The sequence below is a fragment of the Cardiocondyla obscurior genome, linkage group LG24 (assembly GCF_019399895.1).
Source record: "Cardiocondyla obscurior isolate alpha-2009 linkage group LG24, Cobs3.1, whole genome shotgun sequence".
Taxonomy (NCBI): domain Eukaryota; kingdom Metazoa; phylum Arthropoda; class Insecta; order Hymenoptera; family Formicidae; genus Cardiocondyla; species Cardiocondyla obscurior.
Genome location: NC_091887.1, coordinates 2,715,226 through 2,776,173, shown reverse-complemented (window position 1 = coordinate 2,776,173; position 60,948 = coordinate 2,715,226). Strand labels below are relative to the sequence as shown.

Below are 60,948 nucleotides of genomic sequence, written 5' to 3'. Positions count from 1 at the left end.
CTTTATGATTAAATTATATGTACATATATATTTTTAGGCGTAATATATGAATTACGACTATGCCTCACGTCGAGCTGGAGAGACACGACGTCGTCGCTTGTCGAAACAGTCAGGCGTTTCTGTGATTCCTAGACTTGAACGATGTAACGACGCTGAGGTTCTCACACTTTCAAAAAATTATTTAAAAGAAAAAAAAAAAAAAGAAATTTCACGCGGACGATAGCGCTCGTTCTGCGTCCAAATCCGGCGGCTGCCGAGGGATCCTGGCGAGCGAGATTTACTTTTCATTCATAGCTACTGGAGTGCCAACCAGAGCCTTGATTCTTTGAATACTAAACGAAGAAGATTTAAACGATCTTCGTGCGCACGAGATTACTATCTGAATTGTAAAGTTAAAGAGATTTAAAGATTTCGCGCCGTTCACAATTTTTTCTATCTCCTCTTTTTTTTTTAATTTTTTTTTTATTAATTCAATCGCCTCGAATTAAACTCTTTTCCATCTTTTGTCCCTCACGAGATTTTTAATCATTCGTAAAAATATTTATAGAAAGCTAATTCGTGTGCAGTGCTACAATTTCCTTTTAGTATAATAAATAAAATTTTAGCGATATGCCAGGAGTTGTCCAGCGAATTCGAATAAAATATTTCAATTTGGCACTATTTGCTTTCCGAATTAAATTTGTGTTGTGCTTGGCAGACAGTCCGGCATTAGAATCTGTTATTCTGTAACTATTTAAATGAAACATATAGATCTGAATAGTCAAAGCGATATATATCTCTTCGGTTTTTGTAGTCCGTCTGCCACCGTATTGTTACATTTTAGCTGGTGTTGTGCCGGCAAAAAAAAAAAAAATCTCATCGGCGTTGTACACTTTGCGAAAATTATTTCCGATGGACCCGCTACTTACGATGAAACGCGTAAGTGACAATTAAAAATCTTTTAAGGACAATGCGTTGAGACTCGCTATTGATCGGCGACAATGTGGAGCGCGTTATTATAATCACAATTAATAATTTAGGACGACGGGACAAGGATGCTATCGTCCGCGTCGCTTAAGGAACAAATCCCACGCAACGAATCTTGAAAGTAGTCAATATCTAATCAATTCCGAAGATAGGATCAACTCTCTTAGGGGATAATTAAATGGAAGGGGACGGAGGGAGGGAAGCATAACCCCAGTAAATTTGTAAGCGGGACGTTTTTCAACGGAGGAATAGAAAAAAAAAAAAAGAGAAATGGTTAAGCATCTTCCATTATTAGAGACTCGACATCAACGGCAGTGAGCGTTACGGAGTACGAGTTTGCCATAAAATATGGGGTGCGATTAATGCGAGGAAGTGTGTACATACGTCACGTGTATTTAATTATAATAGCGGCGACAGAAACGTAGCGCATATTTTTAAAGAAGAGAAAATATACGAACGCCATGGCACTAAGCAACTGATTAAATTGCGAATCCCGCGTTAAAAATAGGGCCCGGTCGATACTCTTTAAAAACTAGCGTTAATCACGAAGCTGATCGATCATTATTAACGAGGGACGGAATGTATGTAAACTATTACGATGTCTATGAACCAACGCGTTTTCATGTCGAGAACAAATAAATTTGCAAGTCGGAAGGATTGCGTTCTAAATCTTTTTGTTGTTCCTCTACCCCATACATATTAATCCATAGCTCTCCACAGCAGTGGAAAACGAGAAAAATGTATTTCAAATATCAAAAAAGAAAAAGTAATAAACACTAAAAAGTTTAACAATGCAGAGGCGAAGTTATAAAATAAATTCGATGAAACTAATACTACATATTTGTTTGTAATAGATTGTAATTGTCTCTCTTTTCTTTCTTTTTTTTTTTAATCTGTCTACATTTGTGCACCTCAATAATGTTTTCACGTGTTAAACACTTCGTATAATATCATTTCTTTAAAGACACATTTAAGTCTTTATATATAATTTTTGAATCTATGTTATTACAATTTTAACCACGGAGATATATTAAATTGGTCTTTCTTCCAAAGTATTTTTTTTAATTTTAACTTATAATATGTTATAAGTCACAAATATAATTATTTAAAAACTGTTCCTTATATACTTTAATACGTTAATATTATTTCGTTTTCATATTGTTTAATCCATAAAATTATTATCTTTTACTTATTTATAAGTATTTTTTTTAATTGGCGTTGTAGTAAGTAAATGTACAGAATAAAAATTTTCTTTAGAAGTTAGTTCAAATATAAAAATATACAGAGAAAACTGCACCGCAACATAATTATTTACAGATTTTGTACAAGGAGAAAGTATTACGCTTAGTGACTTTAGATATTCGTACTATGATGACAAGAATACTAAATGTTTTAATTTAATTTTTTTTTTTTTACACATCTTTTAAAGAATTTCTTGACACATTTCAACAAAATTAGTGCTGTTTTATTAATTCACTTTCTGCATTTCCGTCGTCTTTGCCATTTCTTGTTGAATGTGTTTCTCAGGTTGTTTCTCTTGAGTAGATTTTTCAGATTCTTCTTGAATGGGTTTATCAGATTTCTTACTCGCGTTTTGTTCGTTAATATCAATTTCAGAGGCAGTCCTAGCCCAAGAACAACTTCTGCGATCTGGTGACTTTGGCATAGACCAAGAACTACTGCGTGATCTTCGTCTGGGTGACGTGGGTCGTGATTTCGCTCTTGTGACTTTGACAACGGAAGACGATCTAACGTTATGCCAACTCCTATTGCGATGACTTCTGTTACGAGACTTGGAGCGACTTCTAGATGGCGATTTTTGTCTAGACTTAGAGCGATGTGTTTTGGAATTTGATCTACTAGACGATTTGTTATTCTTGCGGTTAGTCTTTGAATTTGATCTCGTTCTTGTTCTCGTTCTCTTTCTCGAAATCGATCTACTTCTCGATTTTCGACGATTACGCGATCTAGAACGATTTCTAGATCGTGATCTTGATTCACGAGTCCGTGATTTTGAGCGATACGATCGCGATTTTGATCTTCGCGATCGTGATCTTGATCTGCGCGATCGTGATCTTGATCTACGCGATCTTGATTTATGTGATCGCGATCTGGACCTTGATTTCGATCTTTTATTTCGACTTTTGGAGCGTGAATTACTGCATCTTCTACTACGTGACCTAGAAACACTCCTCGTTCTTGAGACAGATCTACTTGTTGACTTTTGACGGTTACGAAGTCTTGGTTTTTGCTTCGAATCCCGTTCAACCAAATGTGTAAAATATTCGTAATATGGTCCATTATATAAATAAGGATTTGTCAACGCATAGTTCATGTCGTATCGCGGAAATTCTCGACCTTTGCCCACAGGTAACATCGTTTGATGTATTGGCATCGAATATTTTTCTCGTATCGCTGCTCTCGGAAACCTTGGCATTCTCATTGCATGAAATGGCGCCATTGATGGTAACATTGGTATCCTCTGCATTGATATCGAATCGGAATAATCATAAAGAAGATTTGTGTCCGAAATAGCACCTGCAATTAATGTTATGTGGTTTTATTACATCTATACATTTATATATACATATAATTTTGTCGTTTTCTTCTATACATATAATCCTATTAATTTCTTTACTTTAAATTTCTCAATCATTTATGTAAACGTACGCTTAAATTCCCGTTTTTGTTTAATTATAATTTAAAATTAAAACTTATTTATTTGATTCTTAATGTAGTGAATAAAATTTTGCATAAAATTTACCTGTGGAGGTCGTTGCATTGTTTTTTATCAAGACACTCTTGAGTTTTTTCTTATTTACTTCTTCATCAGATTCTTTTTCGGTCGAGTTGCCTGAACTGGAATTATCGCCTTTTTTCCTTTTTTGCGTTTTCTTTCGATTTTTCTAAAAATTAATATATAATTTTAATAAAATAATTAAATACTAATTTTTGTGAATATTATTATAATGGTGCAATTGTATGTAATAAAATAATACCTTCTTCTTTTTTTCTTTTTTCGTTTTCTTCTTCTTAACTTGCTTGTCTTTATTTTTCTTATCGTTTTCTAAATTTACTTTCTTAGCGTCCTCAGTCGGTTGATCACTTTTTAATTCATTTTTTTTCACAGCAGTTTGATCTAGATTAATTTCTTTCTTCTCTACTTTTATCTACAATTACAAGATACATTATTTACAAATTAATCTTATTGGTTTTATTCAACCTTAAGAAAATTTTAACATAGATCTTTTCACTTACTTTTATTCTGTCAAATAATTCATCTAATAATCGTATACTTTCTAATTGCCGTTGAGCTTTTATCAACTTTTGTTCTTCTCTGGCAATTTTCATTGAGACTTTATCCTCTTCTTGCTTACGAAATTTCGTGAGAACCGTTCGCTTTCGTTTCTCTTCTCGCTTTTTTTGCCGATCTTTTTTCGCTAACGAATCTACTTCCTCTTTTTTTCTAAAATCCAAGCAAGAATAATTTTTATAAATAATATAATACCGTATATTTATACAATCCTAACAATTTCTTAATATTAGAGTGCTTACTTTAGTTCTTCTTGCCGTTTCTTTTCTGCTTCTTCTCTTTTTCGTAGTTTCTCCGCTGCTAAATTATCCTGTGCTATTAAACGCTTCCTCTCGAATTCTCGGTGCGATACCGAACTGTCACTCATGTGTTTGGTTTTATCAAAATCAATCTGTAGATACAACAAAATGTTTTTTATATCATAAGAAACGCTAGACATTGTGTCACTTGATTATCGATGATTACTTACTTTCATTGTCGCGGTTAACAAATTTTGACCATCTTTCTTCAACAATTTCATGCCGCGCAGAGCATCCATCGCTTTAACAAAATCCATGTATTCAACATATTGTACATACACGTCGAAAAATATGCCGTCTTCGTAGCTGAATTTATGGATGTTATTGCCGAGCCGCATTCTGGATCTGTAAGAATCAGCCGCAGGCACGTCGATTCTTCTCAATGTGCCCCATTTCTTGAAGATCTTCGTGACGAGCGACTCGCTCGGTGCATTCGAATCATCTTCGGTGAACCATTTAACCGGTAAACCGGTAATATGAATAGTGTCCGGTCTTTCGCCGGCCTTCAGCTCGTTCATGTGTTTCGCATCCCTGAAATATGAGTTCCAGCTGTGTCTGGTTGGAAAGTCATCCTTCGCCTCGGCCGCGCGGACCTTAATATTGAAATCAAACATTAATAAACTTTTCCAGTATCGCATGTTCAGTTAAAGTAGTGGTAATTATTACCTTGAGGACATTGGGGAAGCCAGCCAAATTCAGCTGCTGCGAGTCCAGCCTGGCCAACACCCTTGGCAACCTGCATCGGTCCCGCAGGTCGCCCTCCAGCCGAATGAATTCCAAGGTGCTCTTGGCCACTTTCAGAGATGCAAATTCGTCCGGTAGTATAAGCGTGCGGATCTTCTCCATTACCTCCCATGTTGATATAGTTTTTCCTGTTTATAGCGCAGTTAAGTTTCTGTAAGAAACTATTTTTACTAGAGCTGTTACAAGTGCTCGTGGCATCGCACGGATCACTTGGAATTATCGTTTCTCTTCCAATGGTTGAACGTTACGTTATTCTCCTGTCATTCTCCGCTGGAGATTGTCGGCGACATAAGCGCAAGTGTGCATTTGTGATTTATTGCAACTTGATTTTTATTTGTTAAACAAATTAGAAATAAATGGCAAATACTATTATATATCAAATTAAAGTTATGAAATAAAAGTTAAAAAAAGTAGTTAAAAGGAAACAAAGTTTAAAATTAATTTAAACTAAAATTAATAAATAAAATTTAAAATCAGATAAATTAACAAACTTACATTTATATTTAATCAAAGTTAAATGTAAAAGATTTAAATTTAAAAAATTCTTTTTTAATTAACTATTGCATTGTTAAAATGGTAAAACTATAATTAACATATCGTTGTTCAAAGCAATAATAACCAAGTTTCAAAATGAACAATTAAAAAAAAAAAAATTGGGTGAGAAGACCAAAGAATTGATGATAAAATCAATTCATTCATTGATTAAAGACTCATCCCTGCCTCAACTCTCATTCCCAAGTTTTCTTTTCTGATTGTCATATCAGAATTAAATTACAAGAAGAGTATCTCACAGTTTAGATGCTGCAATATATAGTTCACAATCAATATTGCATGATATTAGAATTCAGAAGATACCAAAAAAAAAAAAAACAAAAAAAAGAAGAAGAAGAAACAGAGAAAAGAGAGATCAATGTCCAGCCTCCAGAGAGGTGGGTCAACTCGGTACTGATGGCGATGATGATAATGTTTTACCTGGTGTCTTCAGTTGGGGCAGCGCGACCGACACGTTTACTTTGGCAAGCGGTTTCAAATAAAGCCCGTGCGACGGGTACAACGGCACAATGTCGCTCTGATCCCTACAGCTTCGAAATCTGTTAGCAACCTCGCTACTGGGAGTTTCACCTACCTGCTTTTTGCCGCTCATCGCCAGTTAAGAAATCTACGTGCGCTAAGATTCGCTCCCGGGTTACGTGAATCCCGGGCAAAGAGAGAGCTTTTCACTCGCTATTACTTTTCAAGATACCCGAGGCGTCTCTTACGACAAGTTGGCGGGAGATGAGACCACCTCAGTAGGGAGGTTACGAGGATCTTCACGGGACGACGCTGGCTAGCTGGCTGGCTGCTGCTATTTGTTGTGGCACTGATTACTATCAACTACTACCGACTACTCGACCACGGGCACACGATGAAAAATCACGGACGCGCGAGCGCGGCAAGGAAACGGCAATCTTCGTGGACGATTTTCGGTGCGAGTGCATCGTCTGCAATTGCTCTCCCTTTCATACGCCGGCGTCGACGAGTAGGCGAGGCGCCTTGAAAGGAAAGAGTAATTTAAACACGACGTGCCGTTACGCGTGCGAGACAACTCGTCGAGGACGTTCCATTTCCTCAACTTCACTACCATTGAACCGGTCGGCCGTCCATTGGTGAATTGGCTCGCTCTGTCTCGGTTTGCTCGTCGCCGACGGTGGCGGTTCGTAGCTGATTTTTTCGGAACTAAAGAATTTCAAATATCCTGTGGACTAATCAAATAATAAAATTTCTCTTCAGTTCCGAGAAAATCTGCCGCAAGCCGCCACCGTCGCCACTGACGGAAACGTGTAGCCTGATGGCACAACTCGAAACGCTGTTCCCGCCAACGCCTGAATACGATGGAGTGGGATGGAAACCATTACAAAAGAGACGTGGCCAGAATGGCAACCATTACGATGTGGGTGGAGTCGCGGCGTTGGCGGGAACGGCGCTTTTCTCGTGCCGCGAAGCTACTCTTCCTAATCTCCTGAGACTTCTCCAACATTTTCGGAGACTCGACGCCGAGAAACCCCGAGATTGACAGATTTGACATCTCATTTTACTTCGTCACTAGATTATTTTCTACTGATTTTTTTTCGATCTGAGAAATATGCTGGCGATTGATACCAGGCGAGATTTAAATTATTTAATTTACTTTCTTTTTATTTAGCTTTATTTGACTTTAAAATATTTCTGATTTATCACTTACATGTACTACTGGTGTCCCCAGTCTGATCATCGACGAGTTCACCCGTACTACTTGCTCAATTTGACGGTGGCGGTACGCTACGAGCCGCCACCGTCACTGACGACAATCGAGGTAGCGTTCGGAGTGGGACTCGCCGAGTCGGCGCCATTTGTTTGGACGCGCTGGAAGAGCCGTTTCGCGCAGTGGAGTAACCCCTCACTTCGGAGCAAAAGGGCCGAAGGGCTATGCGTGGAGGATGGCGCAACTATGAGCTGATTCTCGCCGCCGGAACGCCCGACTATCATGCTACGAGGAACCCGCAATCGTCTCACGCACCGATAACAACGCACGGCCGCCTCGTTTGCTTCGAACGGGCTTGCTTGGAACGGTCCCGAGTCTCGTTATCCCGTGAAGAGGACGTGCTGCGAGCAAGCTAAAATGTCCCTGAGCGCCAGCGCGGAGAATCTGTCGTCCGAGGGACAAGTGAGTGAATCAGCGAACCCATCGAGTTAACGATGGCTGAGCTTCTCCACGTGTGACTCACGCTGGCCACACCTGTCTATCTCGTCAAATCGCAATCCCGTCCCGTGCGTTCGCCTACTCCGACTTGTCATGGTAAAACCTTGCCGCTTTCGCAGCGCGGACTCGCGTTATGTAGAAAATACTTGACGCGATTACGCGAAGAGCTTTGTACTTGGAGCGGACTTTGCTGCCAACCTCGATCCCTATTCGTTTTGACGGAAACTAATGTAGCGTTTAACTTTCTTTGTAGTCGCGTTATATAATAGAACGTGGGTTATTGATTCTTTAGTTTCAATTCTTTGCTTCATTATTTAATCTTGGATCCACTTGTAGATATTAATATTACTCTGCCTACATGGAACGTATTTTAAATGTATATTTATGTAGTCCAAAACCTACGGTAATTAAAAATAATATACAAAAAGTGATATATGTATAAGGAGTATTTGTAACATTTAGCAGAATAGCGAGAGATGGAACATGTGTTTGGAACTGGCATTGGAAGGTGAACGCCTGTGCAAGGCTGGCGACTGCAAATCCGGAGTGGCATTCTTCCAAGCGGCAATTCAGGCTGGCACGGACGATCTACGAATATTAAGCGCGATCTATAGCCAGCTGGGCAATGCATATTTCTACCTGGGTGACTATGTCAAAGCAATGCAGTATCACAAATTGGATTTAACTCTGGCCAGGAATATGGGTGACAAATTGGGTGAAGCAAAGTCCAGTGGAAATCTGGGCAACACTTTGAAAGTTATGGGCAAGTTTGATGAAGCTATGATATGCTGCAAAAGGCATTTAGAAATTTCCAGAGAGATTGGGGACAAGGTATATTATAATTATGTTATTTTTACTTGTCTGAACTTTTAATATATATTTTAAAAAATGGAAATGAAAAGAAATAACAATATCTATTTTAACAGATGTGATTGTAATTTCTATAAATTTATGGCATATCCGTTTTGTGTTTTTTTTTCATTATTTAAATATTTTATTTTATTATATTTGTAGAATTATATTTTTATAAATTTAATTCAATTACAGCTTAGCGAGGGAAGAGCTTTATATAACTTAGGAAATGTATACCATGCGAAAGGCAAACAAGCAGGTAGAATAGGTCATCAAGATCCGGGAGAATTTTCCGAGGATGTTCGACAGTGCTTACAACAAGCTGTGCGCTACTATGAGTAAGTAAATTGTAATTTAGTATCGCAATAATTTATATTTATATTATATGTGTCTATCAATGTCTTTCAATCTTTTACAGAGAAAATTTAGAACTTATGAGGGAACTAGAAGACTCCGCGGCTCAAGGTAGAGCATGCGGCAACTTGGGCAATACATTTTATTTGTTGGGCGATTTCCAACAGGCCATTTATTATCACAATGAACGTTTAAAAATCGCCAGAGAATTTGGCGACAAGCCGGCTGAAAGAAGAGCCAACAGCAATTTAGGAAACTCCCATATATTTCTCGGCGAGTTCGAGAAGGCTGCTCAGCATTACAAGTAAATATTATAACTTTGAAAAAATTATTCTTGCACTTTCATAATTTTCAAACAGCGCGTTCTTTTAATTTTTTGAGGGCTAATAAATATATGCTACATATTTTATTCACTTTTTAGGAGGACCTTAGTTCTTGCACAAGAGTTAGGAGATCGCGAGGTGGAAGCTCAAGCGTGTTACTCTTTGGGAAACACGTATACTCTTCTACGTGATTACTCAGCGGCAATTGAATATCACTTGTGGCACTTGAGTATAGCTCAGCAGCTGAAGGATCGCGTTGGCGAAGGACGTGCCTGCTGGTCGCTAGGTAATGCATACGCCGCAATGGTCAATCATGAGAAGGCGTTACACTACGCAAATCTGCATTTACACATTTCGAAAGAGTTGGAAGATCAAATGGGCCAGGCTACTGCGCAGATGAATGTTGACGATTTACAGAAAATTCTCGGCCTAGAAAAAAATCAGCAAGAAAGCAACAAGGAAAATCTAAACACACAGAAGACCACAAATTCAACGTCGAATGCTCCGACAACGATGCCGTGTAGATATAGACTCAGACGACAAAGCATGGACAACCTGGATCTCATTAAGGTTTGAACTACGTTTCTTTCTTTGAAATTATACTAAAATAATATAATTAAAAAAAAAAAATTTATTGTGCCTGAATTAATTAATAATTGTACTTAATCAGCTAACACCCGATGCAAAGCAGAAAGATAAGTCAGAAATCGTATTGGATAAAGAGGAAAACGTTGCGTCGCAGCCTTCTCAAAAAGAAGAAGATAACTTTTTCGATCTGCTGTCCCGGTTTCAGTCAGGCAGAATGGACGATCAACGTTGCGCACTCAATACGAAGCGCAATCCAAAATATCGAACAATCACGCCGGAAGTATCGGATATGGACGACAAGTACGTAAAAATATATATATTTCTAAATAAGTGCTAATTATTATTAACTCATCATGAAAACTTATTAAATTAGGTATTACAAAGCGTAAGCTTCACTTGTCTTATTTATTCTTGTTAAAGATATCGAAGATTCGATCTAGCACGATTTTATTAAAATAAGATATCTAACTATTTTTTAGAGATGGCGAGGATTTGCTAGAATTAATTGCTGGAATGCAAAGCAAGCGAATGGATGAGCAACGAGTGACGTTGCCTTATCTGCCCGGCCTGAATACCAATCAAGACTCAGACGATTCCTTCATCGAAATGCTCGTTAGATGCCAGGTTTGGATTTAAACTTAATGGAAATTTACTCACTTGTTTAAGATTTTTGTCTATTAATATAAAAAATAATGTACGTATTTTCAGAGCTCACGTTTAGAGGATCAACGAAGTCCTCTACCGGCAGCATCAACGTTGCAGGATGCCGAAGAAGAAAGAGGCCGAAGACCCAATGGCAAAGCTCAATCAGGTTCCACGGTGCCTGAAGAAGATCTCTTTGCTCTAATCCAAAGACTTCAAGCTGGTCGAATGGAGGATCAAAGGGCTTCCGGACCCGGCAAGGCATGCTAAATCTACGAGAACAGACAGAGACATAAGTCCTTACTTAAATTAACACATTCCATTTGCTAAACTCGATGCCTTTATTCGCTAATCACCGCAATATTTTTATTTTCTCGGTTACTTAATAGAGAATATTAAAACCGCAGATACATTTGAACAGTTCTGATTTGCAAAAGCAGCGAGATGAAATATCTGATTGTGAGAACCAAGCATTATGTCAGAGTGCGAAGACATTCTTTAGATATTACCAAAAAAAAAATCAATTCAAAGTTTTATCAAATATTCCGTAGAAATAAAATATAGATCTTTCACCTATAAAATTGTTTAACGTCCATATTGACATTTTGTTCTTACACGCATGTTTTCACATTAATAATTGGAGAACAATGTCTACAATAACTTGGTGTAATTCTGCGCGGAACAATGTTTAAATATTATTGATCAAACTTAGTAAAAGACAGGCAATCAATACGCCGCGCAAAAATATATTATTTACTATCCTGTCGCTGAAAATACGAAAATAACTAAATGGTTCTACACATAGACTTAACATTTAACTCAAGATACTTATAGAAGGTACTTATAGAAAATACATGCAGACTTTTGATATTTATCATTTGGAAAGATATTTTCTCTCTTTTTCTGCAAGCGTGGAAATAGTTGAAAAATAACTAACTCGTTTTTGCACTCAGGTCTCCGATTCCGTTCAAATAGACTTAATTATGCATTCGTGTAGACTTACGTCTACAACAGTAAATAATTGATACTCTTGCAATCGATATTCTATAGTTAGCGACTACTAGAAGCCGATTTAGCGAAAGCATTGTGGAAAAATGCAATAATAAAAACAACTTTTCAGTTGACCGTCTAGTAATAACGACTGCCGTTAGTTTCTGGCCACTCGATCAAGTAAATTATTGTTAAGTAATACGAGCTACAATTGGTAAATTATTCGTCAATCGCGAATAAGTCATGAACGTTGAATATAATGCGTTTGCGGACCGACGACGGTCGTGATTTATGTGACATGCCAGTAACTAGCATCGGTTTTAGTATTTTCAAGATTTTTATAATGCCTGCTTTACACGGGTCTATAATTGCGCGTGCGAAACAGGTTTTTCGAACACTGCCAGTTTGAGAACGTGAATTATTTCCGGACAGTCGCGTTTGTTAATAAAAAAAAAAAAGAAAATGCAGAGGACCTTCCAATATTCACATTCTCAAGAGATTGTAGAAGTTTATTATTTTATACATATATATATAAGTATATATATATATTTTTCGTGCGTATTTCGATTTACTTCCATCTCTATAAAGAGAAACAGGATTATTTTTTTAAGGAATATATTAGAGAGCGTAGAGACGTTATACACAGTGAATGAGAAAAGTATTCGCGCACCGCCGAGTTTCGCTATTAGTATATCTCTTGATTGTTAAATAATAGATAACACCAACAAATAAATTGTGTATTGCAAGGGAAGAGTCAAAAAGTAAAGTGTGCTAATAATTTTTTTTGCGACGTATAAAATATAGAAAATTAAACGTAAAAGTCCTTTGGTAACGCTCGTAAGGATGTAAATTAAAAACAAATTTTTTTGTATTTGAGTCGCATATGCATCACTTGCGATAAAAAAGTTTTTAGAAGTCTACATTCACGCTATATCTTATCTGTTATCATTGATATGTTAATGAAGAATCGTTAAATAGTGCAGTATGCCAATTGTATTTCACAAGCGAATACACTTTACTTCTTGGTCTACTTTCGTGATGAGATATATATGTATAGTTATTGCTGGATCAAATATTTTTGACGAGTTTTAGATAGAGGGAAAGATAGTGGTCTCTACGGATCACGGAACATGAATCTTTGCTTTTGTTTGGTGTATGTTCAATAAGACGGAAACTTGTAGCGAATATCAGTGCCAAAGACTCTCAATACGCTAAAAATAAAAGACAGAAAGAAAGAAAGATAGAAAGAAATCTCTTAGAAGAATAAAAGCAAGCTTATATCGACTGAATCTCTATCGCGTCGTTGTTGCACGATTTCTTTCCGCAAAGGCTTATCATTGTCATCGTGTTTCTCAGATGATACCTGATATTATTTCAGACTTGCGAATTAGTAAACGTTTCATCTCTATTGTATTTATCTTTAATAATTAGAAAATTAGCTTCTCCCAGCGTATTATTCAATTTGAGATTATAATTATGGAATTTAGAAAGCTTTGTATTCGTCACGTATAACAGAATATCTGTTACTAGTTTTATGGACTTTATTAAAAGAGATTTTTAATTAGACCTAATTAGCCGAAGTGGAAAATGTATCTAGCGCCTCATACGTTCTAACAATCGAATGTAAGTACGTAATTGGATCATGTCATGCCGATTATACGTCGATATAGCTACCAGTCGAATTGCAACGATATTATCATTTATGCGAAGGAAAAAAGAGCCGTCGATAATATAGAAGAAAGAAAAAGGTGACAATTGATTCAACAAGAGTGCAAGAATAGTAATATGTTAATTACTAAATCGAGATTGCTGATTATCTTTTGCTATATATTGTTATGGAAATTATAGCTGCAAAAAGAATTGTATATACGCGGATAGAGCTTGATTGAATTGGACTGGATTTATTTCCTCCGTGGGAGGTAGAGTGAAGACCGAATACTAAATGACAAATCACGCTGATCGTAGGACTATTTTTTGTTCTTCGTAAAAATTTCTTTCACCACTATTTCGTAGGATATTTTAGTTTACAATTATTTTATCTTAATCCTTACTTTTTTCTTTTTACGTAACAGTTATATAAGTATTCGTAATGTTACGCATTAATGATATATGTTTCTTCGTACTAATCGATACGTAATTTTTAGTTTCATGACCATCGAGATAAAATACATTCCATTCTGTCCATATATGATAGTATATAATATATAAAGGATCAATAAAAAAAATGTATACTTTTTTGAAAATGAGTATTGTCATTTAAAATTTATCGCCAGATAGATTTATGGAGCAGCAGCGTTTAGAATAATTCTACATAATTTTTTTTCCGCACAAAATCGTTGTCCAGACGTTACATCGTAGGGAGAGCGAAAGGATACCGATTCTGAATAATGAAAAATAGGAGAGTCCTAGAGACGGTTCCGATGAATTATTTCTAGGCGCAGAGCGCGTCGCAATCTTACAATCTTTAGAACCTGGCCACTGAGAGATCCTTCAATTTGCTTCGCGTTAATGATGGTCCACGCGAGGCAAGTGTCCACCTTTTAATAGCGTCTCTCTGGCGACCAAGAAAGAAATAACGCGATTCGTCCCGGTTATTTTTTATCCGGGACCAGTTCACGCGGTCTAGCAAGATTATTATGAAACTGCAAAAGGAGATGTCTATAAGCGAGAGTACCTACTCCGAGACGTATAATTAGCGCGATAAAAAAAAAAAAAAACTCCTATGCACTGACGATGTACTTATCGAAAATATTACCTTTCCGAATCGATAAACGAGACCACTTTTGATTTCAATGTGAAACTAAATTCGACCTATTGCTATCTGCGTTGCTAGCATCGCTTTCGAAATCAAATTTAATTAATTAAAACCTAAGCTTGGATTTATCTTAATTTAATTTAATTTTTAGGATACATTTTTTTTAATTAAAATTGATTCAAGTTTTGTCTCGGTTCGAGTATCGAGACGCGTTGTGCCGGGCTATGATGCACGCTATACGTTGTAACAGCTTAGACGCTGATTGCAGGTGCAACTACTGCATTCAGGATCGACGTCAGCTCAGCTAGTAATCACTGTCGATCATGTTTGTGTTAGACGATCTTGTCTGCCGCGTAGCGAATTACAATTGCACATATCGCCGCATCACGCACAAATGCGCACGTACCCGCGCTGAATACCGTATCCAGGCATTTAATCCTGCAGCGCATAGCTCGAGAAATTCGATTCTCCAGGCACACCTTGAAATTACGTCATAAATTGAAGAGAATAAATAAGAAAAGTAATTGCCTATTAAAAAAAAAAAAAAACCCCAAGTTTTAATTTAATTATAAATTTAAATAAATAAGAGTACGTAGAAGACTCGACAGAAAGATAAAATCGTGCAAGTCCAAACGTCGCGTACGCTAAGCCGTCCTATTCATGCGTCCGCCGAGTATTGCTGATCGAACGTCCGAAGGCTCGCGTGAATATGATACGCGTCTATCGCTTCGCGAGGGACAGCTACGCCGACGATAGAGCCTCGATGCAGAATGCATCGCGGATGAGGAGGCGGATTTTACCACGCGACTCTCCTTTGCGATTCTTCGATCGGATGTCTCGCGGCCCCCTCGACTCGCGAGACGACTTGGCATACCGAGTCGCGCTCAAATACGCTTCACACGTCCCTATTAGCCGCATCTCGGTTCACACTCTTTCCCCCCGCCGACTTCTTTTTTTTTTTTTTTTTTTTTTTCCTCGTGCGTACATATGCGCACGAAGTTCACGTACACGTACCCGCGTTCCCACCCGCATATCATCAGACCCCCGACCTCAAGGTCCTGGTGAGCCGCGCTTAACATCATCACCGACAATGGCGATTACGTAATACCGATAAAAAGGACCAACGCGGTACTGTACGACGTACAGCTGAGAAATACAGAACTGATTAATATATTAGATACGTCGATGATTTATGCAAGCTGTCAAAATTTTAATTATAAATTAACCGGTCAAAGATTGTAATTAAATAATGTAGATAAATATAATATAGATGGTTAAATACATTTGGCAGAGAGAGAAAGAAAGAGAGAGAGAGAATGTATTTGTGTTATTTAATTGCCGTGCTATATTTAACTATTTCGTGTTTTAATTAAACGGACTACGGAAGTGCCGGCCTATTTTTTATTTCGGTCCAGTAACTCAATGGCCAATGTCACCCGGATTTCTTAATCGAAGCAACCTCATTCGATAACGCCTGATTAGGCGTGCGCAATTGTGGAAGTATCTCCGGCATTAATGAGAAAATTACGAAAATTGTAAAAGCCCATTCGATATTAACGAGGAAATTACGAAAATGTGAGGGACGCGCGAGATATCTTAAGTGAATCAAGCTCTACTTCATTACATAATTAATCCTGATGTAACTATATGCGCGCAAGGATGATGGATTACATAAGAATGAATAATAATGCAATGCAACCACTTAAGAGAATAAAATAGAGGGATCAAAAAAGAAGAGAAGAAAAAAAAAAAAAAAAGAAAAAGAAGAGCTTCCTTCTCGGACTTTTCGAGTCCGAGCACAACGGGTTAAGACTCGTCGCAAAGAGATCCGTATCGAAACGGATCGGTACAATTAATAAATTGGCGCGAGCAAAAGAAGCTTACTCCCCCTGACTTCCGCCAATTTCACGCAAATCGCATTCTTGACTGATCGATCGAGCATCGGTGCGCATCCTTACGGAACGCGTGCGTGTCCGTGTACGGGTTTCACACACGCATGGTGTTAACAGCTAAGTAGAAGGGGTGGGCCCATCTTGTCGTCGTCGTCATCGTCTTGAGAGGGGGAGAACGAGATCGACACGACGCGTGGACCAGAGAAAGAGAACGAGAGACTGATACGGAGACAGAGAGCAAGAGATAAGGACGGTTGAAGATGTTGAGAAAGAGTGAGAAAGAGAAAGAGCGAGGGAGAGCGAGAGAGCCCTCCCAGATGAGTTGGTCCCAGTCCTCTTCTCGAGTCTACAATCTACGGCTTCAGTCTCGCGTCGAGTCCCGTCGCGGTGCATCTTTCCGAGGTCCGTCTCCCTTGGGACCGATCGATCTCGAGCGGACCGTAAGATCGATCGCTGGTCCGCCGGAAATCGGAAGTCGCGTAGGTGTTCCTTTTTTTTTCTTTTCTTTTAATTTAATTTTTACCTTGCCGCTAGTGACGTGGATCTCGACTTGAAAACTGTACGTTGCTCGTCTTCTAAATAGTTGAATTACACGTTTGATAACGCGCGAGCATCGTGAAGAAATGGAATAGATAAACTTGAACGTAAAGCGAGAATTTGTTTAAAAAAATAGTTGACCGATTCCTTTCGCTGATAAAAGAAATTTATTAGAATAGAAAATTCGAAATATTTATTAAGAAACAATTTTTTAAATCTCTGAATGATCTATCAGAGATCTTTTCCTGTATATTAGACAGAAAAGATTAAGCGCCACGTGACCAATCGTATATCATAAATCCATCCGCGGTACAGCCAGGGATCAGATCGGGTCGCCAATGTAAATTAGGGGTCGATTCGCAATGTGCTGACTTAAGCGAGCGAGTTTTTTAAGAATGATCTTTGATCGCGGATCTCGGCTCATTCACGCGTGATCGCGTGCGCCATTGAAGATCACAACGAAGACTATTAATCGTGATATGCGCGATCGCCGACTAGCCCACGCGTGTGTCGCAGATCTGTTAGCGCGAATATTTCCAAGCGACTCGTGTTAATTATGGAATTAAACTAGACTGCTGTTCGTTTAAACAGGTATGCCTGAAAGAGTTCGAGATCTTTGAACTTGCTGCAAAAAAAAAATTTATTTTATATATTTTTTTTTAAGAACTTTTTTTAAAGTATTACATTTTTAGATAAGTTTCTTTAGATTTTCAAAATAAAAACTGTTCTTTATTGAACCGAGAAATTTTAAACTTCTTTGAAAAAGAGTCTACGCGAGACAAGAAAGATTTTAATTTACAAAATTAATTTTTTTGCCCGTAAAATTTTTTTTTTAATTTTTTTTACTCTTACATAACCGAGTGTTTCTTTTTTTTTTTTCTCTCGTAAAGAGAAGCCCTCAATAGGCTCGATAACGCCGTGGTACAGACTTTACGAGCTCATTTGTTACGGTAGTGAAACGCTCGAAGCTAAAACGTTTCGGTCGAGGTCCTATCTCAATTCATTCCGCTCGTAATAGGACGTGCGAACAAGGTCTTGCTCCTTTTTCTCGCAGAAACCGCTTAAGTTTATGGAACTTTAAAGATAGGCTTCAAATGCTGATCACGCCTTTGCATTTATGATAACGAATGGAAGTTACACGGTAGCGCATAAATTTGCAAAATGCGTTTCTTTTGCGAAATAAAATCCTTCTTTTTTCCTTTTCTTAAAAAACAAAAACTTGAATAATTCAGTTCTTATCGATCTACCCAAGAACAAAACAACTGAAAAATTTTGGATCTTTACTAAAAAGTAGCAATAAAATTTTTTTTTTCTACATATTAATTAAAAAAAAAAAATTATTATTTCTTAAATTTATCAGATAAAAAATTTTTTATGTCTTTAGGACTTATAATTAATTTCTATATGCAGATATGCTTAAATAAACGTTTCATGGAGTTTATGAAAGAGATAAATTATTCGCTGTAGCAATGCGAATTTAATCATAAATTCTCGCTTTGCGCACGCCAAAACGCAACGGTGGATATTTATATCAGAAGATAGTTGCTTCTATCTCATCGTACTAATTTGGCGTTTCCGGAAAGGCATCACAGTCACAAGCGAATTATCAAGTGTTATGTTTCTCGGCGAGAATTCACGCGGTAAAATAGGAAAGGGAGAGCGCATAAATTTGATTGTTAAGTAATTCCCAAGCGATTTCGAATTTAAGGCTCAAAATAACGAGAGCCAAGGAAGCGTCCGCGAAGGAAAGCGGCTACAGAACGAAATCACAAAATTGTCTTTGTAGGCGGTGGAATGATTTCGACGATTTCGGAAAGTTCTTCGAGATCGGCCGAGGATCATGCGTGTTAGATGCGCGAGCATCGACGAGACCGCGAGTTAAGAGGATAATCCGGGACAGTAGCCGAAGAAGAAATCGTATCAGAAATAGGAAGCTGCGGATTCCTCGAGCAGGATGTTCCCTATGCTATTGCTGACGACCTGGATCGTCCTGGCGTCTGAGTTCGTCCAGGATGGGACGGCAACGGGGCAACGTTACACTCCGAGCCCGACGATAGACTTGGACAACACCCTGCAGTCGGTGCCACCCCTCGGGTGAGTGTTCGCGTAACGAAAATTACAGGACCGCGAATTTCTAAGCCAGACTAATATCTGTCTGTTTTTTATTCTCATTAATTGTTATATAATTATAGTCAATACTGTTATCTCTGCATCAAATGCATCTCGTACGTCCCAATTAAAATCTCGTAATTAAAATAGTGTCACGACGAATCGAGAGATGGACGTTAAAAAAAAGAAAAAAAAAACGAGGAAAATTTCAGGGTTTAAATGATTGCAGGCAGCAAAAGGCGTCATGGTGTAATGACGGAATGTCACATATTCCGGCGTCCTTGACAAACCACGACCGGCCGTCACTTAAAAAGATTAAACCGTCCCGGCTGAGAAACGCGAAGGGCGTTCTCGTAACGACCCGGCACTTATTTCGCCAGCGGCGCGAATCTCTCGAGAACGATTCCGATGATTTTCTCCGCGCGAAGCCACCGCGTCCTCGTGAGTTTAAATGACGCGATAACACCTAATTGGGTTATCGGAGTGTTACGTTATACACGCGGCCGCGGCTGAATTCTGCCTAAGTCGCGCCCATTATTTTTCGCAACGCGAGTCGAGCCGCGGCCGATAAAGTGCACTTGCGCTTATTTTCGCGGCACGCTTCTCCGACATGATGTTTTCGCGGACGCGCGGAAAGCAGATGAGATAATAAACCGCGGGATTAAGCGCGGCGAGTTGTCGCATCTATCTATTACGGCCAATTGGCCATGGTATGCAAGCGGAAAGATTTTTCTCCTCGTCCGTGTAACGAGCGCGATCCGTCCGGCCAGCTTCCCCCGAAAATCTATTTTTTTTTTTTTTTTAACGTGCGGAAGTTTTACAGGATAACGTTAAAAAAAAAAAAAAAATTAGCGTTACTGTCAAAACAAGCGCCACGCTAACATTTATACCCTCCCGCCAATCCGATAAGAATGCATTAAAAGAAAAGATCACGCGCTCGCGTAATCAGGCGAATTTTCGCGATTCGAATCCGCGTGGGAATATCTGCACATCCAGCTTCATAGAATAATCTCTCGCGGCTCTGGTTTCGACATTAATTTAAATTACTAATTCCGTCGTTACGATACGCCGCGACCAGATGGGCATTAATCACAACTCGTTCGGGCTCGGACGGAAATTAATCCGCTTGCGACACGCGGGCGACAAGTTGCCCGCACCGCCGCGGAATTATTCAATTCGTGCCGTTCGTTATTCGATCGCGGCCCTTATCGCCCATAAATAGCACGCCTTGCGATTTTGATTCGCCTTGATTCTACCGCGTGACGCAGGCTTTACAGAAACTATAATCTCGCCGGCGGCGTCGGGATATGAATAAACGCAACGTTATCTTTGTACGTTTAGAGGAATACAAACGATAAACAACAAAGTTCAACGATTGTAGGGCACTCGTTATCTGTAGCTCGCTGATTACGTGGTTTCACGATCCTTCGCGCGTTCTCGAGCCGCGACAAAATGTTCCATTTCGGTTTCCACACCTTCTTAGGTCAGAGTAACGCCGCGGGAAGTCTAAGCTCGTGCTTTCGCAGCCCTTTGTCGTATTCGTACGCAACGTTCTAACCCCCTCCCACCCCTCAAATCGAGTTGAGAACGTCGACGATGAGATGGCAATACGTTGGGTGGAGGTCCCGTCGGAATTGCGGCTAATTGACGTTATGGTATTAATAACGCTCTTAAATGTCGCCGATTAAGTAACGCTACCTAAACAATGCTTTTAATTGCCTCTGACAGAACGCCGGTTAATACATCTACATTAGCGAGAAGCCCGTTTAACCCTTCCGGTCGCGTATGTCCCCTTTGTCGGAACGTTCGGTAGTGGCATGAATTGTTTGAAAATTAAAGAGGTATCTCCCGTCGATACTCCGTGGCTATTTAATTAAAATTCCCGCCGCTGTTAATTCGTAATTCGTTAACTCAAATAATTTATGGCTCGTAACCAACGGCTTAAGCACTCTAAATTAAATAATAATTATTAAAAATAAATTAATATACGCGTAACTCGCTGAGCTTCGAATCAGCAGCTTGAACAGCGCAAATTATTTTTAAGCAAATTGTATTCGTTAAAGGTACTAAATGAAATACGGCTCTTCTGCTTCGCGTGTGAAGAGTGAATTTGTCTCGCGGGAAAACTTCAACGAGAAGTGGAGCTGGATTAGAAGATGCGAAACGTTACGATAAAAGGTTCGCCGGACGTGTAAACATCTCTGGTGGCGCGGCCACTTTCTTCTCTTCCGCGCAGCAGCTGCATTATCCGGCTGATAAACGCCGCCGTCTCCCTACGTAAATTAATTAACTGCGCGGAGGAGATGAAACGCGGAAGGCCGGGGGGAGAGAAGGAGGGTGGGGAAACTCGCGCCCCCGGAACACGCGCGCGTTTCGCGGCGTCGGCTTTTATCGGCGCCGCGTGAGAGATGACCCATTCACCGTCATCCGGGTGCGTCTATGAGCGTATTATGTTGGCCGATTCATCATTTCGCCGAATGATGGACGATATATACCCGCGCACATAGAGGCCCGACGTGCCCGTACGTCTCCGTACCGCGATCGTTGCCGATAACACCGGGGGAGAGAGCGATGGACCGCGTAATCCGCGAAAAAGATCCTCGTCCGGGACGGGCGCACGGAGCGTAGAAACATTGCCGGGCATTATAATAAATGGAACAATGCCGTCGAAGATAACGTGACGCATCTGAAGCCTTCATCTATTCCTCCGCAACCCTTTCCTATTTTTTTTCTTTTTTTTTTTTAAGTCCGATTTTATGCAACGCGAAGTACGTTCTTTGGCGCGAGCGTTCGTGATTGAAATGACCGATAAAGCCTTGGCGCATCGTAAGCCATTTACACGATCTGCGAGCGGACAGATCGGCCAGGCGTTGCTCTCGCCTAGCGGGGCGTCGTGAAAAATAGGATACAGGGTCGGTTTTAAGCTCTAACGGGATCGCCACTTAAAATTATCCACGGTTAGTTCGATCTACTTAGATTGATTTGAGCCGCGTATTACGCGGTGCCGGCGGCAGGAAGTGAAGAGGCAACTCCTTAGGGGATGTAAAAGCGGTTAGCATTAAAGTCGCTGTCGCAACTTCTAACGCAACTCCGTGACGAGGACAATATGTACTTTATCAACGTCTATTAATCAAAGACGGAAAAAAGAAGAAGAAGAAGACACGTTAAACGAACGTCGATTCGAGTTTCTTAGTTTCAAAAATTGTTATGCTTTTTATTTAATTTTTCTCTTTTTTTATTTTTCCTCCGATTATTTTCCCCATTGTATCTCAGGCTTCGTTTAAAAATTAATATTTTATCTGAAAGCCTCGATCGTCGAGAAAATTTTGCTACGAGTGTACAGGAAGCGGTGCCGAAGTAATGAAGCTGTCAGCAGCCGAAGGTTGTTAAACCTAATCGATGCGCGTACTATGTAATGATAAGCGCGTCGCGCATCAGCCTGTTTTTCTGTCGCTCGTCGCGCCGACTAATTTTGATTTAGAGCGTAATTTAAGATCGTTACTGCCCGCGCGATCGTATGCGCAATAATTTCCGACAAGCGAAGAGACAAATGATTACGGCGCGGCGAGATTGCGACGCCGTGGGCGAGGCACCAGGAACCCGGAAGTATTCCGGAGTATTTCGCGTTCCCGTACTTCACGAACAGACTTTGAAAAGGGTAACTTGACGGAGCGAGCTCAGAGACCGAGGTGTCTCGATGCCCGACGTTCTCTCGCGCTAGATTTAATTGCTATTGTGTCGCAATGCCACGTGTCGCGGCCAATTGCACTTGTGACACGGCGCTCGTTTAAGGAGACCGCGAACAATTAGCCGGACTGTTTTTATTTTTTTTTTTCTTTTTTTTCTTTTTCTTTTTTTTTCTTCACGGTGACAGTCCTACGCGCGCGAAACAGTTTATTGTTTGTCTGGCCCTAATCGCGATGGGAAAGCGCCTACTCTTGATCGTCTTAATTTTAATGGCCCGCAATTCATTCCGAAACCACTCTAGTTTCCAATTGGACTCTGACGAGTAACAGTTTATCGTCTACGCTAGTTAGGTCCATGCTATTCAGACGCTAGACGTTTGTACGACTCGGTTAAACGTACTATTTATTGCAACAGTAATTATAGAGAAATTAATTAATGATAATATGCGCTAACGTTTGATTAAATTGGTGTTCAAAAAAATATTTCGAAGCTTAGGTTATTAAAATAAATTATAAATTGCGAAAACGAGAAAGCGTAAAGAAATTCGGTTTTGATGTTTCGGGCGGAGATGAGCGCGAACACGGAAAGATTCTCAAATAGAGATATCGGCCGGTGAATCATACGTCGCGCATTGATTTCAGGGCTCGTTAGGGCACGCTATCATTACGGGCCGGGTGTTAAAATTACACCCCGCCGGCACGGCGAGCCACGCGTTGATCGCCGCGATCGGGCACCGCGATACCGCAAGTCCGATGGTGGACCAATCTTTTAAGATGCGTCCATTTGCATGCAGATTGGGCCAAAGCTTCTCGGCCGGGAGGCAATAATCGGCCCGCGTTTTCGTAATTCCACCGGCAATTATCGTTATTATTATTATTACCACTCGAGCGCGAGCCACGCTGTAATTTTCCAATTAGCGCTACTCGCATCGAAGTCGGCGATCTCTCGTCGATTTCGAGCGTACGCTCGTACCTAACGAGAAGCGGCGTCTTAACGGGATCTTATCGAGGAAACGATAATAGGAGCGAAACGGCAAAAGGGAACGCACAGGGCGAGAGAGATTTATTCTTAAACAAGTTTGAGAAAAGCTTGAGACCTTTATGACGGCGAAATTATCCGAACGGGCTTAAGAACGTCTTTTCTCTCGTCAAGCCGAGGACCGTTCGCCGGCGTAATCGCGTGTAAACATCCCGTCAGGTATACACCCCGAGCAGTTTAGTGGGCCACTGTTTGAGCAAGATTGCCTCATCGCGCGTTCCGCACACACGGTTTAATATCGCATCGCGAGCACCCGCTGCAAGTGCCCCCGGCCGCCGGAGATGATACGCGCCAAGGCGTGTAACGCGTATGTCAGAAGTCACGAAGGGAGATACGCGAAAAGGAAGAGCGCGAGAGATGCCGGACACGCGAGTGCATTAATCTCCCTCGCGCCAGCAAAAAGGAGAAGCCCGGCCGGGACGAGTCGCCGTTAACGCTCGAAGGGCACGCGAGGGAATGCAAAAGGGCCCTCGGCCGTTGCGCCGCTCGGCGAGAGGACCCTCTCCTCCGATCCCGAGAGATCGCGAAATCGCGGAATCTCGGATTTTATCTCCGGTATCGCGGCGCGAACATCTCGGTGCGTCAGAACTCAAGTATCTCGGCGAAACGTTTCGAGCGACCGTAAAGTTCTAAAGAGAAATTTCTCTCTGCGGTCCGACCCGACGATTCTTTGACCCCGGAGTTCAAAGTCCTCGGTCCTGCAGACCGTGTTAGATAACGATCGCGTTATCGTCGCGTAATAAAAAAAGAGAAAAAAAAGAAGGGGGAAAAAAAAAATGGCATGACGTGAGAAAGCCGACGGTGCTCCTAGCGTTTGTGATCGCGGCGTCGAGGGGTTTAAGTGGCGGCGTTTAAAGCCACGGTTAGAAGGCAGCTGACGTTAATTACGAGGCGCCAGATGTGAATGGCCGCCTTGTTCCGAGGTGGCACTCCGCTCTCTACCTATTCTTCCTTTTCTTTTCTTTTTTGTTTTTTTTTTTATCTCGTATCTCTTTCGTTCTTTTCCGCTCCTCTCTTCTTGCGCGTGCCACGATACCGCGGAAACGCGACGTTTCCGCCTGCGGCCTCTTCAAGCCGGCGCTATAGAAAACGACCTATGACTCACGATCAATTCTGCTGCTATAACTTTGAAAATTAATTACGACGCCGCTCGCAATTAAAAAAAAATTATTTAAAATAAATATTTAAAATATTTATTTGTGGACGTTTATAGTAAAGAAAAATACGTGACACGGCTTTTATCATTTTATTTAATAATTTAAAATTTTTTATGCTTTTAGACCGAATGTATGCAGATCGAGATTCAAAAATTATTGCTGTCCGGGATGGTCAAAGAAGCCAGAAACAGGCCTGTGCGTCATTCGTAAGTAATAAAAAAAAAGAAAAATTATTGATGAAATTACTAAAATCGATTGAATAGTAAGCTCATATTATTGACAATAATAAAACGAGCCAGGACGTAATGATCCATATCCTTACGATCTTACTACAGTCGGACCTACCGCGAGATTATTCGCGGAATGGAAAACGGTTATTAATATCGAGCGGGAGGAACCACCTATCATTACCGATACTGCCCGGGAATGATAACGATCGACGCAATTACGTAACGGACAAATGAGCATTTATGCGACGCAAACGGTCGCCTCGAATAAAACTGGTTTAATGATCTGTTATGCGCTTCCTGTTGATCGCATTGTCTGGTAACGTGGCCGCACTTCGCTTGCGATCTGCATTCCCGTCCTCACGATCTCCGGGTGTCCGACAATTTTATTGACAATGTAATTTATAAGAATTGTTAACTCTCACGACGCCTCGTGTCGTTCCGAGACCTTGCATCTCAATAAAGACGTAACGCACGTTTTCTTATTCGTACGAAGAAAAGCTACGAACGATTTAAATTCCACCGAAAGAAAAAAGAAATTAATACTGCGAGTACTGATTCTAAATACCGCAAATTTTATTTCAGCGATTTGCGCAAGACGCTGCGGGTCTGTTGGAAGATGTATAAGACCTAATATTTGTTTGTGCGAGGGTGGAATCGTCGCCTCTTCCTGCGGCAACGGTCAGAGCAAAGGTGAGGCAATACCGAATCCACAGTTTTTTTTTTTTAATTATTAGAAGAAGCCATGCGCACGCTACGCGCGCGCTATTTTTTAAGAGACTCCAAACTACGAAACAAACTACGAATAAAAAATCATGCGACTTACCCAATCTGCTTCAGCGGAGTTGGAGAACTCTGCCGGTGACTGTAACATAAAAAAAATATTAATGTAGACATGTTCGGTTAATTAATGAGATTAAAAAAAAATAAAGGATTTTTTTTTTTTTAATATACTTACTTAAAAGTTGCTCCGCCGATGTATGATGCCCTTCCCGAGGCCTGCTCCTCCTCTCAGATGGGACGTGTCGAGTCGTCCTTCCGCGCACAAGTAACTCGCGAACACCCCGACCGCGATTTTATATTCGCGAAAATTACTGATTACATTCGCGCGTTATTTTCCGGCACTCGCGTTTAGAATAAAGCCGTCCGAATACGACTGCGGTTCGTATGATTCTTAACATCGGCGGTGACGACACTTGACGACGGCGGATGCCACTGCGTCGATCTGTAACAAAAAGAAATATAAAGTTTAATCGTAGTTATCGTGCCGGAAGGGTTTTCGTTAAACAGAAGTGCGAATTACTTTCGGCACGGACACACGTGGCTGCTGTGCAGTGTGTAGTACGTGTGTGCTCGCGCGACCGCTGGAAAAGGACAAAGCGAGAGTGGGAGTGGTGGAGGAATATGTCCAGCGCGCAGCACATAGGCTCGCGCTCGCTCTCACCCTGTCCTCCCCCCCTCATCCTCCCGACCCCCCGCGCCTATCTATTCGTTGCTCTCGTTCGATTTAATTGTAATATTTAATTAGTATGTCCGGACAAAGACGGTCTCGAAAATCGCAAAGACCGTCTTTGCCTGGACATATTAATTAAATATTAAAATTAAATCGAATCTTTTTATAAAATTGCTAGCCATTTTTAACGTTTCTTAAAATAATGTAGTAAAAATAAAATGTACGTATTACTCACCAAATATGTCGTTAACAGTCGTTGTCCCTGAAGCCGGGAGTAACGGTGATCGTGGTGGCGAACGTAGTGGCGAACACGGTGGCGGCGGCGGCGGCGGCGAGCCCGGCAGATGTAGAGTTCATTGCATAAACGGAAACTGCGTCGACGGCCGATGCCAGTGTCGCAGCGGGTATCAGGGAGAATTCTGTAACGAGCGTAAGTAAAATTATTAGCGTAAACTAAAATAAATCAAGAGTAAAAAGAACAAAATATTTTGTTGTTAAAATAATTGGCAATATATATATATATTTTTTTTTTATTAGCAATTTGTCACGAGCCCTGCTTGAATCAAGGAAGATGCATCGGTCCGGATCGCTGCGCCTGCATCTACGGTTACACCGGAAGACGTTGCGAAACCGATTACAGGTAAGATCTCAAGACAAGCAAACGAATCTCCGTATCGCAGATTGCTTTCACTGTGTATGTTCCAGAACCGGGCCCTGCTTTACCAAAGTCAAAAACGGACAATGTTTAGCGAGCCTCCCGGGGGTGGTTTGCACACGCGGCATGTGCTGCGCGACTGTGGGCAAGGGTTGGGGTCATCCCTGCGAGAGGTGTCCAGCCAGATTGGACTGCGAACTAGGATATTTAAAGACCAGCCAAGGCCAATGTGTTGGTACGCCGTATTCCGATCGTTAATTTTGATAAAAGGATTTAATTAAACATATTAAAGTTACTAAAATAAATTACATTTGTCTTTAGATATCAACGAATGCGAAGCGATTCCCGGACTTTGCCAGGGCGGAAAGTGCGTCAACACCCCCGGCTCGTTCGCCTGCGAGTGTCCCATCGGTCAGGCGAGGGATCCCGAGACCAACGAGTGCAAAGATAAGGACGAGTGCCAGGAGGAAGGGATCTGCGCGGACGGTCGATGCATAAATACGAACGGCGGATATTACTGTCACTGCAATCCAGGATTTATACAGAGCCAGGATCGCAAATTCTGCATCGGTAATTAATAAAACTATTACGATAAACGCACATCGCGATTAAATTATAATAAATTTCATCAAGACGTTACATTTTTAATTATCTTCTCAAGTTATTTTTTTATTCTTTTACGAAATCTCTTATTTATTAATTCTCAAATTCTTTTTCTTATTAATTTTTTAATTAATAATCAATAATTACTCGCCAGACGGCAGACAGGGATTGTGTTATACAGCGGTGAATCGTAACGGACAGTGCAGAAATCGGCTTGCAATGCGATTGAGCAAAAAGGATTGTTGCTGCGGCAAGAATATGGGCCGAGGATGGGGCGACGAGTGCTTTATCTGTCCCAATCCTGGCAGCGGTACGTACACGAAGAAAGAAATTAGTGTAAAATTTTTAATTACAATTTTCCTCGACGTTTGCTCGAATTGAACGAATTAAATCATATTATCAAACTCGCGGTGTTTAAAAAAAAAAGTGGCGGGCGGAGAAATCCTCGTTGAAGATGCACGCGAGGCAAAAACTTAAAGAGAAAAATCGTCTAGATAAAACCGATTGACTACGGCGACTGATAATTCTACAGGATCCACGTTATTACTCAATTGTAGACGATTACAACAGGCTTTGCTCGCAACTGCAGTCGATCACCGAGGTGGACGAGTGCGCGCTGCGGCCGGACATTTGCGGTGACGGAAAGTGCATTGATACGAAGGAGGGTTACGAGTGCGAGTGCTATCCAGGCTTCACGAGGAAGCCCGGCGGTAGGTGCGAGGACGTAGACGAATGCCAGTTGGATTACTGCCAGGGGGGCGTCTGTCGCAATTATCCCGGCAGTTTCGTTTGCGATTGTCCACCTGGCTTCGTCCTTGCTGGCGGAGGCAAATACTGCACCGGTAAAACCATTAATTTAAATTAATTTCTGAAAATGTAACAACGGTATTCGATCTAACACAGCTTTTTGAAGATAGAATGTAATTAATTTTAATAAGAATATAAATAATAACTGAGTTAAAGATTTTTTTTTTTTTTTATAATAATATTAGTTGAATAAATATCTCTTCAGATCACGACGAGTGTCAAGATACAGGAATGTGCACTAATGGACATTGCATTAACATGAACGGGTCTTTTAAATGCAAATGCAACGATGGTTACACGCTATCACCGACGATGAATACTTGCATAGGTGAGGAATGTAAAAAAATTAATATTTTATTATACATATGTGCTAAATAATTTTTGTTTTCCGACTTATTAATTCTCGATTTTATTAATAACCGTTTTATTTTCTCGCTCTTTTATTTTTTTTTCTTAGATATCAACGAATGTGTGGAAAATCCGAGAATTTGTCTAAACGGTCGCTGCGAAAACACGCCAGGATCTTATCACTGTATCTGCCAATCTGGCTTCACTCCCTCAAGGGACAATACATTCTGCGTGGACATGGACGAGTGCTCGACCAGTGGAATGTGCGATAATGGCAAGTGCGTCAACATGGAAGGATCTTTCAAATGCGTGTGCGACTCCGGTTACAGGATCGGCCCCGACCTAAGCCACTGCATCGGTATTGATCTCATTAAATTAATAAAAAAAAAAAAAAAACCAATCATAAAAATGTCCCGACATTTTACATTATTTTATAACTTTCTTTCAATTAAAAAAAAAAATTATTTAAACGCGTAAGAAAAATACATACGATTATTTATAATTGTTTAATGCTTTGTTCAAGATATCGACGAATGCGTAAATTTACCGTGTCAAAACGGACGTTGCATCAACACGCCCGGCAGTTTCCGGTGCGAGTGCCATGTGGGATTCAATCTGGGGCCTGATGGAAGGTCTTGCCTAGGTCCGTACCATTCATAATATTTTTTTTAACTATTAAAAAAAATTATTCTAAATAATTTTGCGATATCTCGCATTAAATATTTTCTATAAATAAAATTAATATTAATTTTATCGAGTAGAAACAAAGCTGTAAGTTTGCTTGTAAGACAAGCACCTTTTTTTTATACATATTACTTTCGTAATTCAATATTTGACTGTTTAACGAAAAATTAAATTTCTATCGGGTGACTCTGCGCTGGTCAGATACGAGAAGAGATCTGTGCTATTCGGTATACAGAGACGGCCAATGCTCCAACCCAACGTCCACCGCGGTAACAAAATCCAGTTGCTGTTGCTGCACGGTGATTCTGGGCCAACCGATGGGCTGGGGTAGCACCTGCCAACCCTGCCCGGTTCTCGGATCCTCAGAGTTCGACGCTTTGTGCCCGCACGGCGCCGGAATGACTTACAATGGCGACGGTAAGACGTCGTATCGAACGTTGCTTAAAAAATCGTTAAGATAGCACGCAAGCAATTTTAACATTAATTTATATCTCCGCTACGTAATTGCTATTGCAGACATCAACGAGTGCGCCCAGAATCCTAACATTTGCGTCAATGGCGCGTGCGAAAATCTTATGGGAACGTATCGGTGTATCTGCGACAATGGATACGAAGTGGACGCGACGGGGAAGGTATGCAGCGATATTAATGAATGCGAGCTGGAGGATTCCCTGTGCAGCGGCGGGCAGTGTCGAAACACACCTGGCAGTTTTCAGGTGATTTTTAAAATATTTTTAAAATACATTTATTATTTATATGTAATTTTTTAATCAAGTAAGAAAAAGAAAAGAAGAAATTAATAAAATTATAAATTAATTATGTACTCCAAATATTAAATTTAAAAACCTAACATATTTTTATCATGATAAAATTGTTTTTTTTTTTTTTTAATATTATTATTTTGTCTCAGCAATTAAATTTACTTGGAGCATAAATAACGTGAATTATCGACAGCATCATTTTGCTCGCAGTGCATCTGTGCAACGGGCATGAGGTACAATACGCAAAATCAAATGTGCGAGGACGTGGACGAGTGCGAGGAGCTCGGGCCGGACGTGTGCTTCAACGGTATTTGCATCAACACTCAGGGAGCCTACGAGTGCGAATGTTCCCCAGGGTACATACTCGATAACACCGGTCACATTTGCATGGGTACGGATAAAACGACCGTAGGCCGATTCTCGCAGTAAGTATAAATAAAATTAATATGGTTGTAGACAGAGTTTTGGTCCTTTGATTCCAGATAATCGGAGGGGCTCCTGCTGGACGAAAATGATAGACGGCCGCTGCGAATACAATTTGCCAAAACTGACCCTGCGCTCGGAGTGCTGTTGCTCGGTCGGGGTGGCGTGGGGCAGCCCCTGCGAAACCTGCGATCACTCCCTCTGCGAGTGCTCGAAAGGCTACGCGAAAGTGGACGGTAAGGGATGCACGGACATTAACGAATGCGAGCTCAACAGCGGGATCTGCAAAGGGGGTGGCACCTGCGTTAACACAGACGGCTCGTATCGGTGCGAGTGTCCCCCTGGTCTTACTTTAGACGCGACACGTAAGTCGATAATATGTGACATTGTTACAAATATCTGGTATTAATTTTAATATTTAATTTTTTTTTTTTTTATTAAAATAAAATTGTAAAAAAATATATAAAATATTTTAAAAGCCGAAAATTTTTGTTTTAAGTTATTCAGTGATTTAGAAATTAAATATATTTTGAAACATTCTTATATATTTTTTTTTTCTTAATGTAATTTCAGATACCACATGCATCGATACCAGGCAAGAAATTTGCTTCCTAGACTATCGTCACGGCCAGTGTACCAGTCCCATAGAAGGTCATTTCTCTAAAAGTCTCTGCTGCTGCTCTGTAGGCCGCGCTTGGGGTAGCGACAATTGCGAACTGTGCCCTAAACTAGGTACGCAGGCTCATTCCGAATTATGCCCGCGCGGGGATGGCTTCACCGACCGTCAGGATGTCAACGAATGCGTCGAATTTCCGGGCATGTGCCTGAACGGTAGATGTAAAAATACAATTGGCAGCTACAGTTGCAAGTGCAATCAGGGCTTCGCTCTCGACGAGCATGGTATTAAGTGCAACGGTAAATAATTCCTTTGAAAAATTTTTTAACCAAGAATTCGTATAGAAATCAAATGTATTCTTATACTCTATATAAGTAAATTAATAAATTAAATTTTTAGACATCGACGAGTGCGAAATCATGCGTGGAGTGTGCGGTAATGGTACCTGCAGGAACACGCCCGGTAATTTCCAGTGCGACTGTAATCCTGGCTATCGCAGCAGCGACATCATGAAAATTTGCATGGGTACAGTAAAAAAAAAAAAAACATAAAGTAAAATTTGAAATCTAATGTTTGTTTAACTTAAAAACGTAGTATAAAATTTTTCAAATTTAAAAACAGCTTTAAAATATAATAAAAAATATTCCAGATATAAACGAATGCGAAGAAACGCCAGGATTGTGTCGCGGTGGCATCTGCCTTAACACCGAAGGGAGCTTTAACTGTCAATGTCCTCCGGGACACGAGTTAGGACCCGACAAACAGTCCTGCAAAGACATCGACGAGTGCTCGAGAACCAGCGGCATATGCTCAAACGGCGTTTGCGAGAATATGATGGGCACTTATCAGTGCATATGCGACGACGGCTATCAACAGACTGGCCTTAGATCTCATTGCGAGGATATTAACGAATGCGCGATTGGTAACGGTGGCTGCGAAGATATCTGCTTGAATACGCCGGGCAGTTTTTCGTGCTCTTGCCGGTAAAGAATTATCTTTTATTTTTTTTTTTTTTTAATGCACGAAATTTTTTTTCTAAATTATCATCTCTATTTAAATGCCGATTAAACTAAAGTACTTGATAATTTATGAAAAATTATTATCTAAACAAATTATAATAATTTAATTGCGAAATAGCACCGGCTACGCTTTGAATCTGGACGGCCGAACTTGCGTGGACGTCGACGAATGTAAGGACAACCCTCGAATCTGTAACGGGGGTAAATGCCGAAATGCACCGGGTGGGTACGTGTGCAACTGCACGAACGGCTTGCTTCCAGCGAGGGACGGTATATCCTGCATAGGTAAGCCTTACTACTGTTCTACAATTAAAATCATCTACTGTAACTTTTACGAGTCGTGAACTTTGTCAGATGTGGACGAGTGCGCGACGCAGCCGCGGATATGCGGATACGGAGAATGCTACAATACAATCGGCTCCTTTAATTGTCGCTGCGAGGAAGGATACTCGGTCAAGCCGGCGGAAGGACCAGCGTGCACCGACGACGACGAGTGTAGACTGAACGCTTACTCTTGCAGCGAGTTTGCCGAATGCCAGAACACCCAGGGTTCGTACGTATGTACCTGCCACGAGGGCTTCACCGGGAACGGAATCGAGTGCTGGGACATCAACGAATGCTCCTCGAACAACGGCGGTTGCGACTCCAACGCGCATTGCATTAACACCGAAGGTTCCTTTAAGGTGTCTATCAAATTCGCGTGATATTATATCTCTCAATTATAATAAAAAATATCTGTCAGAATTAAAAAAAAAAAAAGTAATAAGGAATATTTTAACAAAATGCTTTGTAAAAATATCAATTCGCTATCGTCAAACTGTTACAGTGCGTATGCGACGCTGGCTTTCGGGGCGACGGTTACATTTGCAAGGACATCGACGAATGCGCGGAAGACAACACGCTTTGCGAGAATGGGCATTGCTTGAATTACCCGGGTGCCTATCGCTGCGAGTGTGAAATGGGCTTCATGCACCCGGACGAGCGCAACGAGCAGGCGTGCGTGGATATTAACGAGTGCGAGATGTTCAGTAATCTCTGCGTATTCGGCAACTGCGAGAACATCTTCGGCATGTTCCGCTGCGAGTGTAAAGAGGGCTACAAGCTCGACGGCTCCGGCGGCAATTGCACCGACGTGGACGAGTGCGAGAGCCCGCAATCTTGTCAATACGGCACCTGCATCAACACGCAGGGTAGATACATCTGCAGGTGTCCGCCGCATCACGAGCTAGTCGAAGCCGGGAACGCCTGCGTCGGTGAGTTTCTTTTTTCCTCGTTCGCCCTCCTTGCATTTCCACGATTCTAATCATATAATTTTACGATCGCGCAGATAGACGCGAGTCGCTCTGCTTCACCGGCTACGAGCACGGTACCGGACGACCTCAGTGCATTTTCGACGTGTCGTCCTCGGTGACGAAGGCAACGTGCTGCTGCAGCATCGGGACCGCGTGGGGCAATCGTTGCGAGGAATGTCCGCAAGTCGGCACGAAAGAATACGAGGACCTGTGCCCCAGCGGGCCGGGATACAGACCGAACAGCGTGACCGTTATTTTAGAGGATATTAACGAGTGCGAGGAGCACGAGAATATCTGCCAGAACGGGCATTGCACCAACACATTCGGTAGCTTTATGTGCTCCTGCAACGAAGGCTTCATCTTGGACGATTCTAAGACCAGTTGTATTGGTAACGAAAACAATAAAAATATTATTCGGAAAATTATACGCTTTAATGTATATAATCCATAGTCATGTTTTTGTTTTTTTTTAATAATCGATATTTGTAATTAAGTAGCTGAATTTTTTAGTTCTGAAAATTGTGGAAATAATCTTTCTTATATTTGCTAAAGTAGCAAGATGTTTAAATAACTTAAAAAAAAAAAAAAAAATTGTTACAGACATAAACGAGTGCGCGTTGCATCCACGAATATGCGGCGTAGGCTACTGCATTAACGATCAAGGGAAATACCATTGCGAATGTCCCGAAGGTTACATGGCGATGCCCGGAGGAAGTCAGTACATTGCAAAAATATTCAATTATATTTATTTCATTTTATTTTATCGTTAAATTCATTATGAATTATATCAGTTCCGATATATGACTTTAATTAATATAGAGAGACTGTAATTAAAATGTAAATTTTAATTCAAATATTTATTGCAATTTTAATTTAATGATTAGAATTATAAAATGTAACTATCACGCATTTTTTTAGAGGAATGTGTCGACATGAGAAAGGAATTCTGCTATCTTACTTACGAATCCGAGCAGTGTCTCAATCCCATGGTGCAACCGCAAACAAAAATGCTGTGCTGTTGTTCCATGGGTGCCGCTTGGGGCAGCCTCTGTGAAAAGTGTCCCGGCGAAAGAACTCGTAAGTATCTTTAATGTAAAATAATTAATATCGCGTTTAAGATTTATGTGTAATACTTTATGTATTAATGAATTAATTTAATATTTAATAATCGGTCGCGCTGTTCACAGGCGAGCACGAGATTCTCTGCGGACTGGTACCGGGCCAGATCATGAATCCAATTACAAATCACTCCGAAGAGATCGACGAATGCGCTTTGATGCCTACCATGTGCACTCACGGCCGTTGCATGAATACACCGGGCAGTTTTGAGTGCCAATGCGATCGCGGTTACATTTACGATCAGGACTCGCATCAATGTATTGACGAAAACGAATGTCAACAGGTGCGATTTTCAATATTCTGATTAATAAATGCTAGCTCGTTTTTTAATCTTAAAAAAAAAAAAAAAAAAAATAGAAGGGTTATAATTAAATTATTTTAATTTTTCTCAGATACCAAATCCCTGCAGTGGAAACGCGCAGTGCATTAATCAACAAGGTTATTTTGAGTGTGTGTGCCCTGCCGGTTATAAGCTCGGACCGAGTCAACATGACTGCGTGGACATCGACGAGTGTTACGAACGATCAGGGATTTGTAATAACGGAGCGTGCAGTAATTTACAAGGCGGCTTCCAGTGCATCTGCCACTCCGGGTTCTCGTTAACGCGTGACAGAGACAATTGCGTCGACGTCGACGAATGCCAGCGGAATCCGAATATATGTAACAACGGCACTTGCATCAACACCTTGGGTTCTTACAAATGCCAGTGTTATCAAGGATTCAAGCTCAGTCCAAACAACGACTGCGCGGGTGAGTTGCAGCTGCGCTTGGAAATACCTTACCGTTCTTTAATTAATAAAATATTTATCTGAGTGTCTCGATCATTAAAAAATTTAATTCTAGATATTAATGAATGTCGCATCATGCCGTTTTTGTGTCGAAACGGCCGATGTCGGAATACAATCGGCGGTTTCGTTTGCGAATGTGCGGACGGTTACGTTTTGGCGCCAGACGGTCAACATTGTCGCGACATCGACGAGTGTCATGAGGTGCGTATTATTCTAATAGAATTTTTCCAAAATTTTCAAAGGAAATAATCAATAAATTTAACAATGAATTTAATCCTGTTAATAATTTTTTAATTAATTATAGAAATATTTCATCGATTAATATTATTATATTATGTATTAAAAAAAAAATTATTAATATTAATTAAATTAAAAATAAATGTATATTAATGTAATAATAATTTAATATTTCGCAGGTACCGGGATTATGTCCATCCCCGGGGAAATGTCAGAATCTAATGGGATCTTACATATGCACCTGTCCGCTAGGATACGAATTAGATCACTCCAGAAAAAAATGCGTCGGTCCGTAAAAATTTTTCATTAAATCCTACTCAATCGTATAATCCGTCTTGGGATAATTTCTAAATCTGATTTACATTCATACAGACGTAGACGAGTGCGTCGAGACGAGGGACATTTGCGAGAATGGACGATGCATCAATACGGAGGGCGCGGTGATCTGCGAGTGCCCGGTCGGATATCGGTTGAGTGAAAGACCGAACTCATTGAAGTGTATCGACGTGAGAGAGGAACAATGCTACGATAACTACAGACGTGGCCAGTGCACCTTCCCGCGAGAGGGTGGCATGACCAGGAAGCATTGCTGCTGTACGATGGGCAAGGCCTGGGGTCGTTACTGCGAACAGTGCCCGCTGGAAAACAGCGGTAAGATACTTTCAAATAACAGTAGAATTAGAAAGATAATTTAAACAATGAGATTAATCGTGCCGAAATGTGTTTTCCAGAGGAGTTCCGGAGGATGTGCCCGGAGGGCCCAGGGCGCGACGACACGGGGATCGATCTGAACGAGTGTCTGTTTATGCCGGACGCTTGTTCTGGCGGCGAGTGCATCAACACGGACGGCTCGTTCCGATGCGAGTGCCCAACCGGATACGTTCTGGACGAGACCGGCAGGCGATGCATAGACAACGACGAATGCCTGGCCGTGCAGAATATCTGCGGTAACGGCACTTGCCGCAACATAGATGGTGGCTTCGAGTGCTCGTGCAACGACGGATACGCGCCCGGAGCCCATCAAGTGTGCGAGGACGTGAACGAGTGCTTGGAGCTGGGGAATCAATGCGCTTTTCGATGTCACAATGCACCGGGTTCCTTCCGGTGTATCTGCCCGTATGGATATACCCTGGCGCCCGACGGCCGACACTGTATCGGTAATTAAAACCCGCCGTTGGTTTCTTAATGTTCAATTAACAGTAACAAATAACGATAACGAGAGAAAAGGAAACGGCGAATATTAATTCGCACGTCACGAGAAAGAAGACGAAAACGTAGTTTTATTTTCAGACGTCGATGAGTGCGCAACGCCGGCAAACGACTGCCGATTTCAGTGCAAGAATTTGATCGGCACTTTCATGTGCATTTGTCCACCTGGTTACCAGAAGATAGGGATGGCGGACGAGTGCAAGGATATCAACGAGTGTGCCATTAACTCCGGCCTTTGCCAACACGGCCGTTGCGTAAACTTGGAGGGGAGCTACCAGTGCCTATGCTACGACGGCTTCGAGCAGAGCGCGGACGGAAAGTCGTGTATCGGTATGAAGTGCAAAAAAAAAAAAATAAAAATAAAAAAAAAATAAAAAAAGACACGACGTTAGATAATAAATAAAAATGTTAAATACCGAAGACAGAAATATGTTCGTACTTTTATATGACCAGATCGAAGAGTCGGCTACTGCTTCCTACAAACAATCGGCGGCAGATGCACCGCCAGAACCTCGGAGCTGCGTACGGTTACAAAAGCGGACTGCTGCTGCACCATGGGCGCGGCTTGGGGCCCACACTGCGAGATTTGCCCATCTAGAGACTCCGACAATTATAACGAGCTGTGCTTGGACAAAGGATTCTCCGTGGACGGTCAAGGCACGCAATAACGCAATTTCTATCTCGCTATTTTGATATTTATAATTCTATCGATAAGATTTATTAAAATATCATAAAAATCTGCTTTCTATTTTTTTTTGTTTTTTATTTTTTTTTTTTTTTACTTTGAAAATTGACGTAAATTTTCAGATATCGACGAATGTAAAACTATACCGGATCTCTGTAGAAACGGCCTTTGCGTCAACACACTCGGCTCCTACAGGTGCATATGTAATAAAGGCTACAAGACCGACAAATCTGGCATTCACTGTATCGGTAAGATTTTCCAGCTAAGTAAGCTCATTAAATAATTAAGCTTGTAATAATAAATAATCGATTGAAATCGTAGATATTAACGAGTGCGAATTAACGCCAAAACCGTGCAAGTACAACTGCCAAAATACCGAGGGCAGTTTCATCTGCTCATGCCCGTCGGGTTTCATTTTGAATCCCGATGGTATTAGCTGCAGGGATTTGGATGAATGCGCGACCGGCAATCACCTGTGTCAACAAAATTGCATTAACACACCGGGAAGCTACACTTGCGACTGTCAGGAAGGCTACACTCAGCAAGGAGATGCGTGCCACGGTTATATCTGTCTTAAATTTTTAATTTTGCTATTTCAAAAGTTAATATTGCATATTATAATGCGCTTTTTATTAAAATATTTTTTTTTTAATGTAAATGTTTTTTTATAATAAAAAACAAATTTTTATAATATAATTATCTTCCAGATATAAACGAATGCGATGAACCAGGCATTTGCCCGAAACCCGGAAAATGTATTAATACCTTGGGAAGTTTCCAATGCATTTGCCCGAGAGGTTTCAAATTAGATCATACTGGACGATTTTGCACGGATCATAATGAATGTGCTGACGATGCAAGCTGCGAACACGGTTGTCAGGTAAAGTCGACTTCGACTTGTTTAAAAAAAAGAAAAAAAAAATTTTTTTTTACATCGTCTGTTATTTAAATTATTTTCTAATTATTTTCTAACAATACTAAATAATTTGAAATTTTCAGAATTTAATGGGAACCTACCGTTGTGGCTGCCCGGATGGTTTTGTTCAGCACATTTACCATAATCGATGCATCGATGAGAACGAATGTAACGCGTCACCATGCGGAGACAATGCCTGCATTAATACCATTGGGAGTTACAAGTGCGGTTGTACCGACGGATATCAGTTCGATAATAACCTATCTACTTGTGTACAGGTAGGATTTAATTCTTAAATTTTAATGCAATTATATTTTACTGCTCTGTATACTTTTGTTTTATTAAAAAACGAGCGAGTAATTAGCTCATTTTTCATTTTTTTAAGTTAACGTTCTCTGTAAAGATTTTCTTTTTTATATTTTCCAATACAAATAATAAATGATCAATAGTAAACCTTCGTAAAAAGGAGCAGATGCATAAAATCGTCTTCAATTAGGTATCCGTAATATCGACAGGTATCTAGGACTAATGATTTAAGATTTCCTTTTAAATACTTAATTGTTAAAACCCGAGTCACAATATGATACGGTACCTTTGACGGAAAAGCAGAAAGCAAAAAAGGTAAAAATCAATCAGAACTAACTGACAACTGCAATCGATAGTTCTAATTCGTTTTTGCCTTTTCGCTTTCTGCTTTCCCGAAGATGAATCAGCTCTTAAAAGTTAACTTAAAGTTAATTTAAAGAAAGAGTTTTTTTTTTTTTTTTACATTAATCATATTTTTCAAAGGTAAGTGCCGGATGCCTTGGAAGTCCATGCGCTTTCGGATGCACTCCGAATGGAGCTAATGGATTTATATGCGGCTGTCCGACGGGTTATCAACGAATAGGACAGGTTTGTTTTTCGTATTCACGTGCGATAAATAATTCCTGATATTTTAAACATATTTTTAAAATAATTAATAAAGTACCGAGTTAATTAATTTGCTGAAAAATTACAGGGTCACTGCCTATCTACTATTAATCCATCTCATCAAGGACGTTTCGACGAGGACATAGGGAACGTGCCAACTTTCCAGATTAATCCTGATCCTTATCATATACCACCGGCTGATGACAAAACGATTTCTACGGAAGGCTGTTTCTCGTGCAAGGTAAGTTTTTTTTCTATTACTATTTTTTTTTTTTTTTTTAATTAAATAATACAATCAATAAATTCTGAATTAGATAAACGGAAAAGAACGGCACAGAAGAGGCGCTAGAAACAGATCGACGAACGCGAAAATCAGAATGAGGAGAGGCGAGATGAAAAAGAAACGTCAGAATGCCAGGCCGAAGAGGCATCATCACGGGACGGAGCACGTGCTGAAAATTAATCTGCGTCAGACGAGACACCGCACGCGAATTATCAAGCTGCAATCCGCTATCGAGGTAATATATTCATTAATATATTCATAAATTTCGATTATAAATAAATCGCACCTTAACGAAAGTCGAATTTGCGGCTTTAATATATTATTAGCGACAATTTCGTCAATTGAAAGTAATCAGCGATCTTCATTCCGTAGGGCGAGGACGTAGACTATACTATCGCGCGGGGCAACGATGACAAGCACTTCGAGATCATCAGAGAACACGGTGTCTCCGCGCTGCACTTCCGGCACCGGCTGAAAAATCCCGGCGAGTTTCGTTTAGTTCTCCACGGTCGTCCGAGAAACGCGACGGCAACGAGAACGGAATGGGAGAAACCGTTAATATTCACGGTCCGTCTCATAGTCACGGAGTAAGATCGTCGGAGGAAAAAAGGATTCGGGTCGATTAACGCGTGAAAAGATCACTGCCGACACCGCGTAACGCTTTCTCTTAGTCAATTTTACGTAATTATCACGAGCTACGGCAAAGTATTAAAAGCACCAACGTACGTAGGAGAGGATCGCGAATATAAAGTAGTACGTAAGAGCGCTAAAGATCTGTAACATCAAAAGGTTTTTTATTTTTATTTTTATTTTTATTTTTTTTTTATTATTCCCGAACAGTTCGGAATATATATATATTTTTTTTAATAGAACGAAGATAGCGGAGCGCCTTTTGTGTTCACTTGTGTGCGAATTACATTATTTAACTACCGCGTAATAAATATATTACTCTGCAAGCGATTATCTGCAACTGCCGTCTTACGATGTTCGTCATTTACACACTGCCGATACGTCGAGTCCTAGGAACGATTTACAGTCTGATTCCGTAACCGAAATAAATAAAAAAAAATTTTTTTTATCCAATCGTGAGCGGTCTGAAAAATTTTTACAACCCCTGAAATAATTAATACGACAACTCGATGTCGTACTTAAAATCCATCTCGAGTATATCAACAATATATGAACGAATTCCCGAGTGAAAATTGAGTTAGAAAAGCTATGAAATGTTTAAACGTTTTCCACCGCGTGTTAGTCTATCGCGTATACTAACCTACGCTTTACGCGCGCTCGACTGCCGAGGCCGCTGACCTCCGGGCCCGCCCGGCGCCGCCACGTCTACCGCCACGCGGCTCCCCACTACGTCGATCGTGCTACAATGATGGCTGCCGGCTGACGTAACACGCGCACGTGCTCGCAGGTGACCACGGCGGTCGAGCGCGCGCGGCGGCCGGCGGGCCCGGCTGCCAGCGGGCTCGGTAATCAAGCGCGCGTTGGCACAGATCTGTACGCGCGGACTAACGCGGCGGAACGTAATCTAGATTTTCTAGCTCGTTATTAGTCAATTATAAAACGAGCCTGGGATTTGACGTTTCACCTTTTGCAATCAAATTAATTTCGCGTATGAAAATAATTTTGAAATATACGTACGTATCCTTTAAAGTATACCCATCGGCGTAAGTCCGACCGTGTTATGCGTTAAAAAAATTTGACAGCTCGAAATTTGTAAGTCAATAATTCTGCGCACGTCGTCAAGAAACAAGTGTTCCATCAATCTACTGCCCATAATTGTTACGTAAACATAATACATAGATTAGAAGTAATTAACACACTAGAGATGTACAAACGCTAGATTACTGTAGCTTTAAGCGAACGAACGCACGTGTACACATATATAAAAGATGTAGCTTTATATATTTATAAATTGTAGCTTTGAAGAAAACGCGGCACGAACGTAGTCTCATGTACAGAATCAGTGCACCATGCGCTTGAACCTCAAAGAGAATTTCTTATTACATGTGTCGTCGATATACGATCACTTGATTATCACGTACGGTTTTACTTCGTGCCTACATCACAGTTAGAATTTTAATTAATATGTAATGTAATAAAAAAGCCATGTCAATATAATAAAAATGTGAATAGAATTTATTTAAAGTGACTTTTCTCTTTCAAATAATTTTTTTTTAATAAATTAAAAAGTGCATTAGTTAAAAAAATATTATAGCTACCTATTATGCTGTAAATTTTTCTTTTTTTTTTTTTTTGTAACATGGATTAAAAAAAAATCCGTTGTCTGACAAAAGTTCAAACGAAATTGTCCAGAAGTGAAGCCTGAAATTCTTTTTATATTCATTCATAAAATAATTTAAGTTTGAAAATAAATATATGTCTTGCACACAGTGCATAATGAAATAAAATAAAATTTAACGTTTAGAAAAATAAGCGCTAAAAAATTATCAAGCGTGAAAATGACAGCATCGACAATTGGGATTGCCGGCGCACATATTGATTATAACCACCACCTGGTACATATCGAATAACCGACGTTGATTCAACTGTACTTGCAACGTACCATCCACCGGATACGTAATACTGGTCGGCAAGTTGTACTTGACGTTCGCGAAAATCCAACTGTCGGCATTTACTGTGACGTTCCTTAATTCCTTCGATCCTGCATTTATCAAATTGTCCCCGTATTGTCTTACAAGACTTAGAACGATTTTAATAAAAAAATAAATTTTAACTTCTAAATCTAAATTTCTGACTTTCAGTACTTCAAAAAGTGTCAAGTTTTACAAATTCTTAAAATTTAAATTGTAAAAATGTATAAATAAATGAAGAGTAATATTTAAATTTTTGCTTCTTTGATTTAAAATATTCAGACATTTAGAATTTAAAATTAATTTAAATGTTTTTTTAATTTGATCAAAAATTTTCTTTTTCATGAATATTATGCTCGAGGATTTAATATTATTTGTGTCTTACATGTTTGACAAGATTGAACAAACAGTAATTAATAATAGTTAATTAAAATGCAGTTTGGCATGGATATTACTGGGAGGTTGATTAACCAAGTGCATTTAAATTACGTACATTATCGGGATATTCTTAGCTACAGCTTTTACTCAAGTGCAACATCACCTCGTCGAAGAACAACATAAAACACGCAATAATTTTAACAATCGAGTGGCTCACTTTGAGAGAATAAGTTACATCGTACTACCTGATTGTCCGCTGTCTGCGACTGCCAATTAGCATTGTCGAACGCGACTGCACCGCTATTGAAACAATCCTTTCCCGTCCCATCGTTAATCGACAAAGGATAAATTACGTTATCGAGATGCATTGGACCGCCAGGAAATGCAATTGACGATGCGACCAATGACGCTTCCGGTATATCTGTTCTTCACAACTATCTACCACAATTATATCCCTCTGGTTATCTCTCGGCGCCCTGATATAAAGATATACGAAGGAATTCTCGAGAGCACGCTTCAATTTTTCTAATTCGACCGTATTGCGGTTTCTCGCATTCAATTAATCTCGACATTTCTTTTTATTTTCGATAGCGCCACGGTGTGCGAAAAAAAAATTCTCGGATCGCGGTACCACGCGTGATTCGATTATCCCGAAAGATAATCCGCTTCCTTTATCGCTCCCGGTCCGTGCCCCGATCGAGAGAGCCTCAGCCTCTCCTCCCACCCTCGCTTCCGGGGTGTGCTTTAGAACAGTCGATGGAAATAATTACATTAATGGCGTCGCCGACAAGAGAGCGCGGCGCAACCCCGGCGCCACCTCTTCCCTCCACCCCTCGTCCGGAAGGCATCCCTCGAATGGGAGAGCGTAGCAGGCACCTCGACGGAAACGTAACGCTTCCCTCCTGCACCCTCGCCAGGCACGAATTGTGCAGAATGGTGCGCTCGCACCATCTCGCGCGGCTCGGAGCGGGCGCGAGCGAACCCGCGCGAGCTTTCTTCGTCACAATGGCGTAATGCCATTCTCGACGCGGTAACGCGACAATGGTGCCGCATCCCGCCGCTGGAAAGTAATTATCTTAATGTTCTGACGAGCCGGCGCGGAATGGAGACACTCGCTGGAAACGACGACGACGACGACGACGACAATTCGTCGCCGGGGACGAGGGGCTGGGCGATGAACGGAGATCGGCGGTTCCCGGGGCGGATTCGTCTTGCGTCAACCCGTTCCTGTCGTCGGGAACAGCGAAACGCGATCGATATGCGAAAACCGCGAATCCGAATGGCTCGCCCGTTTGCGCAAAGTGACGCATTTATTATTGTTAGATTGAGTTACGCCGCACAACAAGCACCGCGCGCTCGCCGACGACCTGGAGAAACGTTTCCGTTGTTCTCCATCTTGCGCGGAGAATAATACATTACGAACGACGCAAAGAAATGTATTGCACTTGAAAATTATAGTCGCGGCGATTATTTAATCTGTAACTCGGTTAATGACTCGCGATTCGATCTTGCGTTCAAATTAACGCGAAGGGAAGAAGTGCTCGAGCATGGATCGCGCGATCAATCAATTCGATTAATCATGAGATTCGTTCAATTGAGAAAAAGAAAGAGAAGAAAAAGAAAAAAAAAAAAAAAGAAAAGAGAAAGAGAAACGAACTTCTCCTCCGTTCAACATAGCGCGACGTGCTTTCTCGAAGCGTTTTCGCACGAAATACGTACGATGTCAGAACACATCTGTGAATCACCGCGATTTGTGCGCCTCGCAATCTCGTTCCCGATCGACTATACGGGAAAATCGTGCAGAATCCGAAGGCCTCGACGGAAGAGGAATCCATAATTCCATTGGTGCGCCTGCAAGCGAGTGATCCTTTGTCACAGGTCCTAGAACGGCGGGAAGAGGGTGGATGCGAGAGACTCGCCGAAAAGAGAGAGCGAGAGCGAGAACGTACGTTTTACCGTGACCACGCAGCTCGTATTAACCCCCTTCTATTCCAACGTTCCACCTTACCCCCCTTTTCGTTTCGCCCTTCTCTTTCCGATCTCAATTAGTCATTACGTCTCACGGCATAGCGATGCCCTTCTCGAAATTCCCTCTACGTCCGCGCCTGGTTTCCGCATTAATTGCGTCTCGACGACGCTCGTACTCCCCCTCCCCTCTTTCTCCTCTCCTTTTATACAGGGTGTTTTCAAAAGGATTAGTGTCGATGCCACGAGCCGCATAATTCGACCGGAACCCCTTTTCCACCCTCAGAGAAATCAGATCGGCGGTTAATCCGTTCTTAACTTAGCGCGTGCTTACCAAATCGAAAGCTGTCTAAGGACCGCCGAAGCGATAATAACCGCGTTACGTATTAACATTCTCGTCTGGTTCTCACCGCAAGAGATCTGTAAGCGAAAGGTGATTGCGCGGCTGTTACCGCAGATAAAAAAAAAGAAATTAAGCGAGTTTACGTAATAAAGGGAGGAAAAGAATTATGTGCAAATTGCTAGGCTGAAGAGTACCCTTTTTTCGCGTCTCAGCGCGATTAAATCATTAGGACCTAATTGAAAATACGTCATCCCGACCTCGCCCGTTGCACCTCCGAAACTTCCGGGCTCTTACGGAGGAGCCACCCCGTAGATTGCACACGTGCACGCAGCGGATTTTCATCGCAAGTCGCACGAACGGGTTCTAGGGGTGCACTTGGTCGACCCTCTCCGCTTCACTGCCCTTCCCTCCCCCTTGGTCCACCCGCTTTCCTCCCCCCTTTCGCGCGTTCCTCGTCCGATCTCCGGCGCTGGATACAACTCACCCGCCTACGAAACCCGGGGAGGCAGTCGCTAATTACGCAACGCGTTCGTGCGTGCTCTTCGGGGCTGGCGACGTAACACCGCGATGGATCCGGATTTCTCTCCTCCGCTTTCTACCTCCTCTCCCCTCACCGTTGCGCACCCGTGATCTCGCGCGGGCTCTCTTGAACCCGTGCCCTTACTCTCCCCTGTCTTGCACCCCCTTAAGCTGCGTCCCCAACGGCCGAGCCACAAAGAGCTTATAATTTCAGACGAATGCGAAAATATTTAAGAAATATATTACATAATATATATGTATGAATATTTTTTAAATTAAAAATAAATAAATTTTTTTTTTTAATTATATATGTTATAAATTCTAAACAAATTGAGTAATAAAAAAATATAAATGCCGCGTAACAACGTAACTAGTTAAATTATTAAAAATTTTGAACCGCAAAGATTACCGTAGTTTTCTCAATCTTGCGATGTCACGAAATATACGAGAACGTTTAAGTTTAATACTAAATTAATTAAAGATCCCTCGACAGTCATTGCGAACGAAGCTTTACCTGTCTACTCTCACGCCTCCGCGATCGCCCATAATCATCCAAATGCGGCGCTTCACCTGTCGCGCAGGACAAAGCTACCAGCAGTTCCTGCCGGTTTGACATCTCGCCCCGTCGGACGAGCAACCAACTTAATTTGCAGGATCAATGTCGGGGAACGCTGCGTGGATAATCCCCCGCGCATCCAAATTACACGCTCCGGCTGTACGCGAAAGACGTTACACCGTCGCACCCGGGAGTATTATCAATTAGCTGCATCCTAATTACCGTCCAAGCGAAATCATCGATTTTCGCCGCTTGTCGTGCAGGGGTCGTGCGGATTATTCTAAATCGTTAAAGGCTCTTGAAACCGTTGCAATAGAACTCTTGAATTAAGCGACGAAATTAATCTGACAATTTCGCGAACGCAAGTGCAAGAAACAGATTGATACCTTAATTTATTTTTCGTTGATAAATAATTATTCATTAACTGTGATACTCGAGCTTCGTTTCCGCGAGCGCTCTCTCGGCTTAAATACAAAATGAAAATCTAAGAGCGATCATTAACGCGGGGACAACGAATTTTCATGGACGGGCACGAACGAAGACCCCGCGAGAAAGGGACCAAGGGGAAGGGGGAGAAAACGCCCGCGAAGAGAGAAAGGGAGGAACAATATCGGGCGGGCTATACTTAAATTACCTAGGAAGCATTCATACGTGGGATAAGCATTGTCGTCCCCAAGGGATTGTCTCGCAGACACCTCACGGGTACGCTTTATACTGCGGGGGTGCCGCAAGAGTGGAAGAAGCCGAAGGGGGTCGGGGGGAGAGAGAGAGAAAGGGGCGGGGGCGAGAGAAACCTTTATTAGGTAGATAAGCGAGATGCGAGTGCGTTATATAGATGCCCATCCTCGTTTTACTCACTTCAATGCCTAATGGAATTGAGTTCTTGCAAGGGAAAGACCCCCCCCTCCCCCTCCCCCCTCCCTCTTACGCCTCATCGTTCTCCAACGCCTCCTCCTCCTCACCCTCTTCGTCGACCAGGCAGGGAAAGAAGGGAACGGGAGATGGGGGTGGCGGACGACGGCGAGGACATGAGATAATTGGTATTTTGTCTCGCCGAATCCTTTGTACCTCGAGTTTTAATTGACTTCGAGATTTTTCAATACCAATTTGCACCCGACTGCATGCGGGCAAGAATGTGTGTACACGCCGGATATACGTGCACACGTACATATGGACGCGAGGTATTCGCGGAGAGGCCGACGGAATGGCGACCACGTCGCCGGATTTTTTCCGCGACGGAAGAGACGCGCTCCTCGTTTTTCCTTCCGCCACCTTTTGTCGGCGCCGCGACGAGGGTGGGTTTTGTTTTTCGGGGTGGCGCACCCCGGCGAGATAATAAATTATTAGCTGACGGGCATGCCTTCCTGGACTTCTTTTTTTTTTTTTTTTTTTTCGTCTGATCGCGCCGAGATCGATGACGAGGTGACGAACGTTTTCGAGAAGCATTTCGCAGCGGCGCATCTTACGAAATTACTTTCGGATTTAAAAAATTGTAGGGAAAACGAATTTATTCAAACGCGAGATGTATACCGCTTATTTTATTTTCGTCGGATCAACGACCCGTGCGATCGGTACAGTATGACGGTTGATCGTCTTTATTTGCGGCCCGATATAAATACAGACGTCCTCGGGAAAAAACAGTAGCCGTCGTCGAAACATTGTTTATTAAAAGAAGAGTCGAAAATTACTGTAACACACCGGTGCGTTCTTCTGAAATAAATTAGATAGCGATTTCCGCTAAGTATCCTACAATTTAATTAATTTAATTTTGTAACCATCATCCTACAAAATTAATTTTACATTACTATTTTATATGCTCCTGTTAAAGTAAAATTATCGTTTTTAACAGCTCGTTATAATATACAAAATTAATTATACTTTATACAGATAATAAATTACATAATTAAGATTATATGCACCTGTAAACCTGTAAATTAAGATCTATTGAAATAACAAGCACCTAAAAATGTAAAAAAAAAAAAAAAAAAAAAAAAAAGCAATTGATCGCGACGAGAAATAGACTTTGAAAAGCGATCGCGACGCAAGAACACGCGAGGCAACTAATATCGCCGAGAAAGAGAGGGAAAGAGGAGCGAACTATCGCGTCTGTTCGTTGCATCGCCGAGTGTCCTTCGGGAACCGGGAAGGCGAGGAGGATGGGTCAGGACGACGGAGGGGCGACTCGAGATTGGGAAAAGGGAGCAGGCGCTCTCTCCTTTCGCCGCTTTTCATTCTAATCCAAGTGCCCTGTCGTCGAGAGGATTTTTTGCATTGTACCCACAGATTTCCCATAGGAGGGTAACCGTCAGATTTCGCCCGGCATTGTTTCACGGAAGCTGGTCGCTCACCACCCCTCACCTTCCCGTTCCTTCTGCGCGTATGCGCGCCTGTGCCACGTAAACTAAATAGGGTCGAAACTCGCTCCGGAGTAGACTCCCAATTGATTACTCGTCGACGACGAAAAGGCGGCGTAAAGGGGGCCGCGCGATAAGAAAACAACGCTCGCCCGATTATTTTACGTTTACCGTCATACGAGACACACGGATATCGCTTGGACTGTTCTATGCGCTTGTTCTCCAAAGGCATTTAATTAATATCATAAGTGAGATTAATGTACATTAGTTAAGCTTCGAAGAACAAATAAGTCAAGACCGATTTCTTTTTTTATATCTTAATTAAAATTGAAAAGTAATGCTATTAATAAATTATATCACTTCATCATTTCTCAGGTAGGGCAGGCAAGGCTGTATGATACACAAAGAGAGAAAAAAAGACATCGAAAAGTGTCAGCGACAAATATCTCAAAGTTAAAAAAAAAAAAAAAAAAAAAGGAAAAATAACAGCAATAAAAAGAATCTAAGCACCCTGAAGAAATTGACAATGAAAAATACTTTCAGTTTAGTCTTGGCGAATTGCACAGTTGAGGTTTTTTTAATTTTATAATTATTGAGCGATACGACCCCGCGGTTGGCGACGGTACGCGAGCGGAGCCAGTCAATAACGACTGGTCCATGTGCTATTTGTACTTCGTCGTATCGAGGTAATCGATAATAATAATTGCAGCCAGTGCGGTATACAGTGTCGAAGTGGCCCGCTTCGTTCGCAAATTGCAAAGCAGGGTGGAGGGTGGCGAAGCAGGACGAAGAGCAACGAAGTTACACGAGAACAGGGATCTGGCGACCAATGGGGCAAGAGGGGCCGGTCGATGGGTCGACGGATCAGCCGGTCGACCTTCGAACGTGACCGGTAAAGCTACGCCCATAAATGTGCGTCGCGCGTGGGGCTGATATCTGAGAGCAACCGAGAGGGAAGAGCCACTCGAGAAGGATAGTGGAGGGACAATGAGTCAGCTGTCAGCCACGCAGCTCTCAGTATAATTCAGCATCTGGTACTAAGTCAGCAGAACTCGTAAGCACGAATATCGAAGCACGGAGAGCATGCAGCGGATGGTCGCCGGACAGTGGCTCAGTGGTGGAACATCGTTGTCAGTTTTCAATAATTTCAAGTGAGAAAATATTGTTTCGTCGTACTACAATAACGTAAATCCTAAAGATCTGGTTCAACATACAGTGTTCCTCGAAGAAATTCAATTGGGAGAAGCGGAGTAAGAAGAAAAAAGAGGCACACACTCGACGAATGTGAAGGAATCGAAAAAGAAATCTCGCAAATTCCGAAGACCATTGTGAAAGTGCGTACTACGTATTGAGCTGCTAGCTAATTTTGAAATAACACAGATTACAATCAATGTGAAAGTGTGCGAAAGAATATATTAATTCGCTGTAAAACTATCATTTCGTTAATTTAAATATCTAACGAATGTTGATTGCTCCGCGATCGCTTATACTGAACAGTAAACGCGTGTGTTTAAACCGTTACATTAAAACATCAGGAGTTGACAATATAAAAAAAACTAGAGATGACAAACATTATTTTAAATCAACAACAGCTACCGTACAATGCGTGCTCGGTTTTCAATTCGAGCTCGGAACCAGGAACGAATTATGGATATGACATGTTCTCGCCTCATTTACACTCGATGTATTATTCGCTTTCGAATAAAATAACATCCGACGCCGCGGACGACGCGAGCGATACCGGGCAGCGCGCATCTATGCAACAAGAAGAACATATCAAGAGACCTATGAACGCTTTCATGGTGTGGGCACGTGAGAAACGGAAGGAGATCTCGCTGGTGCACCCGAAAATGCATAACTCGGAGATCTCGAAGATGCTCGGGTCGATGTGGAAAAATCTCACCGACAAGGATAAAGTCCCCTTCGTCGAGCGAGCGAAGAATTTGCGCAATCAACATATGAAGGACTACCCGAATTACAAATATCGACCACGAAGGAAAGCTAAGACCGCGGCGGCAGACCAGTCCATGTGCATGACGAGACCCTGCACAACTTTCCCGTTGTCGACGATGTACGGCGCGTCGCTCGTCAACTCTCCGGCTATGTCTCACGCGATGACCTACCATCCGTATCACAGAACCGTCCAATTTAAACCGAACCCGGGTGTCCCGTCTTCGATATCGTCGGCGGTTTTAGCGGACGGAAACAACAATGCGCCTTTGGACGCCTCATATCAATTTTATACGATGTCATCTACGGTTGGTAATCCAACAACGTTGACGCAATGCCACCTGAACTCACTCTTCCAGACGAACTCTCATACATTGGGAACTAACTCGCTTCATTCTCAATTAATGTTTTCGCCTACGTCTGGATCTGCCATAAACAGGTTCGTCAATCCTTACGATACCAACGATTCGCAAGCAATTTCGTTATCAATGCCGTCCACTGGCCCACTGACACCGTCTACGTTGGACCCCGATTGGCATCACAGATATGACACGGTAAAAAATTCATAAGCAATAATATGTCTCAAAATAAAAAATAAAAAAAAAATTTTTTTAAATTATTAAATTACAGCTTTATTGAAGAAAGTTCATCTTATTTAATTTTTCTCATTTTTAAATTTTATCCCAGAAAAAAGAATAATAAAGAAAAAAGATTTTAAAAATCTCAAAATTAAAGTAAATCATAAAAAAGAATTTATATGAAACATTTCTCTCTCGCTCTTATTAATTTTAAATTATTTTGTAAAAAAAAGACGTTGATTTTTAGCAACGATTGACCCAGACTTATTCAATTTTTAGGAGATTTGACGTCAAGGCTATCTCACCGCGTTAACGAAGTGGATAATTGAATTAGCATATTAATGCGACAGAACAATAGAATCATTTAGGCCCGAATTCGTTTTGTCTTGTCCAACGGGTTTTATTGTGGAGAATGGTTCCTGATGAATAACCACGGCCTAACCCTCGCAACGTTTCATATTGTTTCCAAATAATGTTCTCTAATCGCAGAAATGTACTTTTAATTCAATTTTTCTCAAATTTCGTGCAAAAAAAATAAAAGCTATTCTCACATTTTACGTTCACATTCTTAATATTGATAGCAATATTAATATTGATAGCAAATGTATAAAATAAATACGTGATTAAAATTTATACATACTTCATTAATTTATATCACTTGTGATGTCTTAAAAAAGAATTTTGTTTGTTCAAAACATTTAAATATTAAAACTGAAATAAACTGCACATAAACTTTTACTGTTTCAGGTAACATTTTCGCGATAGAATATGAAGAATTACTACCGTCTTAAAGAATGTGATAGAAGCTATCATATAGTACCTGCATTAAGTCTAATATATGATAGCAAGCTTATTATATTTAATAAAATCTTTTTATTTTGCATGGTAATTTTATTTCCATTTTACTTCTGTAATTAAATTTTACCCGCCTAAAATTAGAGTAAAAATAATTAAGCAATTATTTTTATCTTAAATATTTAACGCGTTATACCTCTTTATAATTATGCTGTATAAATATTTGTAAAAAGTAACTTATTGTCCATTTATTACTTGTAAGCAAAAAATCAAATGACCGATCGAATAATATGATAATAATTGTATATATTTATATTTAATTTATGTATTATATTATATTGCATTTATACATATAAACACAGAATGTAATGTATATATGTATGTGTTATGTGTATATGTATATATATTTATTCTACAAATAGATGTTACAATTAAATATAACCAATTACAATTAATGATGTAGAAGGGCGAATCGCATTTATTGCGTCTGTTCACAATGAATAATCACACTGAACGATCATATTGGTTGATTGGTCACAGATTCTACGATTACACGTTTGTCATTTAATCAGTTATACACAAAGAATTACTCGCTTTTTCTAGTTATTACTCAATATGAAAATAAGAAATAGTTTCCGGATCCATCAAAAGATTAAATAAAAAATCGTGAAAGGAGAGAAGAATATGATTTGCGAATATTATATTTGTTCTTTTTAAAATTCTTTGAGATGTCTGTTTGGTAATTGCTGATCTACGAAAATCTACAAAAAAAAATTATTACAGAGAACGTTAAGTTACTATCAAATGTTGCCATTGCTATCTCCGTTAATAATGTATATTGTATAAAATACGGAAATACGTGAGAAAAAGTGAAAAAAAATGTACATATATGTATCAAATTTTAGAAACAATAACTAGGATCAATTTTTGTTAATAAAGCAATGTTTAAATAATGTTACAAAATTTGATATATTTATTATATCAGATTTACGGAAGAAATAAAGATCACCAATTCCATTCTAAATGATTAAGGTGTTAATCTTCCTTACTTTTACTTTGTTATACATATAACAATTATAATCCGTGTTCTACTAGAAAAAGTTTGAGTATCGTCGCGGCGCAATTCAGAACTTAAGGCAAAGGGTTACCAAATTCACTTTCGTCGGCTTTTTCTCAAAAACTCGTGCCTATGCATTCAGGTAGTTCTTTTCACTGGCAATTTTAAATTGTATTGTGCTGGTCACAAAACCCGAAAGAATGCCCACAATAGAATAGCATAAATATATTTTAATGAAAGACAATAATATTACAAAAGTGAACGATCCTTCGCATTTGTTCAACAAAGCCAAAAAGCGACCGCCAAAAACGATTTCGGACATTTTCATCCTCCCTTCGTCCTGACATTATTGTTTTTGAAAACTCCTTCAATACGGTTCAAAAGTTTCTGGTTCGACACGCCGCGGGAAACAAGTGCTTCTTTTTTGTCGTAATATTTTAAGTTGTAGGAGTCACGCAGAGAACTATTACTTCTGCAGCGAGCAATAAATTTGCATGAGAAAAGTACATAAAAAAAAAGGAGCCAAAACTGTATACTATCTCAAGCGAAAAATATTTCGGGATAAGTTGACTCTTTTTTTACCAGATGGCGATCAAGGAACCTAATATTTCTTGCCAAATTTGTGGACCTTCAGTTCGTAAGATCAGTGCACACCTAACGCATTTATGTCATAAATGCTACGTGAGGAATAGAATTGATAGAACGACTCATTTTTGGACATTAATACCACTAAATTTTTGCTGACCGAAGAAGATCCAAATTTTAATAAAACTCGAAGAAAACATACGCGCGCTATTTTTTAAGAGATTTCTATTATAAACTACGAAAATAAAAAATGATGCGACTTACCAATCGTGAACTTCGGCAGAGTTGCAGAGTTCCAGTAACTGTAACATAAAATAGAAAATATTAATAAAGATATGTCAGTATATTCGTTAATATGATTAAAAAAACAGGTAAGTTTTATTTTTTTTTAGATAAAATAAACGACATTCATTACCCTCAAATTAATAATCTAGACTATATTAGAGTTAGATATGACGTGCACGTGATCTACTCGTTCAGAGATGTACGTACACGTCTTTGATCGTGCTGCATTGCTCTCATTGAAGGCGTTTCAAATGAATCTAGATGGATTTCCGCGCGCGTAATACTTGAACCGGCGGTGATTAGTTAATTAAATTAGTTTCAGCGATTGAGAGTAAGGTGACGTCGAAGTGTATACGAATGTGTGTGTGCGTGTGTGAAGCAAGCAAGAACCCCTTTCGGTGCGTTTGTAATGTCGCGGTTGCGTTCGAAGGGAAAACCGGAAGCCTTTGTCGTGTCCTTTGAAATCGATTGAAAAACGAAGGAAACTCGGCGACAGCATTGCGCTTTCCACCCCCGCGAATAAACACATGGCTGCCGATCGCACGGAAAAAGCACGATTAATAGAGCCAATTTACGGAAAGACGATGTAATTATAAGCGTGTAATTAAAACGTGCGCGCGGCAAATAAGGTTGCTTGAAAAATTTATATCAAGCGTGCACAAATAATAAAAAAAAAAGGGAGACTTAAAATGCAAGTTGTGCACAGTTTTCAAGATTTAATACACGTGGAAATAAAATTCAGAAAAAAAAATTTATTAAGCGTAGGAATTCTAAAGTCTCTAAAAATTTTAAAACGTATGAAAAAGTTCTATTTATTATAATTATCCTGTAAAAATATCTTACTTCAACAACGCTACATTTTTAGAAATGCATTTGCTACTTTGCTCTTTGTTTATATGATAAATATTAATATCCACATTTTTTAAATTGCTTTTTATTTTAATTTTACGCGTTTTTGATATTTTATTTTTCTTTAACCCTTTAGTCCTTTATATTTGAAATAGAGCGATTCTTTTAAAGCGTTCAGAATCGTCAGGCACAAATGTTCTTGACGAAATAAATTCCGCGCAACACAGAATTGCGGTGATCGTCGAACTTCTCGACTTTTCTCTATGCCTGCCAAAACTCCGCATGAAGGTTTCCTTTAGAAGTCGCGCTAAATAATTAAGAAATCCACTTAGGTCTTACATTCATCAGGGCGATAAGCCGCGCCGGGATCGACTGTTCCTCGCCGACGGAATTAAGTCGTCGGAAACGGACAATAGTCATCGAAGAAACGCCATTCGTGGAAGCCTTTCGCGGTGCCACTTCGAAAAACAAGCCTTTCCCATTTCCGACAAAAGTCCCGGCATCGACTTGTCCGCGTTCGAATGTCTCAGGGCGAAGTTTCCGCTCTCGCGATTATACTAGAACTCTATTCAACGGGAGCCCGACTCGTCGAGAATTTCCAGTCACCTTGCTGGGAAATTCAATAAATTCTGCACATTTACTTCATTATATTATATTATGCGTTTGTCAAATAAGTTACTTAATCCGCTTCCGATTGATCGTTCGCGGATCTGTGTGTCCGCGAAATCACGAGCCTCTCAAAGTTTTCAAAACAGTCAAGTATCAAAGCCTCGAACTTCTCTACTATTAATCGATTGTGAGCGACCGAAAAAAAATTATTCAACAGGATACCTACATAAATGTTTCTTTCAGTATATTATCGATGTCACCCAGCCACCCTTTTTTTTTCTCCTTTCCCTCTTTCTTTTTCCCTCTCTGACGCACTCGAAAAATCTCGTCGCGAGTCAAGACTACATCAGCGTCGGTATAATGTGACCCAAGATTTCGAGTGGACCGTCGGCTCGCCCTTTTCTTCTCCCGCCTCGATCGGGATTATGCCGTATATACGTTCTTACGTTTCGCGACGTCGAGTGCGCGCAGGCATTGACCTTTGCCCCTCGTGTAAAAAAATCCGAGGGCTCCCTTTCTCGCGGAGAGGGTTGCCGTCGATCGAGGAAACACCCTACTCACGGCTCTCTGTTATTGCTACGCGGCACTATCATGCGCTAAAAATACGCGGCCCGCATCCGTCGGAGAACGAAATCTTCGCTTCTCTCCCGCGTCTTTGAAAATCACTAACTTTAACGAATTCGCGAAACCACAAGTGCTCTCAGAATTATAACGCCTTCCACAACCGCGGATCATCATTGAGCAAATTAATCGGATCGACTCGCGTTGATTTACTGCGCGGGACACGGGCGAAGAGACAAAAAGAAAAGAAAAAAAAAAGAAATAACCAGCGTTCCCGCTCGTTAAACGGCGAACGTATGCCGCACCACCGGGTGGATGTTGACGTCGAGAGACGGAGCAACAGGGGGAAACCGGAGAAAGGAGCGATCGCGAAGGGTCGACGATGCGAGAAGCGTATGTTTTGTCTCCGCCGGTGGGGCGATGATTGATGACGCGGTTAATGATATTTTATTAGATAGACACTTTCGAGGGTCAATAGAGACAACGTGAGAGGATGAATAATAACTGCGTCGCGGCGACGCTTATTAAAATCGCTCGGCGATGTTATCTGCGCCGCGGGCCCGCTTCCTCGGTGATGATATCTCACTACGACGCTAACGCGTGAGTGCGTCCTGATTTTTTGCACGTGCAACTTCCTCTCCTCACGTGGACATTAATATTAATGTGATGTGTAATAATACAATTAACGTACTGATAAAAAAAAAGAAATAAAAATAAGACTCTTTTTCTCTCTAAAATATTAATTATCCGTTAAAAAGAAAATTTATAACAGTATTCTTCGTCAAACAAAAATTACGCGACGTCACATAAAATTTATTTAAGTAATGTAATAATACGGGGAGCGAAAGACATAAACCGATTGTTATTACTGTCGGGTTTGTCGAGAAACAAAAAGCGGGCCGATGACGCGTGACGAAAGCCGTATTTTTCGGATTATCTTATTAGAGCGGAGAGCTCATTTTCTCCCGCACGGTAACACGCCATAAATATATGGGGAAGGAATCAAGAGATTCCGCCGCGCGTTCACAATCGAGATTGCGATAGCTCGGCGATATAGATAGATTTCTTAATACACCGTTTACGATTATTGCTCGACTTATTACCCGGCTAATTTGCCGGCCGACTAGTCTATCGAACGCCTTTTCATACACGACGAAATCTCGTCATTGATTATTGCCAATCCCCGTTTCTCATTACGTTGATATTTAAAACCGAAATTTAACGCAGCATTACGCCGACGTTATTCCACCAGAATATTAAATTGTTAAAATAAATTTTTCTGTAAATAAAAATTCTCTAATATTTAATATTTAACTCTTAAATACAGTTTCTCTAAAAGATACAAAAAAGAGCAGTTGAGCGACAATACAGAGAACCGTGGTGAGAAGTTTTCGTTTCTCCATTTCGCAGGCATAAAAAAAAAAAAAAAAACCATTTCAACGCGATATATTTAAGTAGAAGCTGTCTACCATCTAAGCCGACGCGCACACGCCTTTTGTTTCCGACAAGCTTCATCGGTTGACGTCGAAGAATATCGAAACGCGAATACGACGCGAATGCATTTTGCGGAACGTCATCCAATTAGCATTAATTACCGGCTTCTTTTAATTAGTAAGCTCGCTCGATACGTCGCGCATATCATTTTCGTCCTTCTACTTCTCTTCCCACCGCGACGCGACAACGCATCGCGACAACGCGTCGCGTTATCGGATATCAGACGAACGCGATTTTCTGCGAGAGCGATTTTCTTCAGGGACGCAATTTTTGCGCTCTTTGAAGATACGTAACGCTGCCGCGATCCATTGGGTCCGATCGCTTAATTAACGTCGCGATTACGACAGACAGATTTTAATTACCGATCGCCCGTTGTCCGCGACGCCGACGCAACCCGCGTTCTTATTATCCCGTGCTGGCGTAAACGTTTACACCATCTCCAATTTCCGTCGACGAGTACGGGAGTATCCTTCATTGCAGCTGTGCATTGTCCTTGCGTTCTATGACGCGGCAATAAAACGTCGAAGCGAAAGATTGACTACGTAAAAAGAGGGCGTCGGGCTTGCCGAAATTTGAAACAGTACCACTTTCCTTCACGGTTTGAAAGGAAGGTTAGTTAGGCCTTGTAGGCCGGTATTTATTATGCAGCATTATTATCGTTTGATTATAGTCCGTAGAAACGACGTTTTATCCGTAGCAAACTTCTGAGAATGCATGGTTATTTTCAAAAATTTTTTTCGTGTAAAAGAATTTTATTTACGAGTTTGTCTCCTCCTTATTTCGAGGAAACAATGAAGCCTACTCTGGTCATTATGCAAGATTTATCACGATAAAGAAACCGCCTGTGACAGTAGGCCTGAACTCATAAGATCACAATAGCTCGGCAATTGTGTCCGACTTCCATTTATAAATTAGGGTGATATAGTTTTCACCTCCGAATAGAAAAGACCTACGAAAATATCGTGTCGTGAATACCAAAAACGAGTTTCCCGTCGTTGTTTCTCGCCCGCAGCTTATTGACGCAATTAACCGTGCTCTCGCCGCTGCGATTGTAAAACGGCAGGTACCACAATCGTATTTTATCACCTTCTGCCAGAGAATTTTTTCTTAACTCTCTGTGAAAAAAAAAAAAAAAAAGGAAAAAAAAGGAAAAAAAAGAAGAAAAAAAAGGGGAAAAAAAACTTACACCTGGTGGTGAAAAGATTTACATAAAAAAACGACGACAATCGATTGACGATGACTCGATAGCATTATTTGTCGATCCGTGTTGCGAGCATGCGGCTGCTTTTCCCGCGCGAGTGCGATTAATACGAAAAGGAAAGGACAGATCATCCGAGATTAGTTGAGGCAAACTGTCGGTGCAACGTGATCTTAGTTAGCCGAGATGGGTTTACAAAAGCAGCGGCTGGAAGCCGGCCGCTACCGGCTCTCGGTGCTCGCGTGACTGTGCAAACAAGTGGCACGTCGAGGATGTTTGTTAATGATAATGACCATTAGAACGTCGGGACCCGGCCGGGCGCAGGATCCCCTCGCGATGATTCTTCCACTTAGCGCTCGGCGAGCTCGCCGAGAGAGCTCCCGTCTTATGTTTGCCCGATGATAACAAAGGACCTCTCGGCCTCGCCTCCGCCTCCGACGCCGCGGAGCGAGAGAAAGAAATAGAATGGGGAATTGTAGCAATTTGATCGGTACGCTCTTTTTTGGACAAATATTTTCATTAACTCCGCCGTCCGTCTGTTTACTCCAACCTCGCGCCTGTCACCCGATTCTTTTCCGCGAGAGGCTACGTCCGTTCGTTTTAGCGATTGACGTTATCTACTGCTAAGTCTCGCGACGTACGAAACTGAGGCCTCTACAGAATGAATATCATTACGCGGTGAATCGTGAAGCATATAATATCGATCAAAAATAATATAAAGCTGAATGCGTGGAACGGTATTAATCAACTAACCGCTTAACGCCGCAAAAAAAAAAAAAAAAAATGCAATTGCAAAACAAGAATAAGAAGGCTTATATAAAAATTCTAATTAAATTATTTTTATAATTATTTTCACAAATTGCGAATAACGAATGTACTTAAATTAAACTGATAAATTTATAGCTCTCAAATTAAATTCGCTGATCCAGCGACTGCAACGCGTAATAACTTAGGAAAGTTTCGTAAGAAATTCTAGCCGGAAGAAATTTAAAATATTATTCTCGTGGCTTGAAACTTTCATGATTTTGGGACGATTTTCGTTGGGCCGGAACCCTTCAACCTTTCGCTTACGGAATTCGTTGTGGGTACACAAGATCCCACGGGGTCCACCCAGTCGTCGCCATTAGTACGTGACGAATTTTACACATTGGTGAGAATTACATTAGAGCGGATGGCTCTCCGCGAAGGCCCTTCCCCCGCTCATCAAAGGGACACTTTCCGAGCGCGTTTATAAGCGTACGAAATTAATTTCGTTCCAGGGACAGATCGCAGTCAAAAAAAAAAATAAAGAGAGAGAGAGAGAGAGAGAGAGAGAGAGAGAGAGAGAGAGAGAGAGAGAGAGAGAGAGAGAGAGAGAGAGAGAGAGAGAGAGAGAGAGAGAGAGAGAGAGAGAGAGAGAGAGAGAGAGAGAGAGAGAGAGAGAGAGAGAGAGAGAGAGAGAGAGAGAGAGAGAGAGAGAGAGAGAGAGAAGAGTAGAAAAACGTTTGTTTCCGCTTACTTTTGTTTTCCCCGTTCAAGCCGCGTAAATTCTAATACACGATATAATCCGGACGATTATTCGCGTTAACCCGTGCGTCATCGACTAACCAACGCCGCTAAATAGAAAATTATGCACCTGTCGTTGTCCAAACCAGTCCTAGAGATTACCCGCTCTTGTGCGATGCACAAAGCGCACATGTGACGCTATTTGCAGGCCGGCTTTTACGCATCATTCGGGTTTCCAGGAAATTTCTGCGCGGCTCAGAGACACGTAATTGAAGAAGCGATACAACGTCGACAGAGATTTAAGAAAATTACCAACGTAATCTCTGAAATGAGACGTTTCTCAAATACTTAAAATTGTTACATCAAGCTAAACTGTGCGCTCGCCGCTTATAAAAAATCCTGAGTTACATGAACAATTTTTTTTTATTACCTTAGACATTTTTTTAAACGACACGATTTTAAGAGATAAGCGCGGATTTTATTAGAAATTAATTACCAACTCCAATTCAGATTGTTCCTAACTACGTGGTGCTAATAAATTATACAGTTCTCTCCGCCACGAAGAGAGAGAGAGAGAGAGTAACCCCCAGCTTCCGAGAACTGCCGTTTCTCAATCGTGTTAGGGCAATAGGACTCTCTAACGGAGAAGACGGAGGTGTTAATGCGATCGAGTCCTCGCAAACAAACGCGTCATTAAATCCTCGCGGTGGTTTCGCGGAGGTTTCTCGAGGACGAGGGGGGCACCGAAGAAGAGGACGACGACGACGTCCACTGTCCGTAGAACG

The 60,948-nt window shown here is 41.0% G+C and overlaps 4 protein-coding genes across 11 annotated transcripts; 3 read left to right on the top strand and 1 right to left on the bottom strand.

The window, feature by feature from the left end:
• Window positions 1-1,339: 1,339 nt before the first annotated feature.
• Window positions 1,340-6,968, bottom strand: LOC139111544 (A-kinase anchor protein 17A). 3 transcript variants are annotated; one of them, XM_070671902.1, is made up of 8 exons: window positions 6,295-6,968; window positions 5,245-5,450; window positions 4,749-5,171; window positions 4,522-4,670; window positions 4,225-4,432; window positions 3,966-4,136; window positions 3,731-3,872; window positions 1,340-3,504 (listed from the first exon to the last, which is right to left on the bottom strand). In XM_070671902.1, the coding sequence occupies exons 1-8, from the start codon at window positions 6,464-6,466 to the stop codon at window positions 2,435-2,437; spliced, it is 2,541 nt and encodes an 846-aa protein (XP_070528003.1). In that variant the 5' UTR covers window positions 6,467-6,968; the 3' UTR covers window positions 1,340-2,434. The 3 variants fall into 3 exon arrangements, with proteins under 3 accessions (XP_070528003.1, XP_070528006.1, XP_070528004.1); XM_070671905.1 differs by having other exon boundaries at window positions 6,554-6,968; XM_070671903.1 differs by having other exon boundaries at window positions 5,245-5,473; window positions 6,295-6,436.
• Window positions 6,969-7,684: 716 nt separating this feature from the next.
• On the top strand, window positions 7,685-14,335 carry Pins (G-protein-signaling modulator pins). 2 transcript variants are annotated; one of them, XM_070671907.1, is made up of 8 exons: window positions 7,685-8,005; window positions 8,507-8,872; window positions 9,089-9,231; window positions 9,312-9,551; window positions 9,669-10,140; window positions 10,241-10,458; window positions 10,638-10,782; window positions 10,867-14,335. In XM_070671907.1, the coding sequence occupies exons 1-8, from the start codon at window positions 7,961-7,963 to the stop codon at window positions 11,068-11,070; spliced, it is 1,833 nt and encodes a 610-aa protein (XP_070528008.1). In that variant the 5' UTR covers window positions 7,685-7,960; the 3' UTR covers window positions 11,071-14,335. The 2 variants fall into 2 exon arrangements, with proteins under 2 accessions (XP_070528008.1, XP_070528007.1); XM_070671906.1 differs by having other exon boundaries at window positions 8,504-8,872; window positions 10,867-14,334.
• Window positions 14,336-16,720: 2,385 nt separating this feature from the next.
• On the top strand, window positions 16,721-42,150 carry LOC139111542 (fibrillin-2). Of its 3 annotated transcripts, none has more exons than XM_070671901.1 (42): window positions 16,721-16,916; window positions 18,761-19,068; window positions 25,089-25,171; window positions 25,778-25,885; window positions 26,899-27,075; window positions 27,183-27,285; window positions 27,351-27,535; window positions 27,622-27,870; window positions 28,058-28,213; window positions 28,461-28,745; window positions 28,916-29,038; window positions 29,168-29,416; window positions 29,582-29,701; window positions 29,944-30,159; window positions 30,259-30,458; window positions 30,714-30,894; window positions 30,986-31,291; window positions 31,500-31,841; window positions 31,942-32,067; window positions 32,192-32,525; window positions 32,680-32,846; window positions 32,916-33,244; window positions 33,388-33,814; window positions 33,889-34,242; window positions 34,454-34,567; window positions 34,772-34,930; window positions 35,041-35,255; window positions 35,365-35,722; window positions 35,816-35,961; window positions 36,177-36,285; window positions 36,370-36,648; window positions 36,729-37,154; window positions 37,288-37,536; window positions 37,660-37,863; window positions 38,014-38,139; window positions 38,213-38,452; window positions 38,599-38,771; window positions 38,891-39,085; window positions 39,597-39,701; window positions 39,808-39,960; window positions 40,034-40,237; window positions 40,375-42,150. In XM_070671901.1, the coding sequence occupies exons 2-42, from the start codon at window positions 18,929-18,931 to the stop codon at window positions 40,591-40,593; spliced, it is 8,634 nt and encodes a 2,877-aa protein (XP_070528002.1). In that variant the 5' UTR covers window positions 16,721-16,916; window positions 18,761-18,928; the 3' UTR covers window positions 40,594-42,150. The 3 variants fall into 3 exon arrangements, with proteins under 3 accessions (XP_070528002.1, XP_070528001.1, XP_070528000.1); XM_070671900.1 differs by having other exon boundaries at window positions 16,721-16,996; XM_070671899.1 differs by having other exon boundaries at window positions 16,721-19,068.
• A 7,454-nt stretch (window positions 42,151-49,604) lies between these two features.
• Window positions 49,605-54,094, top strand: LOC139111420 (transcription factor sox-3-like). Of its 3 annotated transcripts, none has more exons than XM_070671678.1 (3): window positions 49,605-49,847; window positions 49,934-51,221; window positions 51,993-54,094. In XM_070671678.1, the coding sequence occupies exons 2-3, from the start codon at window positions 50,280-50,282 to the stop codon at window positions 52,008-52,010; spliced, it is 960 nt and encodes a 319-aa protein (XP_070527779.1). In that variant the 5' UTR covers window positions 49,605-49,847; window positions 49,934-50,279; the 3' UTR covers window positions 52,011-54,094. The 3 variants fall into 3 exon arrangements, with proteins under 3 accessions (XP_070527779.1, XP_070527778.1, XP_070527780.1); XM_070671677.1 differs by having other exon boundaries at window positions 49,605-49,868; XM_070671679.1 differs by having other exon boundaries at window positions 49,608-51,221; window positions 51,525-54,094.
• The last annotated feature ends 6,854 nt before the right edge of the window (window positions 54,095-60,948 follow it).

Coding starts and splice junctions, on each gene's coding strand:
- LOC139111544 (XM_070671902.1), bottom strand. CDS start 6,466: ATGAGCGGCAAAAAGCAGGTAGGTGAAACTCCCAGTAGCGAGGTTGCT. Junction 4,671..4,748: donor TGTTAACCGCGACAATGAAA/GTAAGTAATCAT, acceptor TTGTATCTACAG/ATTGATTTTGATAAAACCAA. Junction 4,137..4,224: donor AATTATTTGACAGAATAAAA/GTAAGTGAAAAG, acceptor TTGTAATTGTAG/ATAAAAGTAGAGAAGAAAGA.
- Pins (XM_070671906.1), top strand. CDS start 7,961: ATGTCCCTGAGCGCCAGCGCGGAGAATCTGTCGTCCGAGGGACAA. Junction 8,873..9,088: donor CCAGAGAGATTGGGGACAAG/GTATATTATAAT, acceptor ATTCAATTACAG/CTTAGCGAGGGAAGAGCTTT. Junction 10,459..10,637: donor GTATCGGATATGGACGACAA/GTACGTAAAAAT, acceptor ACTATTTTTTAG/AGATGGCGAGGATTTGCTAG.
- LOC139111542 (XM_070671901.1), top strand. CDS start 18,929: ATGTTCCCTATGCTATTGCTGACGACCTGGATCGTCCTGGCGTCTGAG. Junction 32,526..32,679: donor AGTTTTTCGTGCTCTTGCCG/GTAAAGAATTAT, acceptor ATTGCGAAATAG/CACCGGCTACGCTTTGAATC. Junction 39,086..39,596: donor ACCTATCTACTTGTGTACAG/GTAGGATTTAAT, acceptor TATTTTTCAAAG/GTAAGTGCCGGATGCCTTGG.
- LOC139111420 (XM_070671678.1), top strand. CDS start 50,280: ATGACAAACATTATTTTAAATCAACAACAGCTACCGTACAATGCGTGC.